The sequence below is a fragment of the Emydura macquarii genome, unplaced genomic scaffold, assembly GCF_026122565.2.
Source record: "Emydura macquarii macquarii isolate MOO-44397 ecotype Brisbane River unplaced genomic scaffold, CSIRO-AGI_Emac_v2 contig_3113, whole genome shotgun sequence".
Taxonomy (NCBI): Eukaryota; Metazoa; Chordata; order Testudines; family Chelidae; genus Emydura; species Emydura macquarii.
This window is the reverse complement of record NW_027133250.1, coordinates 4,545,289-4,617,377: the sequence shown is the minus strand read 5'-3', so window position 1 is coordinate 4,617,377 and position 72,089 is coordinate 4,545,289. Positions and strand designations below refer to the sequence as shown.

General features: G+C 44.3%; 1 protein-coding gene across 1 annotated transcript; it reads right to left on the bottom strand.

The window, feature by feature from the left end:
- Window positions 1-25,931: 25,931 nt before the first annotated feature.
- MATN1 (matrilin 1) lies at window positions 25,932-63,652 on the bottom strand. Its single transcript, XM_067530717.1, has 8 exons — window positions 63,565-63,652; window positions 59,128-59,474; window positions 40,324-40,546; window positions 38,783-38,908; window positions 36,793-37,200; window positions 31,383-31,535; window positions 27,833-27,913; window positions 25,932-25,981 (listed from the first exon to the last, which is right to left on the bottom strand). Exons 1-8 carry the CDS (start codon window positions 63,650-63,652, stop codon window positions 25,932-25,934), a joined length of 1,476 nt encoding a protein of 491 aa, XP_067386818.1.
- Between the last annotated feature and the right edge of the window lie 8,437 nt (window positions 63,653-72,089).

Below are 72,089 nucleotides of genomic sequence, written 5' to 3'. Positions count from 1 at the left end.
GTGGGTATGCCGGGCGGTGTAGCCGTTGCTATGGTTACTTAATTACCTGCCGTGTGGTTGCCATGGTGAAAAGCCCAGAGTTGTCCTTCGCACTTTCACTTTGTTTACATGGGCAGTTTAGTTTTTAAATAAAACTTTACGCAAACTGAGAGTCGAGCCATGAGGAGCCAGTCCGGATACACACACCTTCCCCCCACCCTCGCCCCCCCAATCGTAGAAGTCACACACGTGAGGGTGTGAAGAGCTGGATCCTGAGTAAGTACAGAAGGCCCAAATCAGCCTCTTGTAATCATGGCGGCAAAGGGCCTTACCAGAGGATAGACCATCTTTGCACTCGTTTTAAGGCCCCTTTGCGCTAGTGGAGCCGTGGGAGGTGGCCTTGTGTAAATGAGCCTCAGTCTCTGTTAGTAGTTCCATGGAGAGCAGAAGGGGTAATGGTGTAGTAAGGTACAACTCAGTGGAAGGCAGGCCCAGTCTATCTCTTTGGGGCTAGATTTCCAAAGCTCTTTAGGCATCTAACTATCAAGAGGTGCTTAACACGCATCAGTGCTTTTGCAAATCCCACCAGGTGCCCGTCTGCATCTTTAGTTACCTAGGCCCAGATGCTCAAAGATATTTCAGTGCCTAACTCCCCTTGAAATCAGGTGCCTAAATACCTTTGGAAATCCGGTCCTTAGTGACTAAGCAATGTGGCGACAGGAGGGACACCATTATAAATCCAGAGTAACTCCACTGCCTTCGATGACTCCATGAAGCTCAAATGCTCCAACAGGTTTGGATCATTTTAGTGTATTTTCAAAAAAAGCAATGCAGGGGTGTTGGGGCTGGTGAATAAATGGGGGATATATTTATAAATGTGATTCCCATGTGTATTAGTTCCCAGCTCTTGGTATGAGAGCAAATTGAGAGAACGCCGTCCTCTGCTGTAATAATAAGCTTGACTTTTCACAGCACTGTCAGAAAGATGGAGGATGCCATCCACGCTTTTTGACATCAATAATATAATAGTTTATTACTGCTGCAGCGGCAAAAGTTAATTGGCCGGGGATGCATTATGAATGGGGAAGGGGGGGGAGGGAATCTCTGTATGCAACTATCTCACAGCAAATGAAATAGAATGTTATTAATACATAGCGAGATTAAAGCAATTTCCCCCTAATTCAGCGCTCTCGCATTTCTTTTAGGCACGAATGAGCAGGTTAAGAGCTGTTCGTGTCAGAATCGTCCACTTTTGCGTGTTGAGGCTCAGTGGCTTCAGTTGAAGTTTGTACTCATTTTCAACGCTAATGAAAGAAAAATAAATGGGGGGGTACTTCTGTCTGAAAAACGGCCACAGGTGGGTAAGGAAGAAAGAAATCCACTGAACAACTGTGGGGTTTTTGTTGTTGCTTTTTTCTGGCAGGGCTCCTTATTAGGTGAACAATTTTTCACCTAACAATAAATATCAAAGAGCTACTTTGTGGTGATGTTGTTGTTGTTGGTTTTTTGTTGTTTTTTTTTAAATAAAAGCCAAAGCTTAAAACGTAGCCATTCTTGGAGGTAAGGAAGGAATATATTTTACACAAGTAGAGAGACATCCTTCAAACATGCTCTGCTTCGAAGACACCCTACCAAGAGAGGTCTTTAGCCCCTTTCAGTAAAAAAAAAGGAGCTATTCAGTTGGCAAACAAGCCGGAAAGATGGAAAATAGACGACCAAAGAGATCAAAGGGAGACCTAACAAACAATCCTTTCTGTACTGAAAGGATACAGAGCAAAGGAAGACAGAGGGTGGGGGATGGTGATTGAGAAGGGGACCTCACTTCACTTGGGACTCTGATTCAAGGAAGTATCGGTAAATAATGGGGTGATGAGGATGCCATGGAAGAGAGGTTGTTTTTGAGGCGGGAAGACATGACAAGTTCGGCTTGCTTCCCAGAAACATCAAAGAGCTTTTAAAAATGTAGAGGCACTTAAGAACCGCTTCCATTTTCAAGAAAGCATCCTTCTATCTGTTTGCAGACAAAGACTGGCAGTGAGTCGACGTGAGGGCACTTGGCCCTGCTAGTGGGCCAGCCAGGTCAATGACTGGCTTTCACCCAAGGCTGATATTAATGCATTCGTTTTGCGAAGTGCCTAGCAGATATTACAGTCTCATTGCTATGAAGTGACACCCAGCGTAGTGAGTGTGAGCATGTCTCCCTCCAGTGGCTTCCCTTAGCAACTACAACAGCCGGCTCTTCACTCTCGGTTCAAGGCATTCTCCTTTGGCTCAGGAAAATCAATTAATGGGTTCGGTGCCAAAGTTCCAGGGTTTCTTGCTGATGACTGCGTGGTCCAAGGGCAGTCAATCGGCAACCGTGGGCAAATCCGGACTGTCAGACACTTTAGAACAGATCGCGAAATCTTTTTATATACTTCTTATAATTATTATTATTGTTGCACTGTGAAAAATTGTTTCTCTGGCGTCTGGCCCTTGACTATGCCTTGACCAAGAAATTTGGACCTTGACAAAAAGTAATTGACTCCTCCTATGGTCTCTGTGTGTGCAGTGATGGTTCACTCCACTAGCATCTTCCTGATAGAGCACATAATGCATGGAATTTTTCTGCCACTAAGTTAAAATGTCCGACCGTAGTTATAGTTACTGAGGGCCTAATCGCTGCTCTGTGCCTTGTGTTGTCATTTACACCAGCGTAAGTGTCACTAAATCACTTTGGCTGATGTAAATGACTCAGCAAAGTGTAGGACAACGGAGACTTTGGCCCAGAACATGTCCTCACAATTACCAATTTATATGCACTTATCCCAGACTTTCCTCCACACTCGTGCCTCTCCCTATGCTTTGCCTAGTTCCACCCCCACGCACGTCTATCCCAGGAACATCTCTCTACCAACTAGCACGGGGGGTCTCACAGCAAATCTTTTGGTGGCCTTGGAGTGCAGCTACCAACTCTTGCTGGTGGCCGCTCTGACAATTCTTCCTAAAATACTTAATTAACTTTAGGAAGATCAAATAAAGATGCACGTATACAGGTCCAGATCATTGCAATTTATTTATGGAGGGTTTTGTTTGCAGACGCAATAATAAAAATAATGTACAATTGTCTCTATTCTTTACTGTACCTAAACAGAATAGAAACACAAATAAGGTGCTTTGTCTTTTGTCATTGTTTCTTTTGCTTTTTTGATTGCACTTTTATTTATGTATTTCTTTATTATTTTAAGACGTGCTAACTAGTAAGTCTGTTAGCTAGCTGGGAGGCAGTGAAAAGTGATATTAACAAACATGCAAATATCACTTTTCACAGCAGACTTACTCAGCCCCAGTAAGCTGGGGGACAGATTAAGCCCTGGATGAGGAGGTGGGTAGGGAGGCAGTGAGGGTCAGGGGTGATGGTGGGGGAGTGAGCCTGTGGCTGGTGGCCAGAGCCCGTTGCCCCAGGGCTGAAGCCCTCCTGCCCCCAGGAAAGTGGGGAACTCACACCAGCTGCCTGCTCCTTCAGTGTTTGTGGCTTGAGCGGGGGCAGGTCCCAAGCCCTGCTGGCGGCCCCAGGGGAGGAGCCATTGCTTTGCCCCCTCCTCATCACTGCCCAGTAGTCTGTGGCCACAAGAAAAGCCCCTGGTGGCCACATTTGAGAAATGCTTCACTAGCATATGTTTCCTCTGTACTATCCTCCGACACACTTCCCCACGTGACCTCCCTGCACACATGCCATTGGCAGAAGCATGATCTAGTGGTTAGGGTGCGAGCCTGGCACATGGGACCCAGGATTCAATTCCCTGCTCTGCCAAAGACCTCCTGTGTGACCTTGGGCAAGTCACTTATCCCCATTGTCCTGATGATGGAGAGAGGCTAATAGCACTGCCCTGCCTCACAGGGGTGCTGGGAGGCTAAGTACCTTAAAGGTCGCAAGGCACTCAGATGCTATTTTGATAGCTGCATTCATATAAGTACCTATAGCAGCTCAATAACCTTTAAGCACACAGACACATCCCCTTGTTTCCTGTGTCATTGATGAAAATACAGTCATAGATGCATCTTCTCTATAACATCCCACACAAACATCCACCCATACCTACCAGTCCCTCACACCCTTTTCTCCTGCATCCATCCCTGTTACCATATGTCATTCATGCGAACTTACTGTGGCTCCTTGTTGCCCTCTAGTATCTCTGCCACATACAGAGGTTTATGAGTATGTTATGGCATCTGCGCTACCAAGCCTGGTCTTTTGTATCACTCTGTAGAGGATTGTGCTTTTAGATGCAGTAATCCAGGGTGCAATCCCTGGAGATGACGACCCATCCAGAGGAGTTGTTAGACACATACGCACGCACAGATTCTTGGGAACGGAAACAAAGTCCCCTGTACCAAACGCTGAGATCTCCCCCTGTGATTTTGGCTCATTTTCTCTTTAAACTAGGAATCAGACCTGTCCATGTTTCTCAGCACAGCTGTAAATAGAAACTAAAAGGTGGATTGAAAAGGAGCAGCAACTTCTACCGTGTAACCAGTGACCTTCCTGCAGGACTCTAATACCTGGAACATCCCAGAATTTGTTTTGAATCAGTTCGATGTCACCTTGGCACACAACAATCCGTGCAGCTGAGACGAGCGTGACGAGGTTTTCCTAGGCTCATGTGGTAGTGTCAGAGGCAGGGCTTTGATCCACAGCAGTATACGTACCATTTCTCCTTATTGGGATTTATCAGTGACCTCAAATGTATTATCTTCCACCTGGGGGTAGGTCCTTTTCCAAGGAGGTGTATTCCAAGGAGGCAGGTGCGCCGCCTCCATTGATGCTAATATGCACACTGATCCAGGGGCCAAAGTCATTCAAAGTGATCTGTCTTCAGTTGAGTCATGCGAGAGGTGGCTGCGTTTCAGGAGCAGGTGATGTGAGTCATGTGAATAATATATATTAGAGAGAAGCCCGGTCTAAACAGGGTCTGGGGGATGAGGAACTGAAATAGTAACTTAAGTAAACAGAGGTGTGCCGCAGAATCCCTGTATGACCTTGGACAAGTCACTTATCTTTCTGCATCTCAGCTCCCCATCTGTAAAATGGGGTTTTACTTCCTATTCCTCACCTTTTATCTGTCTCATCTATTTAAACTGTGAGTTTTTCAGGGCAGGGTGTCTCTCACTATGTTTGTACAGCACCTAGCACAGTGGGGCCTGGATCTGGATCTTCTAGGCATGACTATAATTTAATAACTTTGAGTCTGAACCCTTCTGAATTTTTCGACGGGAAGAGGGGCTCAGATACAGCTATGTGAACCTGAAATTCCTACTAGGGTCTTTCTTCCAGGTCAGATCCCCAAATGGAAGTATAGGGTGAGCATCAGGATGTCTGTGGCCTGGTCTACACTGCCAGCGTCATTGATGGAAGATACGCAAGCTACGTACTGAAACTTGCATATCTCCCGTCGACTTACTAACTGTCACTTACCACTGCATCTTCACTGCGCTGTGTAGACAGGAAACACCCGCCGGTCGGCGCAGCATTACTCTTTTGGGGGAGGGAAGGTAGATTTATTGTGTCGTTCAAAGAGCACTTACAGGATTGATTGTGCGGGTCTCCACTGCTCGCTCAATTGATCCCACTGTGTCGATCCATAGAGCCCGACAGAGTGGAGTCAGTGTAGACATACCATGTGTTAAATCTCTGAGCCTGCATAATGGGGAAATACTGGTTTCCATAAACCTGAACTCAGACTTTTTTTAGTGTTCATTACTGTTACTACGAGATCGGGGACTTCTCTTCATCTGATCTGCTTCCTAAGAGAACATTTAATAGTAACAGATGCTGTAAGATCAAAGGCAGAACAATTTTCTTTTTCTCAGTCGGCAGGATTATCAAAGAAATCTTCCAGAAAAACTGAGTCTTTTTACGCAACAGACTAAAATTTGCAAGGTCCAGGTTGGGACCAGAGCTAGGTGAAATTTTCTGACAAAACTATTTTTATCCAAATATGAAGATTTTGGTTGACCAAAACATTTTGTGAATTTGTGCTGAATTCACCGAATTGTTTTGATTGGGGGGGGGGGACTGGAAAAATCCCCCCAAAATCAAAATGTTTCATTTTGATGTGTTTTGATTTTCCGATGCAAAACAACTTTGCATTTGGAAATTGACTTCAATTTAAAGAATTTACCTTTTTAAATGTTCACAGAAGCTTGGAATTGAAACATTTCTTTTTCTGTCACACCAAGAATTTGTTGCCTTATTTTATGGAACAGCCTGTAAACTGAAAAATCAGTTATTTGAACGGCTCTACAAGTGAGCAATCAAAGTTTGTGACCATCTGATGGCAGTATAGCTGAAAGGGTTTGATGGCCTCAGTTTCCATCAGTTGTTGTAACTGGCTAATGACTCAAGGCACAAAGGTAAATAACCCTGTCACCAGATAGCTCTCAGTATCCACTGAACCCAGTGATTGTTTATACAGACACCTCCATCACACAAAGCACCCTGCCACGTGCCTGAGACTGCTGTCCCAGCAGTCATAGGTGAAATTCCCGCTGACTCTGATGGCGATGGGATTCTAGTTGGAGCTTGTCAGCAGAAATCCAAGATTGAACAGGGCATAAAAACTGAGCTCCCCGTCTTGCCTTAGTTGATGTCTGATGCTCAGCGATGTACGGAAGCCTGTTCCGTGGACAATCTGAGATCAGCCTCTGGGGTTATCCACTGGATAATCACAGTGGGAATTTGTAAATTTGCAGCTGGTTCCTACTGGTTCCAGCTAGCAAACTGCACTCTGTGACTATATTGACTATATTGGTTTATTAGTTCCCTGGGATACTTGTCCCCCAAATTCAACCACCGGAAGCCAGTACAAACCAGATGAGACAAGCTGAAGTATTGCAATGAAGTCTACTGCAATTTCATGTGGGGTTTGCCAAGCAATGAATTTAAATGTAAAGGAAAAGCAGCACAGCCACTCTCTTTATTCAGACATCCCTGAACAAAGACACCCAGAAAGGGGGTGATTTACTTTGTCACAATCGTTTCTAACGTTGACTAAACAAAATGATTTTCTCTCTCATCTTCCAGTACGTGTCGGCAGCTCTTTCACTAGCTATTGTGTCCCAGTGCTTCTGCAATGTGTGCCTTCTCTTCATTTCACACAGACTTCCCTCTATTCATGTCTGATTCCACCCAGGGATGTACGCAGCACTGGCGCATCAGGGCTCAACGCTCCCCCTGTGCTGAGGACAGACAAGAGTAAACAGATCAGCAGAACCACCTTGACATTTGTATTGATTCTTATCACTCTCATGAGCCAAACACAAAATCCTGCTTCTTCGCCATCTGCCTGGACTGGGTGGGGTCAGCTTCCCAGGGACAGATACTAGATTGGAAGCTCTTTGAGAGCAGGGGGCTTCTTTCTGTTTGGTGTTTGTACAGCACCTTGGTCCATTACTGGGGCTCTGTGACCAGGTGGATGTACCCTGCACTAGCCAAGAAAAGGTTAACCACACGCTAAGTCCTGCCCCCTAGACAGTGCTGGGCATGCTCCAAATGCTGCTTCAGTATAAAAGGGAGCAGCCCAGCTCATTCTAAGCTGACCACTGATGAAGAAGGACTCATGCTGGAGGCTCTGGCCCAGGAACCGCTACAGCCCTCACCAGAGGCAGCCAGAGAACCAGGCAGGATCCCTGCTGTATATGGACCTCCGAGTGGAGTCAGAGTCTCAGGGGACAACCCGTGTCGAGGAGCCTGGAGATTCCAGTGACCTGTGGACCACTGTGTCAGCAGACAGGTTAGGAAGTAGCCCGGGAGTGGTTTGGGGGAAACAGTCGTGGCCCCTGGGAAAAGTCAGCGTGTTGCGGCCGGATTCCCCACTGACTTAGTAGCGAGTAACCTTGCCACTGCCAGGGCCCTGGGCCAGACCTAGTAGAGTAGTGAGGACACCGGTCCCTCTACCCTGGCTATCGTCCCTCTGGTGGTGGCCCCCTGACTCTGACCATTGGGCCACACAGCCCTGATTCTCAGGGCAGTCATATCGACTCTTACTGCTAGGCTATTCTGTCTTGGATCCCAGGATTTTTGGGTAAGCTCCAACCACAGGCCACCACACACCCCAACTCACACCAAAGAGAGATGGGTTGGATGTACCCTGCGATAGGCTCCTAGGCACTACCTCAATCATTATTATTATTTCTTTTTTTTTTTTTAAAGAACCCTCTGAATAAATGGAACTTATTACAGCTGATAACGTGCTTTTCTGGGTTCCATTGTTACCATAGTGGGATGAAATGTATCCTCCTTCTCAAATGTAATTCAGTGTGTCCGAGTCACTAGCATACAGCAGTGGGACCTGGGTGACTCCCGTTCTCTTCCTGTCTCAATTGCTGGGTGACTTGGGGTAAGTGTCTTCCCTCTCTCTTTGCATTAGTTACCCCATCTGTAAAATGGGAATAAAGATTCCTTTGTAAAGAGCTTTGAGATCTACAGATGAAAAGAGTTAGGTATTAGTACAGGAGCATGAACTGATGCTGTCATCTTTTGCATCATTCTGGCATTTACAAATTGGGTGAATCAAATTTACTCGATTTTGGTGGAAGAATTTGCACCTAGGCTGTGACGCTATGCACCAACCTTCAGCCTGGATTATTTTTTTTCTCACACATGAATACAAAGGGCAACAAGGTCCTGTGCATTATGCACTTCAATCAGGACGATGCTGTCGTAATAAACCATGATCACAAACACACAGACAACACAGTCATCAACACTGATCAAACCTTAGCGTCCTTAACACCAAAGCCCCAGGGCTCTATTACTTGAGCTAAAAGAGAATTCTGTTAACCGAGAGTAATTCGCTGCTTGCTATAGATCCTGGGGGCAACCACTAGAGGGAGACATAATCACATTCACGCAGAAATGGTTCTGTGATTAAGGTTTTAGCGTGGGTTTATGGAGAGAGGGTGTAGGAAGGGGCTGTGGCCTTCCTCGGAGCCTGGGCCTGAGGAAGGGTCGTGATGCCCCTGCTGGGCAGAACCGGGCCCTACAGGCCAACCTACCCGGCAATAGAGGGGCGGAGTCAAGGCAGGAACAGGAACTATAAAAGGCCGCCCTAGCAGCTCAGTAGGGAGGAAGCTGCTGCCGGAGGCAGACATGTCTTCCCAGAGGCTGCGGCCTAGGCCTGACCCAGACGCTGCAGCTGTTTGGAGCAACCACCCCACTGAGTGGAGCATTCAAAACCTACCCAGATTGCTGGGCCCAAGTGACTGGATAGGGTCACCGGGCCCAAGTGACTGGAGAGGTCCAGCGAGCCCTAGTAGCTGGAATGAGCCACCCGAGATTCCTGGGTGGGAAATACCCCCTGAGGCCAGCCCGGACCTGGAGGAGCTGCTTGATGCTGGGGAACCCCGGGAGCTGATGGACCCGTGTGGACCGGAGGAACCCCTGGGACCTGGAGGAGCTGCCCTCCGCTGATGACGCAGAGGAGTTCCCGGACCTGCCGCCAGTCGATGGGGAAGGACTTGTGGGCCTGCCGCTCACAGAGTACCCCAGCGACCCAGAGGGAGACTGATTCATTCAGGAACCCGGGGACCGGGTGGGAAGAAGTGGCCCAGGGACAGCCGACTAGCAAGCTGCTGAGTCAGGGGCTGAACCCTGTCAGCGTGTTGCGGCTGGAGCCCCGCTGACTCAGTGGCAAACAGCTAGGGCCCTGGGCTGGGACGCAGTGGAGCCGGGTGGGCCTGCATCCCCCTCCCCACTTCCCCGACCTCTGCGTTGGCTAAGCACAGGATACTGAGCTCTACTGGCCCTGCCTGCCTGTGAGGCCAGGGGCCCCAGACTATTTTTGCCAGCGCCACCTGTGGGAAGGCTGGGGGCAATAGACTGCTTTGCCTGCCCCGACCGTTTGCTAGCCTGCCCCACTGCGGGCAGGGGCTAAAGACTTGTAAACGGGCACTGGTAATTCCCCTAAAGGAAGGCATTGGGCCTTCCACGGAGCCTGGGCCCAAGGAAGGTTCGTGATGCCCTGGCTGGACCGTGACACCAGCTTACAGAGGGGCTCAATTCCTAAATCCTCTACAGAGTCCCTGTGGGACCTTGGGCCAGTCGCTGAATCTCTCCGTTCCTTGCTTCTCTGCAAAATGGGCTTAGAAATGCTTTCTTTCTCCTACCTTTCCTTAGCCTTGTCTATTGAGATAGTAGGCTCTCTGGAGACTCCTCGCTCGTCCTGGTGTAATTAGCAGAGCACTTTCCGGACTCAAGCCTACCTCCTATTTTCCTGTTTTAAGCACTAGACTGTGCTTCCCTGGAACACAAGGAAAAAAATACAGCATCCTCACGTGCTAGATGCATTTCCTATTGCTTGGCTCATCTGGGGACTGCATGAGCAATAGCCAAAGGCCACCACTCCCGAAAACCCACCACAGTCTGTACAAAGAAACGTCTTTCTGTCCACCCCTGATTCAAGTCATCCTGCAACCTCATGTCCTCCCACTAGGCAGCTAAGTAATATCCCTCATTACTACAGAGCGCTGGTGGCCGGAGCCCTTGTCATAGTACCTGAGGCTACTTTACCAATAGATTTGACAATCAGCCAGGCATGCACCTTCCCAAAGAATTTACAAGACAATGTTCTCTATGTAAAAGAAGGGGTGGACGTGGCGGGGGAGGGGGGATTTAATTAATAAAAGAAGCAATTTTTCTCCCCATCCCATTACTGGAATTTTAAAGCCAGGCTTCATATTTCTTTCAAGATATCAGCGTTGTGGGCTGTTATAACAGCTGTAAAGCCGTCTCTCCTGGGATTGCTTTCACCATCAGAATTCTAATGGGAAGAAATGGGCCTGTAAGCCCCGATAGACAACAAACCTATTAGAAAGTATTCTCAGCCAATGTGCTTCCCCATCCAGCCATTTTCTCAGCATTAATTATTATTAAAGCCATTCTTTTCCCCCCCGCTAACCAGAATTGGTATTTTTCTTTCATGCCTCCTGAATTACAATAAATAAATAAATAAATAGAATTAAGCAGAGGGGGGGAAATACATAACGGAACAGTCATTTTGTTTATTATTCCCCCCCCACCTCCCACCTGCTATGTATGCAACTTACCACTCTGCAGGGGAGCCAGGAAAAGACGGAGTCCAAAGGGTTTAAGTGGGACGTGCAGCTGAGTCTCTGTGTGAGGATGAATTTCACCCATTGCAGGAACAGTGTGAGTTCATTGACAACTGTTCCCTTCTCAACTCTGTTCATATCTCTGCAGGCTGCAAAACACAGAGCATCTGTACAAGGCAGAGGGTCTTAGAGGAGATCAGCATGCACCCCTCTGCTCTGCCACTAGCCTGCTGTGTGGCCCTTCCATCCTTTGTCTTGTCCAGTTAGACTGTAAGATGGCTGGGGCAGGGACTGTCTCTCGCCATGTGTGTGTACAGCACCCAGCAGAAGGGGATCCTGATCTCAGCTGGGGCTTCGATACTGCTACTAGAGCAGTGTGGCCTAGTGGCTAGAGTTCTCAACAGTGAGACTCAGGACTCCAGTCTTGGCTCCGCCACAGGCCTGCCTGGTGACCTTGGTAGGGTTGCCAGGTGTCCACTTTTCAACTGGAAAAGTTTGTAGAAAACCATCCAATCTTGATTTTAAAATGGTCAGTGATGGAGAATCAACCGTGACCCTGAGTAAATTGGTCCAATGGTAATTACTCTCAGAGTCACAATTTTACTGCTTGTTTCCAGTCTGACTTTGTCTGGCTTCAACTTCCAGCCATGGGATTATGTCAGACCTTTCTCTGTTAGACTGAAGAGCCCATTATCTAATATTTGTTCCCCATGTCGCTACTTATAGACTATAATCAAGTTACCCTTTAACAGTCTTTTTGTTAAACTAAGTAGATTTTGCTACTTGATGTAACCTCCTTTCAGTTCACCCCCCTGAAAAAAGACCAGGAGCTGTAAAATAGTGGGAGAAAGTGGAGGGAAAACATTGTTTTTTTCCATTTGGAAAACAATTTTTAAAAAGTGTGGAAAGTAGTGTTTTCTCACTTCCTCACCTTTTTAAAATCTTTATTCCCTTTTTCCAGTGAAAAAGGGGGAGATTAAAAAGGGGGAATAGCCCAAATAATCCACTGGAAATCCCCAAACTAAAACCAGAAGACCCTAATGTTTCAGTTTCCAAAATCCAAAATGAAACAACATTTGATTTGAAGCCCAAATTTTTGTTTGGAAATTTTCTGCCAGAAAATTTCATTTTATTTTGTCACCATTGAAATTTTTCTCCAAAAAAAATTCAGATTTGACACAACCTCTTTTTTAGGCGAGTGGGGGGTGAGAAAATTTCCAGCATGCACCCAAAAAAAAAAACCAATTCAGGTGAGGATCTGGCCATGCTCCATGCTAACTGGCCCTTCCTGCCCTGGCGGGAGCCTTGATCTTTTGGTCAGAATAGGACACATTACACAACGGCCACCTCACAGCCTCATATATTAACCTAGCATATCTGGGAAGTGTGGTTAAGGACACCGGCAGTAGGAATCTGTAGCTCTATTCCCAGTTTTGCCTTGCATAAGTTGCTTCATGTTGTTTTTTCCTTTCCTGACTGTTGTCTGTCTTGCCTGTTTCAAATGTAAGCTCTTTGGGGCAGGGACTGTTTCCCTCTATGTGTCTGTATGGTACCAAGCACAAAGGGGCCTGGTCTCAGCTGGGCCCTTTGGATGCCATAATGATGTGTGGTCCCCTCCCACCTGGGCTCAATTCAGATTGAGGATCTAGAGGCAAAAGGCTTCACGTGTGTTCCGCAATCCCAACTGCTCTCTGCTTAGTATTGATATTTTCATTTGTATTGTGCTGCTCTGGACAAAACAAAAAAATAATACAATAACCCGAGATGCTTGATTTTGAAATCTCCATAGATGATAGAGGCAGAAATACCATATCCTGTTCAAAGGAAATAAATAAGATGTTGATTGGCAAGCTAAATCCTCCACAGCCTCACAGGTTCATTTGGAATTCCAGTCAGATGAGCGAAGTGCAACATGCTTTCCTCTGTTCCCATACTCAAAATGCATTTTTAAATCTATTTTTTAAGCCTGCAGGATCACTACCTAGAATTCCACTTCCCAGTTCTCTCCCTGGATAGAAACACTCAATATATTACCAGCCCGTCTCTCTGCTAGCACCTTTCATTCAGCGTCTTGTATTTCTAAGCACATAGGCAGGGTTAGCTTGTGTTAACAGAGCCATTGTCATGAGATAATGTGCTGCTATTAGAGCATCTTTTTTCTGATGGCCGTGAGCCATTTTTCTGTGATAGAAAATAATAATGGTGTGCGGTACCTGGATACATTAAGGGAATCTGCATTCTCCTGCTTCGCGGTTTTACGGCACAATCAGTTCTGCACCATCCCTCATGGGAGACAAGGTGGGAAAAAAATCACTAAAGGGTGACATTACCGTGGTAAATTGAGGATGTTTAAGAGGGAGCAATTGAACGGAGGCTGAATAAACTCTGGAGTGAAAGATCAGTATCTTTAAAACAGTGTTGCCCAGAGGAGAGGGCACCAGGAATCAGGAGAGGCTGGGCCTGTTTCCACCTTTGCCACTAATTCACTCTATGACCTTGGTCAAGTCCCCATCTCTGAGAATGGAGATGATGCTACTTCCTCTCCTTTGTAAAGCCTTTTGAGATTTAGGGGTCAAAAGTGGTGTAATTACTTAAGCAAATAGACTCTGAGATCAAAGTCCAAAGAGCTTCTTATTTCAAGGTGTGGGCTCAGAAGAACCCCCTTGAGGGGGGGAAACATCTTAGATGACTGGGAAAATACTGACCGGCTGAGATAGACAGACAGACCAACAGATCTATTAGTTATGCAGAGGGTTACATATGGTGATAGAGAATTTAGAGCTGTCACAATCAACATCTCTCCTGTTTCACCTGTGCAGGTGGAATACCCGGTTTCAGGTGTTGGTTGTGTGCTCATCTAGTGGCTGGCCCCAGGGCCAGAATTAGGGGGAGGTGACCTGCCTGGGGCACCAGGCGTGGGGGGGCACTGGGCTTGGGATGACATTTTGGTTATTAGTGACAAAAGGGAAAACAGAATGTTTGAAGTAAAATGATTTGTGTATTCTGTACGTGGATTCATTTTTCATTAACCTCCTAGAATATTCTGGACCTCTGTAGAATCTCATGGAACCTTCTGGACTTTCTGAGAACAAACATTTTCCTTGAACCTCCTAGAATATCGTCAGCCAGACCCTCGCGGGTCTATCAGGGGCAGGGCGTAGTCAGTCAGTCAGAGAGATATAAGAACGAACTGGAGTGAAGGGAGAGCCCAGCTGCAATGTTGTGAACCTTGTGTAATTGTGGAAGTGTACTTGTATTTTAAGACTTGAAGTGTAAGTAGCAACTAATAAAGGACATATTTAATGAGACGCCAGAGATAGCTATCAAACCCCTATCTGCGTAACAATATGAAAGAAATACTGTTACTGCTTGTGCCAGGCTTAACACGTAATGTTTGATGACTTTCTAAGATTGCGGAACAGAGACGTTTGCTCTCCCTAATACTGCCTGTTTCCCCCCATAGAAAATAAAAGATGCCCCTGAAGAAGGCTGCAGGAGCTCAGTATAGGAAACAAAAACCTCAGCTGCAATCTAGTTTGCAGCAAGGAGTAAATTTGATGGGAAAATATCTGAAACAAAACAACATAGACCAGGCTTTAGGCAGCAGCGAACATCCCAGTTCAGAAGAAATTCAGGGGCGAAGCGTAAATGACGGAAATCCTATTACTAAGGAATTAGCAGATTTACCTGAAGATAAGGACTGGAAATGGGAGGAAAATGTTGGAGAATGGTCCAGTTTTCCTGGCGGCATAAAGGAGAATGATGATAAAGAAGAATGTGACTCACATGAAAAGGAGAGAAAAGATTAAGTCTCAGCCTCGCATGGTGACGGAAACAGCGGTGAAATGGGCTCCAAATGCAATAAAAAATAAGGTATTAAAAAGTTTAATAAATGAAGGAGGGAGGGCACCAAAGACGCTCCTCATCTGGGGTGCTATTTGGTGTAGGGCTGGCCCTGGCTGGCCCGCAATGCGGATACGAGTCTACAACTACTGTTTGTTCATAATATTGCTCCTTTAGTTCAAGTAGTAAAGGCCTATGCTTTGGTATTGAAAGCCCTGGGTCTATTTCCCTCTGATGGCCTCCAACAGGGATCATTATACAAGTAATTGATGTCACCATGACAATGGGAATACAAAGAAAATTGTAATACCATTAATCCTCTTGCAAGACCCTTTATGCAAATTTTCACAGTACTGACGGACAGATAAAAGACTAGCATAATGATGCGAATGTCAGGGGCGGCATCCGGATCCTCAGTTCTGTTCCTGGCTCTGACATTGCTGCCTTCTGTGGCCTTGGGGAAATCACTTAACTTCTTTGCCTCAATTTCCCTATATGAGCAGTTTCCCTGTCAGGTTCCTGACATCATGGGACTCCTCCAAAGGTAAATCAGATAACCCTAATTATTCCAGGAATAAATAATGCTCTGAGCATAAAAAGTTAAGTTTCAGTATTATTATTATTATTTTATTATTTTATTGCCAGTTACGGACCAATGCATAGCTGTAAAGGACAAGCTTCATAACCTCCCAGTGAGGTTATTAGCGCACAAAGAGTTAAAAGGGAAGGGGCTGGTTTTCAAAGGCCCAGGGTTGTTCTGAGAAACTGAATGGGGCACGTTGAATTGGAAATAAGAAGTAAACATTCCTGGCCATGGCCTTGGTCCGACCCTCCTGTAGCTTCATATTATCCATGGTAGCTGTGAATTTCTTCTTTGGTGGTTACAAGCCAGAGCAGCGCACACCGTACGGAGGTTTTGTTGTTGTTTTTTTTTTTTTTTTTTTTGCAGAGGTTAAAGAAATCACACATTACTGATCCTGTGCAAATGGCAGAAGGCTAAATGGTGTTATTGTTAATTACTGTCAGTGTCACGGTGAAGGATGGAGCAAGGTGGGGGGATCCAGGCTTTCTGCCATCTCAAGCCTCACCTCTCATTTGTACGCAAAGGGGGACATCTACTGTCCATGGCGGCACAGTGCACCAGACCCAGACTAATAGGATGCAGCTGCAAAGACAAGGGGCTGTCAAAACAAGAATTAGAAGAGCCGTTTTTTAAAGGGCCGCAGGGGTGGCCTGGGAACCATCCTTCAACATGCACTCTCCCCGTTTGCTGTATCTCTCTCCTTCAGCGCATTGTTCTTCAGAGAGTAGCACAGCAGAAGAGTTGTTTCCAGCTGAGATGAGATAGTTGAGCCCTAGCCAGGCCCCCCCCCCGGCTCAGTAGATAGAGAGTTTCTGCTCCATGGATCACAAGGCTCCCACCACAGAGGCCAGCAGGGCCCAGGTGGCAGAGCTCTGGAGTGCGCTCTGGAGTGCAGGAGGTGGCTGGCCCCTGTGCAAGACCACAGTGGACGGGGTGGGAAAGAGCCCTCTGTACGGGGAGATTTTGATAGAGCAGTAAAAGGGCCAGAGACCACGTGACAGTGTAATATTGACAATCCTATTCGTTGCAAACAGCAGCCTGCCTTGGCAGGCCTCTCTGCAGGCCTGTGCAGCCTTGTCATGACTAAGCCAGGAGGGGAGGGGAGCCTCTTGCTCAAACTTTGCCTGACTCTGCATCCGTCCCTGGTGCTCTGGTGGATGTGCTGGGATCCGTGTTTCAGGAAAAGACCAATAAACTTATTTAGGCCTGCCCTCTGGGAGATGTTTGTCCGGGCCTCAAGATATGCAGATTCTGCAGGAACACATCTCGTTAATTAAGGACTCAGCTGACCTTAAGTCTAGCTTTTGAAACTTTTTATTCTCTTTCTTGACCTCTTATTGTCTACTAACAAGGATAAATGTGGGCGGGGAGGGGGAAAAAGACTTGGACTTTTTGGGATCTCTTCTTGGACACAGCTTCTGGGTCCTCCAACGGCAGCTGGAAGATCAGGCCACCCGGAAAGCCGACGCTGTCTCCACTCGAAAGCCGCCCCAGACTTGGGTAATTATGAAGGGTTGAGGGTTGGGGTGTTTTACTCACCTGTCGCGGGTGTGTGTACAGTGTTTGAGCCTAAGAAAAGTATAGTTCTGTAGTAAGAGCACTTTTGGGTTACACTGTTTCTCCCAGTCCATCTATCGGCCGGACGGCCGTGTCTCCCTTTGGCTTATTTCCTGACACCACCTCGCACAAAGTAAAGTTACCCCGAACTTTGGGTTGGCAGAACCCCGGGTAACAGCTCTGCCATGCGAGGGCCAAACACAGGTTCAGCCCTGAGGAGCGACTAGGTACCCAAATGAGGAGGAGCTGGCCAGCCGTGGGGGAATGGGGGGTGCTAATAAAGCCTGGCCATTCTGCAGCTTTTCCGGAGTAGATCTAATGGTGCCGTACAAAAGGGGCCACCATCAGGGCTGGTGAGAAAAATGTAGCTGGGACTTTGCCGATTCACTGACATCAGAATGTTCCTCAGAGATGTTCTGACTTTGATGAAGCTCCTGTGGCAACCAGGCAGGGATCTGAATCACGGAGGGGGTGGAAGCTCTCTGAGAATAGGAAGTGGGGATTGAGGGATAGGTCTTAACTGATCCCTTGGCATTTTCACCTGTGATACGGGCTGATAGACACAAGCAGAAATGTCCACCATCCCCAAAAGGTTACGTGAAAGATTGCAGGAGCATTACCAATCCCGATAAGATGCCTCACATGAAGGTGCTTTTCCCAGGCAGGTCTTCTATTTACAACACAATGCCCTCAGCAATCAAATCAAACCCACTTAAAATTAAAAGCAAAGACTTCTGGCTTGGTAACATCTCTCAGTAGCACTCTGTAACACTAACACTTTCTAATTGCTTCTAACAAATGGTGAACCATTGGCAGCAATATTCTTGTTATTTTTCTCAAGTCAGTGGCGTGCTCTGAGCCCACTCAGAGCTGCCATTAATTTACTGTTCCTTATAAGAAGCAGCATCTCTCAGCTGTTCCAGTCCGTAGCGGTAATTCACCGAAATGAGCCATTTGAGATGCTAAATACATGTACGTTCTGCAAATGACCATTTGTCATTTTATATTCGATTGGCTATCTGGAAAGCTGATTCAACAGCCTGAAAATGATAGAGTTATTCTGCATTTCCCTGTTGCCATATGCAATTATTTTAATGGTGAACTTTCTAAGGGTAAGAACTCTGGCAATACATTTAGAATGGGTTCATCATTTGGATTTTTTTTTTTTTTTTTTTTTAAATCAGCGCTAATGCTGGGAACTCTGGTGTGAGTTTTTTGTAACAGTTCTGATATTGTGGGGTTCTGTGGCACTATTCTTGTTTATTCTGTATATTAAACAGAGGTGGAGGTAATAGAGCTGGATGGAGACAGGTAATTACATTTCACAAAGGATTTCGTTATTTTGAAGTGAGATTTCATTCCCATTTGGAATGAAACCAAACGTTTCTGAAATGCTTGGTGAAAGGGAATGGAGCCCCAACTCTGGGGCAGTCTGCCTGTCCGGCTGCCTGTGAGCTAGAGACCCTGGAAATCCTGGGGGGCAGAATAGGTGTGAACCTGCAAGTTTGGGAGATGGGATTCCCAGGGCTTCCGGCTTTCCATCAGCATTCCAGGCAGGCTGCCAAGTAGCTGGGCGAATGAGCTGTCAGGAAACCAGGCAGGTTTCCGAAGGAGGCAGAACATTGTCCAAAACCGAACCATCTCTACACAAAGCTGGATCTGAATTCTGCAGCCCAGGCCCATCTCTAGGTCATATTCTGCCACAAGTATTGCTGGTGTTTTCAGAATTTGACAAATAAAGGGCAGAATCCATATTCCAAGCTTTTGTGCTTATCAGGGTTATTTTTGTGATACCACACCCCCCCCCCCCCCCCCCTACACACGTCAGGTTTGAATCTTGGCCTTCTAGCACCACAGCACAGCCTTGTAGTAGCTGGTAATAGTGAGCTGGTGTATATGGATTTGCACTAGACTGCAAAAGGGGGCGGGGTCTCTTCTAGCTCTGCTACTAATTTGCTGTGTGACTTTGGGAGAGTCACTTCCCCTCATGCCCTTTATCTATATGGGGCAGAATTTGTCTCTTACTTTGTACAGCACCTAGCACAACGAGGCTGTGGTCCTGACTGGGGTCTCTGCATGGTACCATAATATAAGTAGCTGAATCTTATACACCATACTGATAGGCCACTAGAGGAACGTGTGACACATTACACAAGCACAGTGCACACCTGCACAATACCGGCCACACAAGGACAGATGGAGAATTTGCACGTCAAGCACGGCAGCCCGGGGATACACCAAAGTGAACGTGCACTAGTGGCTCATGCACGCTGAAAGAGTGCCAGTGCTCTCTGGAAATTCACGCATGCTGTTGCGAGGGCATGTAGGCAGGCATAACATTAATAAACCAGCCACACAAGGGAAATGACTTTCTGACCTTTCCAGAGGTCAAACTTCAATTTAATCACTTGACACTTCTGTTTTCATCAGCATACCTACAAATTAGTCACATCAGCTAACAGGAAGAAAGTAATTACTAGAGCTACCGATAGAATGGAATGAGAGCCAGGGCTACTTTGGGAAATAAAGGATTAACTTCATATATATGTATCGTAGATCCTGATTACAGCAGGTATAAGGGAAAAAGTAATTTTATGATTAAACCGGAGATAGGTGTGGGGAGAGAGATACAGTGGAAGGAAATTTGGAACCGTGGACTGACCTTTGTTAAAATGTTGGGCCATTAAAGGAAATGCCTTATCAGTGGTCATCTTATTCCATTAAAATTCGAGCAAAGATTATAAAGCCAGCAGTAATCCCTCTTGGGGAGCATGAGATGAACACGGGAGATTTTTGCACATGGGAGGGACTTGCCCACAAACTTGGGAATTCAGTGGCAGTGAGATCTGGCCCTATGTCAACAAAACTGTACATGGTTAAAACACTGTGCGTACTAGCTGAGGAGTCACATCTCATTGCATGGATCATGGGGCAGTTTTTGGCCAGGCTCCACATGGCTGGACGTGCAGCAAGGGTAGAGTGCAAGGGCTGCCTAGAATGCTGACGGGCAATACAGACAGAGACCATAGCCTGGGATGTGGGAGACCCACGTCAAAGCTCTGCCTGGTCTGCAGTGATGCTCACGCACTCAAGCCGTGTTCTCATTCCAGGGAAGCCTCCTAGACAGCTCTAATGCTAAATAAAAATCCCGTGTGTGTACATGTGTGTATACCTCCATCCCCAGCTAGAAACCAGTGCCCGCCCAGGTGGACAGCTGAGAAGGCGCGATGGGGAGGGGAGACCCTTTGCACCTCCTGGGTTATGTGTTGCTCCGTGTGACATCGCCGCTGCGTGGCACATCTTAAGAGTAGCCTCAGGAGCTTCCCTCAATGGTGTGAGCATTCTGGAGGGTAGATAGATCCTGCCACACTGTTTAAATGGCCCTCCATGTGCCTCTCAGCCAGCCCTCTCTCAGAGGTGTTCTTTTGTCCCTACCCTAGCCATTATTTCTGTAACGAGGCATCTCTGATAACACAGCTCCACTTCTTGTCCCCTTGCAGACTCTGAGAACATTCACAGTCGAGTGATTTTTAGAATTTATTTCCATGTCGTTTCCTTTCTTTCCCCCCTCCCAGTGCTTATGCAATCTGCCTGCTCTCAATCTTTCCTGGCATTTTCCTCTGGCCAGGAAACTAACTAGCGTCTCCCCAGATGCCTTTGTGACTGTCAGCAAAACTCTGACTAATCACTATGCATATGGTGCCAAGGGGGATAAGTGAACTATTAGGGCCCAATCCCACACCCAGGGAAGACGAGAGGCACTTTGGTGAGCACTATTAAATATTTCCTGAATTTTTGACATTTTTTTCAGCTACATTTCAAACTTAGCCTCCAAGCTAGAACCCACAAAAATGTGCACTGCAAGTGTTTTTACCTGCAGAAATTCCCCCGCCACCATTCTGTTTGTGCTTATCCAGCAATGCACTATGAATGCAGATGCATGTGCAGTTCTGTGGATACTTTCACATCCATCTCTGTGGGTTCCCAATTGCAGGCTGCTGTAGCGCCGATTTATTCAGCTCTTTCTGTGTGTGTGGTGGTGGTGTTTGTGTTTTGTTTTTTGTTGATGTTGTTGTTAAGAAATGGCCCTAAATCCAAACCTCATTTCTAGACACACACACACACATATACACAAGTTTGGAGAGTGGGAATTCAAACTCCAATTGGCGTGTATGTGATGGGTGTAAACACTGAGAAAGAAGAGGAATTATTTAGGGGAGTGTGAGGAGGTGCACACAGCCCTTTGAAGCCCCCTGCTGGAGGCCTTGTAGTGCTTCACACCCTGCCCCAAAAAAGGAACAGTGAAGGTGGGTCCTCCAAGCTGTCTAGAAAGGCTGCAGGGAAGCAGCCAATCAGAGAGCAGCAGGCTCAGTTAAAAGGAGCTGCAGGGGCTGAGCAGATCACTTTGTGGCTGGGACTGGAATAGTTGAGACAGAGGAAATCTCCAGATAAGCAGGCTTGGGAGAGACCCTGCGCAGGCAGGGACCAGACATAGAATCCTGAGGTTAGGGTGAAAATGAAGGGGCTATATGGGAAGTGGCCCAGGGAATAGCTGCAGTAATTATTAAAGGAAGCAGCGTGTGGTTCGGTTGCTGTTTGTAAGGTCCATGGGTTGGGACCCAGAGTAGTGAGATGGGCTTGGTCCCCTCCACACCCCACTGGTAGGGTGGCCAAAGCCCTGAGAAGGGACAAATTTCATTTCAAAGCCCAAGCATAGGGCTAGAATTTAAAGTCTCTAGGGAGAAGGTGTAGGGGATGCTGTTCTGTAACAGGTGTGATATGGAGAAGGCAGTAGAAGAGTGGTGGATGGGAGGTATGTGAGCCCCAGAATGCTCCGGGCCTTGCTCCATGCTGATTAACTCAGAGCCACTGGGGGCAATTAGGAGCAGCTGAGGCTGATTAAGGAGCAGCCGGGTGCTCTATAAAAGGGCTTCGCCCCAAACACACAGGGCACGAGCTGGAGGAAGTAGGAGTGCTGAGCTGAGCTGAGCTGAGCTGAGCTGAGCTGAGCTGAGCTGTGCAGAGGAATGGACTGGAGAGCAGAGCTCTGGGGTGGAGCGGTGAGGAGGAAGGTACTGGCTCAAGGGGCCAGAAAGACTGAAGGAGGGGGAAAAGTAGCCCAGGGGAAGAGTGTGTCATCTGGAAAGCAGTACCAGCAGCACATAGCTGCTTCTCATAGGGCCCCTGGGCTGGGACCCGGAGGAGCGGGTGGGCCCGGGTCCCTCCCCCCTCCCCTGGGAAGACGGGGTGATGGGCAACTTCCCGGCCCACTACAAGCAGGAAGGTGTGAGACCCACTGGAGGGAAGCCGGCCATCAGCCACACAGGGAAGACACGGACTTCAAGCTAGCTGAGAAGAGGCTGAGAACTGAGCCCAGAGACAGGACTAAAGACATTACCAAGGGCACAGGGACAGGCCCTGTGGGATCTTTTACCCCAGAAGGGGTTTGTGCATTCATGTAGATTGACTGTGTGTGATTTGGCCATGGACTGGGCCATTGAAGACACAGCTGACAAGGTTAACAGCCCACAGAGGGCACTGGGAACAGACAGACAGAAAGAAAGAGAGAGAGTGAGCCTGCAGGTTCACAGCCAATCAACAGGAGGTGTTCACATGCGGTGAATGTGCATTGTCATGGGCACACACTTGGTATAATTCGAAGCAGTGTGATGAGATTAAGAATGGGAAGAATTTATTCTGCATGTCAGCAAAATCTTTTTCACAGTCTTCTAACGGAACTGGGGAAAACTACCCCTTGGGACACTTGAAAATAGACTAGATGGAACACTAGATGTGTTGTAAGGAGGTGTGCAAGACAACTTAAGAGGTCTGTCTTCCATTTTTAGCTTCTGTATAGTCCATGTTCTTAGCAAACATATGGATCATTTCTTGGCCTGTATCATGGTTATCCAATAATGCGATCCTATGAGGTGCACTGAAGTCAGTGAGATTGGAAGGAGCTGACCCTACCGCAGGAGATGGGGTTAGGTCATTTTCCTATCTGGCTGATGTAAGACCTCAGCAATACCCGCTTCCAGCACTGCACGCCCATATCAATAAAACCCTAAAGCAGCCTCTTCTTTAAATGTATCCTGACGGTATTGATACAGCCATGGTTAAATGACACTGACAATAAATGAGACCTATAGATACAAGAAAAATAGTTATTCCAGGATGTTCCTGGGTTCATCTATCCTGGGGGAAATTCACAAATGGCAGTAGTCTGAGTTTTGATCTCAAGTGATGTGAGTTGCATGGTCTGCAGCTGCTGAGTTTTGTTGTCCCATGCTCATCAGTCCTTAGTGACTTGCAGTTCACCCTAGCAACATAGGACTCAAAGTCTGTCTAGTCCAATATCCTGCCTCTGAGTGGCCAGCACCAGATGCTTAAAACAGAGATGTAAGATACTCTGCCATAGGCAGATATAAAATAATTTGCCCCATGAATGTCTCACTCTAATCCCAAATAGTGATTGCTTTGAAACATGAGGTTTTATCTCCTTTCAATACTCTTTTTGTTCACATTAACTAATATAACTCTAGATTTCCTTGTTGTTCCTATAACTGTCTAATCCCTCTTTGCATCTGGCTAAATGTGTGCGTGCATGTTTGTTTGTGTGTGTGTTGCCAGAAAGTTATGGCTGAGGCAGGCAAAGCAATGAAATTCAGTTGAATTTGTCAGACAGGGTTTGAAAGAAATGCAACCACTGTAAAAATGAAATGTAAAATTGAGAGAGAATAGCAGCAACAACTCATTCAGCACGCATGAACCCTGTATATTCCTTGTTTCCCTCTATGCCCACTTTCTGTGGTGTTCCTTGCTTCCTTCTCCCTCACCCTCCTTTGGCTACACTTTGTCAATATGACTGAGACGGTATGTATCCATTCAGGATTGTATCTGGCAACTTCCCTAAGTAGTCTCTATCTGTAATGATATATTTAGTTGCAGTGTAATATTTTAGCCACTAGGTGTCACTCTTTGCTGTATGGAGACCCAAGCTGGGTGCAGTCCATGGTGAACAAGAGACAAAGCTGGGACTCAGAGTGTGAAAGAATGATTGCAAATGTCGCTGTTTTCTATAATAAACTGCTCTTCTTTAAGAAGGATCGTAACACTATAGAGAATGGTGCTGCCCGAGCAAGTAGCCCCATTGAAAGCAATGGATAGGGATTACTCAGGTGATTCAGGTTTACAAAATTGGACAATTAGGGCCGGGTTATATGGGTATAATGTTAGTTTGAAGTCAGTGAAGTTACTTCAGATTTTACACCTGTACATCTGAGAGTAGAAGTCGCCCTTTAGATGTCAAGCTCTTCAGGACAGGAACCTGACTTAATCTATAGACCCTCTCACACCGGAGCCTTTCCACTGATGCCCACTGATCCTGGATTGACACCGAAGTCAGGAGGGAGTCCAAGAAGTCAATAAAAATTGGATATCAGCAAGAGGGGAACCTGTCTACATGATTAACTGCACATTTTGGGCACTGAACAAATACATAATAGTATAAATAACAAAATAATTACCACCAGTAACACAATTTTTCAAATTTTTCAGCAAACTTTTAATGTTTTCCCCTATCCAAAAACATCTTCTATGGTGACATTTCTGAACAGGCTTGAGTTATTCTGAAAAGCTTTGTACATACTTTCAAGTATAAATATTCTGATAGGAAAAAAAATAATTCCAAAACCCAGCCACTCATGCTCACATTTGGAGGGATGCGTAATGTGGCATGCATTGCTGAGACCTCATCACCCACGGAGACTAGGGCCGGGTGTGGCAGGCAACGTCAGACATCTCTGGACCATGCTGGGTGTTTGTATTGCCTGGATCACCACCACCACCTGGGGAAGGGGAATGAGTCTAAAAGTCAAGCACAGTGAGATCATCAACATAAGAAAAGCAGAGATGCCTCTAGACATGGGGTTGGAGAGGGAGTTGGTGCCCTGAAGACAGAGAGGGCATCATAATTCCTATGGCCCTAATTGCATTGTAAGCCGCTATCAGAGATGCTGCCTGAACCTTGCATTTGTCTTAGATTCTAATAAAGTTGTAGGTTGTTTTGAGCTGCGTTTTTTTTTTTTTTAGAACGTTGATGAAAAGAACCACAGAGCCAAGCAGCTGGGTAGCGGCATTTCCCATGGGATTGATGCTGATAGCACTGCCTTGCGTAATATAAAGTTGCGTATGGCGGGGATCATTGTGCATTTCAGGACTTCACCATGGAAGGCCAAACATGGGACAGGTGCTAACTAGCCAAAACATTGTAAGGGTATTAGCTGACTAGAAATTAGCTTACTTTTGCGAATCTGGCCGCAGGGGTGTCCCATCCTAGCACATCTCCAATGCCACACTCAATAATCACTGCTTAGTTTCACCTACTTACGGATAAATGCTTGGTGTTTATAATAACGCATCAGTCATCTTTGTTTTTTTTTTTTCACACTCAGGATCCGAGTTGCTTTTTAATCCAATTTGACTCTTAAATAAAATTACAGTACGCACAGAACCAAAAGATGCAGAAAAACACAGCGTGGATTCACAGAACTCATAATCAAGTACTTAGTAACAAAATATATTAAGCTTTAGATTAAAAAATAGATTTCTGGGTTTTTGTATACGCATACTAAAGGATGCAAGGGACGTTAACACATTTTGGCACGCAGTGCTTCACAGTGCTTTGCCCTTTAATATGATGTCTGCTCTGCCATTATAATCTTTCCTTTTTAGAAGAATGCAGCTAGACTAGAGGTATTTTTTAAATTTAGAAAGCTGGATGTAGCGCTGCGGCTGAGCTGCTCCTTCGTGTACATGAAGGTCTCCTGGCACAATTGTATTATGTTAGGAAGAAGAAATATAATCGTGCTCTGGGTGTCTAGATGATCTTGTTTTCCAGGGCTGCGATCCTTTTTGTCACAGCTTCCAGTGAGCAAGAGTTAAGGAAAAAATGACAATGCACTTCAGTGGTTTACACGCTGGATCCTCACCTAGCATAAATCGAAGTGAATGGAGATACATTGGGGTATGTCTGCTGAGGATCTGGCCTGTTGTGATGATCTAGTCCATGGTTCTGCCACCTTTTCAGGCTGGTGACCCAGTATTCGAAGTCAAACTTTTTTATGACTGCCTTACGTTTACAATAAAAGCAAAAGTAAAAAATGTAACAATGCTTTTGTGTGTGTTTTGAGATGATGACCTTAAAAGATAAGGTCGTGTGAGGACTGCAGTGTGAGATTTTCTTTATTTTAGATTGTCGTAAAATCTTCAATGCCTCGCACCCTATGATTGCCTTTTGTGTCCCTTCTGGGGGTTGTGAGCCACCAAGTGAGGAACATGGGTATAGTCTGACCTCCTGCATGACATCAGCCAAAGAATTTCACCCAATGATACCTATGGAGGAGGGAATTTACCGCCTAAGCGACACTGTGGAGTCCAGTAACTTGGGGTTGAAATATAGCATCTCACTTAGAAAGACATCCAGTCTCGGTGGAAAGACACCAAGTGATGGAGAATCTACCTCATCCCCAGTGAGCTCTCCCTGTGGTTAATCAACTACCCTCACTGTAAAAAATGTTGTAACTTATTTCCAGCTGGAATTTCTCCAACATCAGTCCAGCCACTGGCTCCTGTTCTGCCCTTGTCTGCTAAATTGAAGGATTCTCTACAATGCAACACAATGCTGTTCTCACTGAAGTGAATTGGAGTTTTGCCATTGACTCAACAGGAAAAGGCATCAATTGCACGCTTAAAGCCGTGTCTCCTTGTGATGAAGTGCTGGTGGAGTTGTATTTAGCATGCACTTTGAAGCAGGGCCTCTCATGGACTCTGTTCTGCCCGCTTCCCTCCTCTTTCCCCCACTCCTGCGTGCTTCTTTACTTACCGGCTCTTTGAGAACCTCCCTTCTCTGATCTGGCAGGAGCCCTCAATCCTGTTTCGAGTCCCTCCCTTTGATTGTCTAGCCTTCCACGGCTAACTCCCACTCCAGTGCCTGCTGCTCCCACTCTCGTGCCTCACATCACCTCATGTCCTGCAATATCGGGATCTTACATGTGCCACAAAACATGCCTCATACGGATGGGAAAAAAATCCCCATCAATATCCCTAAAGCTGCCACCATAACCTCTTTCAAATCCCACCTTAAACCCTATCTCTGCTGCATTGCTTGTGAATCACTGCTGCCTGGCATTGGTCCAGCCTATCTGTCTGTTGTGTCTTCCTGTTGTGTCCCATCGGTCTTGGAGAAGGTGAGCTCTCTGGGGCAGGGATTGCCTTCTTTGTTGATGTCCATACAGAATCTACGTACGGACTGTGGTGTACTTGAAAACAGTGTTGGAATTGTAGGCAGCCCCTTTAATTTCTAAAGGGTTTCTTGATTCAGCTTGCAGTCTAGAGGGCTCTGTAGGGAAGCATGAGATCAGAGTCAGTCCACAGGCAGACAAAGCCTAGAGGAAGGTGGGTTGGACTGTATCACTGTTTTTAGGCAGCAGCCTGCTTTGTGTATCTCTGTTTTGGGGTTCTCAGGTGTTGTGCTGAATTCTAAGTAATAAACAGTGTTGTGTATTGCAGCCTTCTAGCAAGAGTATTTTATGTTTTTATCTAACTTCTCTTTGTATGTCATAAATCTTAACACAGAACCCAAGCCCCCTGATTCCTACTCCAGTTTCTTGACCATTGGACTAATCTGCCTCCCTGGTTGGAAAGTCTGGCTAATACACTCTCTCTGAAAATGGAACCCAACACACGACGTTGTGAAAATGGGCTGCTTCCAAAGGATATGTTTTTGTGTCAGTGACTTTATGAGGTCTTCTACTTTTGTCTGGAACTTCACAATGGCTTTACATTCGCAGGGGTCCTTCTCTGTGGATAAGAGAACAAAAGTGATGATGAGTCAGCCATCAGACAGAGCAAGAAAGGAATACATCAAAGCCTAAACCATGGTGAAATAAGTGAAAGCCTTTTTTCCAGCCAGAGGTCTGGAGGCAATCAATACATCATTCAGCCAGATTCTCTGAATAGTTATTGCTGTATTTAACCTTAAAATAACTAGAGGGTTGCATGCTTCTTTGGTTATGTAGGCCGAGCGTTGTTATCCACATTTTTTTATTACGTTAATGATTTAACTACATGCTTCTAAAATTCTGATTACACAGAAATGGCTTTTCTGATTATCAGCAAAATCAGTAGGGTTCTGCTTATTCATGCCTAGAACATTCCCTGAACTTTTGGAATTGATCAGCTATGGTGCCCAAGAGTTATCGTGTGATAAACAGAAATGTCGTCAAATTGAGTCTTGACGCTGGCCAATTAAAAGACATGAATCTTGGCTGTCATCCAGCATTTCTGTGTCAGTGATGGAGCCCCCTAGAGGAATTCCTGGGTGTTGCAGTTCAGGACGGCTGCGATGTTTTAATTAATTAATGTTTTAAAAGCATGCTGAGACTTTCAGTCGAAAACACTATAACGGAAGTGCAAAGTATAATTTGGGCAGGCTGACTTTTTTTTTTTCAATGCAAAAATTGACACCTTCCCCTCTGCCCCCCCCCCCCAAAAGAAAATCCAACAAAAACACACCCATACACAAACAAAAAAAAAAACCCACAAAACCTTTTAGTGGAAATTTTTTTGTTTTGGTTGAAAAGTTCCATTTTTTTTGCATTTTTAATGAAAAATTAGAAACCAAAATTTTTTTTCAGTAAAATTCCTGGCTTTCAGTTACAATTTCTAGATCCTTGTTTTCTAAAAAATAAGGTTTTGGTTTCTGAACACTTTTAAAATTTTTTTTACTAAATGTTTTTTTTTCAAAATAGAACTTTTTCCAACATTTGATTTCAGGTTTGTTTTTTTTTTTTTTCATCTGGAACTTTAAAAAAAAATTATTTTCTAAATTTCCTGATTAAAAATTCATTGGCATTTTTTCAATCAGCTCTAATTAGACTCTGCCTATGGGACCGATGGCCTCCATTATTTTGTGTCTGAGCACCTCCATTTTTAATTGGCCAAATGGAAGACTGCCCCACAGGTCATTAGAGGGCATTTCCCTGTTTATATATTCAGCCTACATCAGCCATGAGGATGTAATGCTGCACTATATTTAACATAACAATTCCCCTGTGAAGTAAGGAAAGACGAATAGCCACATTTCACAGGAATCAAAGCACAGAGGGGAATTGATTTGCCCAGGCTCACGCAGAAAGTTTGTAGCAGAGCAGGGATCAGAACATGAGTCTCCTGAGTCTTATGCCCCAGGAAGTTATCACACTGTGTGGTGCTGAGCTCACTCTTGGCAATTTAGCAAGCATTTTCCTGAGAAATCACATTTGATCGTTGGCAGGAAAAGTGAGAAAGTTACATGACTCTGTGTGTATGAATCTGCAAAAAAAAGTGTGTGAGGAATCACTAGGGGTGAGAATTATTCTGGTTAGCACAAGTGGACCATCGCTGTAGTTACTGACCCATGCACCTGTGACTAGAGAAACAAAGAAGTCTTTGAGTTGCAATGACCCTATTTACTTCAAATGCAGCTGCACACCTGTAGGAAATAGAGCTGAGATTATACTTTGGCAGAGATCCCTAGGGAATTGAAACAGTACAATCAATGCTAAGTAGCTCTATATAATAATGGGATGAAAGCACATTTACCTAGCAGGAAAAAGAAGACAACAAGACACCTGGACTTTGAAAGAAAGTGCCAAGTTGTTACACTGAGGGAGTGTCTTTCATTATATCTCTCTAGGGCCTTGTGAGTCAAATATCTCATTGTACACATTTTTAGAAGCCCAGCTTGGCTATTGTTGTTCACTGGGGTCTCCTGGATTGAAGGGAGGCTGTCCATTGCAATGGATCGATCAGTTCTTCAGAAATCCCTGTATGTTCTTCCATTCAAAGCCTCTCCATATTGGACCAACTTGTACTTCCAGCCAAGAAGGGCTGGATTCAGCTCTGTCCAGAAACTCCCTTCGGTTGTCTGGAAAGAGGCATTCAGGAGCCACACCAGAGATTTCCTCTCCCAAAAGTCTGAGAACGCTGCCACCTCCCAGAGAGTCTACCTAATCAAGAGTAGAACTGGGTGAAGTTTTTCAGCCAAAAGTTGTTTTTTCCTCTCTGAAAAATGCTGATTTGGTGACATCAAATGTTTCACAAATTCATGTTTTCACCAAATTGTTTCAGTAAGGGGAAAAGAAACTTAAAATCAATCCAGAAAAATTCAAAACATTTCATTTTGACATTTTTTAAATGAAACATTTTGCTTTTTCTGTTCAAAACAACTTTTCCTTTAAAAAATCCTTTAATTTGATTAAAAAGCAAATCAAAAACATTTTTAAGTAGATAGATTCCAAGGCCATAAGGAACCATTGTAATCATCTACTCCAGCCTTCTGTCTAATAAAGGACATGGAACTTCACCAAAATAATTCCTAAAGCAGATTATTTTTTTATAAAAACATCCAATCTTGATTTAAAAATTGTTAATGGGAGAGAATCTACCAGAAACCTTGGTAAATTGATCAGTGTTAATTACTTTCACTGTAAAAATGTGGAAATGAGGTGTAGTCTGAATGTTTGTGTATCTTCAATGGCCAGTCATTGGATCATGTTATACGTTTCTCTGCTAGATTGAAGAGCCCCTTTATTAGATGTTTATTCCCCATGAGATACTTATAGATTGTAAACAAGACACCCCTTTACCTTCTTTTTGTTAGACTCAATGAGCTCAATATATTTAGCTTATCATCATCAGGTATGTTTCAACCCATTTCATTCAGCCCCAAACCATTTTCTTTTGACTCTTCAAATTCACTGAACATTTTGAAAAATCTCCTTTTTGGTTCAACTCAATGATTTTTTTTTTCTTCAATTTTTCAGAATTGCATTGTTCTACTCAAAAGTCTCTGGGGATCAGGCAAAGAGTTCTACATGGAATGAGGTGGTATCTGTTCTAACTAGATCTGTTCTAACTAGATCTGAGATGCTACAGAGAAATGAATGAGGAGAAGAACAGGGGGAAAAAATAGAAGAAAAGGGGTGGGTCAAAAAGGGAGGAAAATTGAAAGAGATAAGTGAGCTTCCAGAGGTTTGCTCTGGTTCAGATTAACACACCCAAAGTCTGGCTGTTCACATTGAACCTTTCATGGACTCTATGGAACTCTTTAGTCTACGCAGATGGCGTAGAGACTATAGGAGAGAAGATTTCCAACATTTTCAGCCTCAGGCTGGACAGGAATCCCCAGAACAGCCTCTAGGGTATTTTCGCCTACTGTTGGGGGTCAAAATGTTTTCCACCTCTAATCTCTAATTGTATGTATCCTCCAGTCCTCTCCCCCACTCACCATCACAGATTTTCATCTGCAGTTTCTTCCCAATCTGGTTCATGGTTTTGAAATCAGCCGTGTAGAAGTAGTGCTCTGCCACTGGCTCTGAGGCAATTACCCTTAATTCATCTTCAACAGCATTGCCCACTCCCACAGCGAACATCTTAATGCCTGGAAACAACAAAGAGTGTCAGTCTTACTGCCGCCATCTCACTGTAACAGCAACAAGAATCCAGCCCGTTTGTAAATCCCCCTTTGAATTCAGCACATCTCGCCCTGCAGGTGGCCTGCATACAAACTGGGATACCCACACTGTATGGCGCTAAGGACACAAATAAGACCAAAGATGGGCACTCGAGAACACCCACATCATTTGCATGTGGGGTCGCTGGGCTTTCAAATCCCCCAGCTGTAGGATCTTGTTGAATGAGTGCAATTATGGCCCTTTAATGTAGAGCATTCAGCCTGAGAATAGGCCACCTAAAATACAAGAGCACATACTGAGCTATCACAGAGCCCCAAGAGAATTTTCGATAGATAGATAGATAGATACAGATGTATATTAATTACAGGCACAGACCCAAAGCAAAATCCCTATAAATCTGGGAAAACTCAGCTAGGGACTTGTATCCAAGCTTCTTACTACAGTGGAGCCATGCCAAAATGGTGGATCAGGGCCCTAGCTGAATTCTGGAAAGGCTGAAGCTCGCTATGAACTTTATTTGGGACTCTCCTCTAGCCTGTTCAGAAGGCAGAGTTGGTGGTAGCGGTATAGTGGGTTAGTGCACTTGCCTTATATAACTGTCATCATCCCACAACGACTCCAGCAAAACAAATGTCTGTTCCAGGCAACTCTGACGATCAGGGTCCAGACCGTCCAGGGGAGGACAAAGGGTGTGAACCCCAAAGATTAAGCAATTGAATCAACTGACTGTATCCACTATTATTGCACTATAAAAGTGCATTGGGTAAGGTCTTTTATAGAAGCAGGTGACCCCTCTGGTCATTAATATTATTGTGTGATGTATGTATGGTTAGTGTGTAAAGAGCTGTGTATGTGCTCTGGAGGAAATACGTTTGTTTTTGGAGTACACTTGAACATCTTTGTTCTAGGCACAGGAACATTGGTTTACCTGTTTGCCTGGGTCTCCAGTGTAGATAGAGCAAGGTGACAATGGAAGTTACATTTACATACGAGTCAACAGGGGGATAGGAAGTCAAGAGGAAGAGAGAGACAGCAGGGGAGAAGAACTTTATCTGGGCATACACTTCAGAAGCACACATTTCAAAGGTTTAATGGATTATAAAAAGAAGGGGAGAGAATCCCTAAGTTATCCATCACTGAAGGGCAAAGGCACCAGCACTCTTTGATTTTGTGAATGTCGACTCCCCTTTCCTGGAGTGCGGGAGATGCTAGTAGATTGATGTAAGTGAGAAACTGTTTTAGGCAAAGACATAAGTTGTTAGAATTAAGTTTGAGGTCCTAACAAGGGTGTTGTTTTTGTTTGTAACCCTGTTCTCACTCTCTTTCATTCTTGCTTGGAATTACAAATCTGTGTTCTTTATTAATACACTTATTCCTGTTTTATTACAAAGCCATCTCAGTGCTGTATATTAAACCGAAGTATGGGACCTCAGCTAAACTAACAGATGCTGCATGTACTGTGTCCTTGGATGCAGCAGACTTAATCATTTCTGTGAGTGTCCAGTGAGAGGGACTGGACAGTACAGAGGGATGTCTCTGTGGGATCTCGGGAACTGGGTTTTGCTTAATATTATCTGCGAGACGAAGTTTAGACTGGCAGAGTCTCGAGGTGTTTGGTGGTAAGGCAGACAGACTGGTGCGTCAGGGAACTGGCACACAGTTTAAATTGCTGAGATGGAGGGGTACACAGTGGCTTCAGGTTCTGGGCATCTCAAGCAGAGAGTCACAGAAATGTATTCTCAGCGTCTGTACAACCTTTTCCAGAAGGGAGGACTGTCATAAGCCCTTTCAATCCTGTTCATTGCTCCCACAGAGGTCATGACCCCCAGGCCTAGAAACCATGGTTTAAGAGGTACCCAAGAGGAAGATAAAGAAAGTTTCCAAAATGGGGCCCAAACCCACTTACCACGTTCTCAGCACTTATATCCTGGTGGCAAGTTCACCCACTGAAAAGCAGACCCAGTGCTGGAGAAGGGGAGTAAATGGAGCTGGTTGGGAATTTTTGGCTGAAATATTTTTTGTCAGAAAATATTGATTCATCAAAAGTGAAACTTTTCCTAGGGAAGGGTCAATTTCAATACATTTTTCATCTCACAAACAAAGTTGGGAGTGGGAGGGGGGACAGAAAAGTTCAGAATTGTCCATGTTTCATTTCAACATTTTCAAAGTGAAAAATTCAGGTTTTTCGGTTCAAAATGACTTTTGGTTTTGAAATTTAAACTGACAATAAAAATAACTTGTCAAATCTTTTTAAAAATGGTTGACATAGAAACAAAATGTTTTGATTGACCCATATTACATTTTTGTTGTTGTTCACAAAAAAAGTCAACTTCTTTTTTGGACTTTTTGTCACAGTTTTGGAGGGGAACATTTTTTTGAAATCTCAGAAATGTTTGCAGGCTAGGAAAACTATTTTCTGACGAGCTCTAGTTGTAACAAGCTGCTGGGTTTCCTTCCCAGGAAGATCTGTCACTCGGTAGGGACAGTAGATCCGGTTGTGAAGGGAGAGCAGGTACTTGAATGATCTGCAGGGTCTCATGTCAACTGTGTAATGTCACATCCTGGGTGAAATCCTGAGCCCATTGAAATTAATGGGTGTTTTGTCATTGACTTGAGTAAGGCCAAGATCTATCCCCTGAACAATGGGATGCTTGTCTGAACTCTGACCCTATTTAGATTCAACCATCGCTAACATTTCCCAACTGTGTTGCCTTAGCTCTTTTGGATCAAAACAAGCACAATACTTGAATTTTCAATAGGGCTTCTAAATTCCAGCTCCTGGAACCTTTTCAGAGTGCAATAACAAACAGCTGTTATTTTTTCCCTGTAAGAAACATGATCACTTAACAGCTGGGAATAGGAAAATCAAAACTAGAAAACAATTAAAAAGACGATAAAACAGAATTCAAGGCCCCTTACGATTCTGTAAAATAAATTGTGTTTGTGTGTGTTACATAAAGATGTGTATAAATGTGAGCCAAACACACTCTTCACAGGGCATCCTATGTGCCCTGTTACCATGCTTCTCAAATGTCAATTATTCATGCCCTCATGTTTGATCTTTATTATTATGCACCAGCCCTCAATCAGGTCCAGTGGTCAAGACCAAAGATTAAAAGAGGTGAAGCATTTAGCAACTCACAAGCATATCCCCAACAGCCGTGTTCATTTAACACAGTAATAGACAGAATCCAAGGAACTGGAGCAGCAGTAGTTCAGCAAAAGGGGGCAGCTCGCGAGACATTTATGTTTCAAGGTCTTTAAAATACTTTTTCTTTTCTAATTTTAATAACCCACTGGAAGCTAGGAACTGAAATGTGTCTCCGGCTCAGTCCTCATCTTCCTTACATGTGCCTAATGGGCTGTTATTGTATGGTCACAAATGAGTGCCGGCATGGTGCATACTTGGACGAAATTCACTCAATGTGCAGAGGGCCAGCATAAGGACCGTGCATCCTTTAAATGCCATTTATGATGTACTTTGAGTTCTTAAATGGGATTAAAGTGGTGCTTGATCCTTGTGCAGGTGTGATTTTCACCCACTGGTTTGTAATTAGACAGCTGGGCCCTTTGAGGGGACTCCGTGGGGTGGGAAGACCTTCCCTAGGCCACCTTTCTGCTCCTTTGTTCATGCAGAAAGAAGTACAATTTGCTATCTAATCTGGGATGCTGGTTTATTTATTCCCCTAATACTACTTTTTAATTTTCTGGTTCTCAGTGCTCCTGTGCTCAGACATGTTCTCTGTGGGTTTTCTTTTTATGAACATTGGTCATGCTGGGTCAGACCAATGGTCCATCTAACCCAGCATCCTGTCTTCATACAGGCGCCAGTGCCTTCTGCTTCAGAGGGAATGAACAGAACAGGGCAATTCTGAGTGATCGATCCATTGTCATCCAGTCCCAGATTCTGGCAGTTGGAGGTTAAGGGACAACTGGAGCATGGGGCTGCATCCCTGACCATCTTGGCTCATAGTCATTGATGGTCCTATCCTCCATGCTGGTCCATATCCCATCCAGCTGATGCTGACAGTGACTTTTATTACAAATGTAGGGCCAGATGCTCAGTCACTCCTAGGATTGCTTTCTGTATGGCATGAAGGGGCCTTAACTCAGCACGAAATAGGCTGATGAGAATTGCCCCCAGCCAGAGGGAATCTTCAGCTGATATAAAGCCAATGAATGAAGCTTAACACTACCAGTTTTCACGTGTCTGGCATATGGGGAGTGGTGCGGGTAGAGTGAAGAGCTCTGATGAGGGCAAGACGGGGTAGACCTGGAGCATGATGCACTCCGGGATGGGTGGAATGGCCCTAAGGAAACATTCTAGCTGTCATAAGTTAGAGCTGTCCTATGGCTGCTCCAGTTTGTGCCGTAAGTCATTTGGCTTTTGTGCAACTGCATCCTGAGGAATGGGGGAGACTGAAAGGCTGTTTGGAGAACTAAGCAGAACCAAAGAGTCAACTCATTTCCCCCAGACCCATCACTGGGTGGGAACTGAACATGTGAGGAAGTGGGGTTGTCATGCGAGACAGCAAGAAACCCAGCCAAGTGAAGAAAAAAACAAGTCAAAGGCCAGTACTGCAGAGGATTGCTCTCGTGTCTGGTGATGTGGTGGACCTGGAGTAAAAGCAGAGCCACAGAACTTCCATCCTGCCCATGAAATGGGTGTTAGCAATCTCTGAAATAAATTCCTTCCACAACCAATGTACAGAGCCACACCCTGCTCTGTCACACCAACATAAGCCCCCAGTATGCCCCCTGACGTAGGGCCTGCAGAGCTTCGTTTAACTTTGCATTAAGACTGAGTACTGATAGCAAGAGAAGGAAGAATTCACTGTTGAAAAGGGTCAAAAGAACAAAACCTCCATCTTATGGATGCTGTTTCCTTTGTTGGTAGCCTCAGAAAAAGGCCAATGACTGACTTAGAATAGAGAGAGGGCGGGGCTTCTAGAAGGACTATGGGAGTTAGGTGCCTAGCTCCCACTGAAAGCCAAAGTCCCTTTGAAAATCCCCCTTGCTGATATCAGATAGGGTCCCTCTGAGTCAGCACAGAAGAAGCACATGGACAGGGACTGATGCAATGTAGGCCAAAGTTTGCCCTACTGATGCCCATGTTCTATGAAGAATGGAGGACAGCGGTTTCTGGGTCTGCCAATCAGCATCATACATAGACCAGTTCTTGACCCAAAGGAAAACCAACCCCACTAAATTCTGGAGGCCTACCTAGATCCTTGGCTTTCTTGGCAGCATCGTTGATGTAATCTTGTGACCGTCCATCAGTAAAGACAATGCCCACCTTGGGGACACCAGGCCTTGCTCCACCGGAGGTAGCAAAGGAATTATCCGTGAGGTATTTCAGAGCTTGGCCTGTCATGGTTCCTTTCTCCATGTAGGACATCTTTTTCACCGCTGCCTTGATGTCCTTCTTGTTGTTGTACTGTCCCAGCGGGAACTCCTGCCTGACACTGCTGGAGTACTGGACCAGGCCAACATGGGCATTTTTATCTGAGACGTCCAATGAATCCACAATCTGGTTGATGAACTTCTTCACCAGTTCGAAGTTCTCGGGCCGCACGCTCTTGGAGCCATCGATCAGGAAAACAAGGTCGGTGGCAGATCCACCACTGCAGGCTGGGGAGAAACAAGAGAACAGGGCAAAGGGAAAAGGTGAGACCTTCAGCTCCCAATTAACTAGAAAGAACACATAAACCAAAAACCAATATAGCTTTATGGATAATAATTCATCATCATGGTAAATCTCAAAAGGAGGTAGCCTCCTTGCAAATAGAGCACCGCTCGGATAAATCTGTAGCTAGGTCTTCAAGTTGGTCTGACTAGGTATTCCGTTTATGTCCATTGCTGGTGATCTTATGATGCCACCAAATCTTTTGGTGACCATGGAATCTCCAGCTGTGCAGCATCATTCCTTGGTAATCATTTTGTAATAGTAATAATTCATAGCAATTCCAAAAAGGATAATTATTTTTCACACAATTGTTTAATGTTGTTTCAAAATTCCTCAGGAACTTTTTTCATTTAAAAACCAAAACCTGATTTTATTTTCCATTTTTGAAAACTGTTTTCAGTTAAAATTTGGGGTTTTAGTTTAAAACAATCAGTTTTCAAAAATTAAAAATCCAAATTATTTTACTGGCACCCAAAAACGTTTACTGAAAAATTTGGGTTTTCGTGGAAGGCCCCTAACATTCTCCATGCAGGGGCAGATCAACACAGGTCCCATTGATCTGAAGCCCTGCGTGCAGGGCCCCGAGGCCCATATGAAGCCACAGACCATGCTGGGGTCTTCTCCCTGGCTCTCCGATTTCCGGCAGAGCAAAACCTTGTGATGTGGTGCTCCAGTCAACACTCCCGTTTAATCCTTATATTGGTTACTGCCTGTTGGAACAAGAGACTGAATCTGACGGGGGACATGCAAACTCACTCATGAAATAAAAAGTCTGAGCTGGGGAAAGAACCTAGAAGCTGAAACCAGCCCCTGGAAGCGTTCATGCCATTCTCATTGACTAACCTCTTCTGGACACACCCATGAGGGGAAATAATTTGGCCCGAGGAATTAAGCCTCCTCCTGATTCCTGTGCACCCCTTCACAAAGGATGCATTTTGGGAGTTGAGGCTTGGGAAGGTCCCATGACACCAATTCACAGGTTAGACCAATGCCCGTCATTAGAACCCCCCCGGGCACACAGACTAAATGCTCCGATCTCATCCGTTCCCCCATGCTCAGTACGTCCCTGTCATGGAAAGCCTGGGAGAACAAATAGATTTTGCAATGAGTCTTGAGCCTCAGCCTACAGCACTCTTAAGTCTGCTGGGGATGCTCAACCAATTAATGTGTTCACTGTGCATGGAGATCCCCAGGTGGAAGGCATTGGATATCAGCCAATGAAAAACATTATTATTGTTGTTGTTATTATTATTATGAGAGTTGGCTGGATCTTCTTGTCAAACTTATTTATTAAGGGAAAATTAATTTTTGTCCAAAATGAACATAAAATTCTTTTTGATCAAGATTTTTGTTGTTAAAACAGAAACCAGAAAACCCAAATTTTTCAGTAAACGTTTTTGGGTGCTTTTATCCTGTCACTTTTCTGAGCAGGGCAGCGCCTCCGATATCTCAACAGCAAAAACATCCAGCACCCTGACATATCACTGCATAGCCACATTCATGCTGGGGATGAAAAATGGTATTTACCACTACAGGTTTTCCCGTCGTTGTTCAGTGTGAAGCCCTCTTTACAAGCACAGGTGTACGACCCACGTGTGTTGACACAGATCTGCTGACAGTCATGGTCCCCACTGGCACAGAGGCCTACTGGCTCTGGAAGAGAAAATGTCAAGGCAGCTTTGATCACAGATGATACTAGACTTGTGTTCCTCTGTCTGCACAGCCTGTGTAATAAGCGTGGACAGGGACAGATGGGTGTATAATGAGGTAGCAAGTTAGCGTTGTGATTCTTTCTGTCTTTCCCTCCCACACTAACAAGAAGATGGAATCATTCATGGCATGCCTGTTTCCTGGTAGGAAGCTGGAGGGAGAGGATGTTCCTGGACACTGCTAAAGGCTTTTTCGCAACTCAATGAGAGTCAACTTCAGTGGACCCTGGATCAGGACCATAAAACACTTTTCACCCTGTAAAGGAAGATAGGCATCACTATCTACAGTGTATAGCTGTGGAAACTGAGGTAGCCATGGTCTCCATAATAGGTCAGAAAGGAAAAAGAGAACTCACATCTTCCAATCCCCGGTTCCCCTACTTTAACCTATAGACCATGCTGCCTCCTAAAGTCCGAATACATTCCCACAATTCAGACTGTCCTTCTGCTCTGTACAAACCACTCCCACCAAAGCCTGGGAATGGAATCCAGGTCTCCTGTCTGCCTCGCCTGTGTCCTCGCCACTCAACCAAGTTGCCGCTCACAACAGAAATATTTTCTAGTGACAGAGGCAACCTCAAACTCCAGCTCCAAAACCTCCTGGACTCTAGAGACGCTGGGATCCAGCTCAAAACTTTGCACTCTGGCCCATCTCTCTGCCTTTCTTTCTCTTTCATTTTCTCTCTTTCCTTCATTCCTTCACCACAGCACACAACACACCTGTGATCTTGCCTAGGAAGAGAAACAGCGATGAACAAAAATACACCCTTTTGAAACATTCATATTTATGGAGAGCGACAGAGAAACCCTCTCTTTCTAGGGCGTATATTTAGAGGCAGAGATAAAAAGAACATTATAGGAAGAGAAAAGCCCCAGAAGTATGTAAGCAGCAACAGCTGTAATAGGTAGGAATAACGAAAACAGAAGTGCTCTTATGCTCCTGGAATAAGCAAACATGCATCCTTAGTGATTGCATTTCCTGGGCAAGTTGGAACGTGTGAAGAGCTGTAGCTACCGTAGGGTACAAAGAGAGGCTGGTCTAAAAAGATCAAGAGTGAAAAGGAATTTGGGGTTCTGTGGAATAGGTGCTCTGAGTCTCTGAAACGGCCCAGTGGACTAGGAAGAGATTTCCCTGATGGAAAAATTATTCCATTAAGGATATCTTCCACCTTCCTCTGAAGTAGCTGATAATAGCCACTATTGGAGACAACACTGGGCTAGCTGGATCCCTACTCCGATTCAGCCTGGTAGCTGCCATGTTTCTTTTTTCCTATGTGCTGGGTACTGTCTGTTACCCAAGGAAGGTCTGCCCCTTCCCCCCCCCAGCTCAGATCCTCTTGCTGCTCCTGTAGGACTTACCACAGAAGGCCTCTTGAAACTTCGTGCTCAGCTTCTCAATGACACTGTAGCTCTCCACATAGTCCACGTGCTCATCCAGCGGCTCGCTGGCCATTTGCCGAAGCGTATTCATGTCCACTCGACCCACCCCGATGGCAAACAATTTAATGCCAAGGGATCTGGCCCTGGCTGACACGTCCTTCACGCCATCCTGGGGGCGTCCATCTGTCACAATGATCGCCACCTGAGGAGAAGAGGGAAGGGCTGTCCCACTGCAGTCCAGCACAGGAGTTTTTCTACAGTGTAGATGTGAGCATAGTGTTTCCCCAGGGAAGAATCCGTCTTAATAACTAATTTCTTCAGATTCATGGAATTAAAGCCCAGTACAAAGTGAAACCATGAGTCCCTTTCCCCAGAACACACCAGAACATCAGCCTATTCCATTTTGTGGGCCACCACGGCTGGTTTATTTCTGGGCTGCAGGGTTAAATTGACATTATCTTAAACATCTTAAATAGGGACTGTCTGGATGATGCCGGATTTAAGGAAACCAAAGTAAAGCCAGCCTTCTTAACACACAGTATCTATCTACACTGGATCAAACTCAACAGTCTTTGCTCGAGTGAAACTTCGGCTGAAGTCAATGGGAGTTTTGAGTAAGTAATGGCTGAATATGAATAACAATAATAGTTTCTTTAATTCTATAGCACATTTTTCCATCTGAGGATCTCAAAGCACTTTGAAAAGTGATTAAGCTTTACTTCCATTTTACAGATGGAAAAACTGAGGCACAGAGAGATGCAATGACTTGCTTAAGGTCAGTGACAAGGCCAAAATTTTTGACTCTCAGGTCCCCACTATAAACAGCAGGGGTAAAATCCTGGTCCCATTTAAGTCAATGGCAAAATTCTCATTGGCTTCAGTGATGTCAAGTGAACTGCTAAATCAAATACAATCTCTTTCACAGGCAAATGCCCTTGGTAATACAGAAGATTAAGAAATATCAGAAGAAAAATGCAAGGAATAGCTAATCTAGCAGCAGCAGGAGAATTTTCAGTGACCCATCAATACACAGATCATTAAAGCTAAGCTGAGAAACAGCATTTACTACCATACTCTATCCCTTGTGTATTAGTCACCTTCACACATTACATATCACAAGTAGAGCAGGGGAAATTTTTTGGCAAACAGTAGATTCACCAAAAAATGCATTTGGGGAGGAGGGGTTGGGGACAGGTACTGGAACTATTTCTGAATTTGGGTAAAATCCATCAAATAGCTTTGGACCAAACAAAAAAAATGAAAACAAAATGTTCAGAAATGTTGAAATGGTTCGTTTTTTAAAAATGAAAGAAGAACCCCTTTGTAACGATCATTTTTAGACAACAGCTTTGACACAAAATGTTGAATCAAAATAATATTTTCAAAATGAAAACTGTCAATAATGTTGTTTGAGTTGACATTTCATTTTGCAAAATGTTTCCTTTTGGCCAAGTGAAATGTTTTCAGTTTTTCTTTTTTGCAAACTCTCTCATCCCCTCAGCCACCCCAAACCCTTCAGTTTCAGTTCAAAACAAACCAGTGTTTATTTGTATCTTTGATTTGGCCATTGAACTGAAAAATCTGTTATTCACTCAGGTCTAAAGAGAGAGAGCTTGGACAGAGAACTCACCAATTGTCCAGTTACGGTAGCTTTAAGGCTGCCCTCCATTGCTGACTGGAGGGGGCAAAGTAATCTCATCTGATGCCAGGATCTGGCTCTTGGTTTATTTCAAAGATGGTCAAACCTCAAAAGACGTGGACCTTCTATTTTGATAAGTGCCCCTAAATTAATGTGCTTTTGGGGGCTGTAAAATTGGGGTTAAAACTACAGTTGATCGGAACATTTTTGGTGAAATGAAATCTTGCTAAAAATACGTTTTCATCACTCCTCTTTGCAATGACAGATATTGATTTTTTTGTCAGAGACAAACTGTCTCCCACCCAACAATATAGTGGTTAGAGCATTAACCAAGGATGCAAAAGACCTTGAAGTCCCTGCTCTGCCTTGTCCAGAACAGAGTTTATCATCCCAGATCATTCTAAGGGCAGGGCTGAATTTACAATGCTGCATTAACACAACTGCACCGATGCAGCTGTGCCGCTGTACTGTTTAAGTGAAGATGCTCCTACACCGATGGGAGAGCTATTCCCATGTACATATTTAATCCACCTCTCTGAGAGGCGATAGCTGTGTCGATGAGAGATGCTCTTCTACTGACATAGCACAGTCTCCACGGGGGAATAGGTGAGCATAACTGCATCGCTCAGAGGTGTGGATTTTTCACACCCTGACCAACGTAGTTATACCAGTGTAAGTCTGTATTATAGATCTGGCCTATGCAAAGATTTGTGCCTGGTTTCCTATAGCCAAGGCAAATGTGCTAACCACCATGCCACACATATTCAGTGATGCTAGCTTTGGTCCAAAAATAGACATTTCAAGACCATTACAGTTCATGAAAACATGAAAAACATTTTGGTTTTGTTCCAATGTGGAACGAAAACAAATTCTGAAGCCTTGGATGTTGCTGCTAAATGGAATTGTCATAGTTCAGCCAGTTCTATTTGAAACCTTACAAGAGCACAAGATTTCTGGCGTTTGCTGTTTCCAATCGTGACAGAATTATTGCAAGCACAGTCTCTTGTGGTTTGACTCTTCTGCTTCCAGCCAGAATCTGGAAATGTGGGTGTGAAAAAGACTCATCTGTGAAAATGATCAGCGCATGCTGTAAGATTAGTCTCTATCAAGAAAGAAATCACATTCAATTGAAATGTAACTTCCTTTCTTGACCTGCAGCATCAGTAGAAATATCAGCCAAAGTCACGCGGGTTCCCCTCCTTCCTGTTGCAGCACAAGCCAGCCATGCAATCCATTCTTTTTGCCAGAAGAGAGAGCCATTGATTCAGCAACTCTGGGTGAGAAATGCCACTCAGTAAATGGCAAACAGCTTTGCTTTCAAGCACCGTGGCTCAGATACAGTGCTGCTGTGATTACCGCTTATCAAGACCCTACCTGTCATGAAACACGATGCATTAGCAACTCGCTTTAGTGAGGAACACTGCACTGCGAACAGGCTTCTGTCAGCAGTCAAGTGTCTCTAACAGCATCTGTCATTAGCAGTTGGATGTGCTCCTTGCATTTTCTTTTTCCGAGGCAGATAAGTGAAGTGAAGCTCCCAGTTAATCACTTCTTTTGGCCCATTGACAATCTGCGCAGATCAGATCTGGGCCTGAACCAAAGCCCCAGATATCATCCCTGGAGATGTCTGATATCCAACCCCAAGTCTGGATCCAATGGAAATTAGGGCTCAGCGCAAAAATCCTAGCTCAGAGCAGCTGTGGACCCAAAATTCACATCGGTTTCTGAGCTGTGCTGCCTGAGCCTACGTTTAGGACGGGTCATGTTTTAGAGTGACATTTTCTGCTACGGCTGCAGCATGATGAAGTGACTAGGACTCAAGCTGGGTATCAGGAGACCTATGTTCTTGTCCCAGTTTTGCCACTGACCTGCTCTGTGACTTTGGGCAAATCTTTTTGCCTCTTTCTCCTTCCTCCCCACCCCAGCATTTCTCTGTCATGGCAGGAACTGTCTGTGGCTAAATCTATATCTGGAGCTGGGGGAGGGGGGTGATCCCCATCTCATGTAGACATACCTGTGCTAGCTCTTTTGGGGCCAGCATGCTAAAAATGGCATAGCCTGGCCAGCACAGGCAGCAGTGGGTGGTGGAGTTCAGGTGGGATTGTACTCAGGACAGCGAGCCCATGCTCCAGCTGCACTGCTATTTTTAGTGGACTAGCTCAGTGAAAGCTGGCGCGAGCATGTCTACGTGAGCTGAGAATCACGCTTCCAACTGCAGGTGTAGATGTACCCTTTCACTGTGTGTATCTCCAGTGCCTAGCACAATGGAGTCCTGATCTCAGCTGGGGCCTCAAATTTATAGGGATAGGATAATAACCCTTTAGATATTTTTCTGGGTTCTTCAGCTGGACTCATTGTATTCTATGTGGTGGAAAAATTGCCAGAAACCCTCATGTTTGTGTATATTTGGGATCCGCCTGAGTCTAGCAACCTGCATGAACTGGAGGGAGGAGCACAGGTTGCAAGAAGCAAGAGTTTGATGGAGGCACCCAGGAGCCAGTCTGTGCGCTCACGGCTGGTATTCTGACTGCAGTTGCAGCAGCTCTGTAATTAGTTCTCTCAATAAAGAGCCGGTTTAGTTTGACAAGCAGGGAATCCGCTCACATTGCTGCCCAGCCGGCATGGTTTCTTCATCGTGTTTTTCTTGGGTAAAGAGCCATGGACACACCAGGGCCAGGAGGTGATGCTGTAATAATAGTAACACGGCAGCCTGGCTGAGTGGGACAAGAAGAGGCTCTGTGGTGAGTGGAGTCTATGACAAGTTCAGAGGGTCATAATCAGAGACGTATTAGGGATGGGGAAACTGGTTTGATTGTTACAATGGCTGAGCTGACTCTCCACCATAGCCCCCAACTGACTCTGAACTGAACTTTTAATTTTTTGAGGTCCAAAAATTTCCACTTGCTTTTACCATTATTCTCCACTTTCTCTATAAGTCTCTGACTTTCCTCGTGCCAGATCCCTCCTTGTACTGCTCTTGCGGTGGACGGCAGTTCCCTGCCCCTTGCCAAGGTCTGTGTTCTAGTGACATGATCTAGCCTTTAGATAACCAGGACACATCCATATATGCAGCAATTTTTAGGTATTCCTCACATTCGTATAGGGATGTAGAGGCAATCCTGTGGATTTTGAGGTCGTGTATATAATTATTCAAGGCGTAACTGGATGTTTTCAAGACACACCCTGTCGCAAAGATGGCAGTCCCCGTGGATATGTGAATAACCACCTCGCTTTCATAACGTTCTTTGAAATCTGATGAGCCAATTCTTGCTGTTCCTAAAAGAAGATAGTAATAGGCTAACGCGCATGCAGCCTTTGGTGGCGGAGTAGCCAGACCTTTGTTTTGGGCCATAGGAGAGAAGTAAAACAAATATATGTACCTTGGTCCTTTTGTTCCCTTCTGTCTGGGAGGAGAGCTGGGCCAGTTGGCCTTGTGGTCCTCCTAGCACCTGCCCTAGATATCTGGAAACAGTGGTGTGGATTTTCAACAGCACGAGGCTTCGGCCTCGCTCTGCTCCCACTAAAGTCAATGATAGTTTTTCTACTGATGTTAACAGAAGCAGGGTTAGCCCAGCACCTCTGTTGTTTAGACTCTAACCGGTCAGCCCCACTGGGCTCAGGGGGTGCAGCCAGAAGCAGAGTTTGGCTCACAAAATGGGAAAACAAGACCTTCAGACGTCAAAGATGATATTCAAAAGAACAGTTTAACAAAGGAAGTAAAAAGTCCCTCGCACGACGTGCTAGGAAGCTCAATAACAGTGGAGAGAGAGGAAGAAGTGGAAACACCTTCAGTGGATAAAAATCTGGTTAAGAGATAGGAAGCTAAAGGTAGGGGAAAATGGCCAATTCTCTACCTAGTGGGATGCTCAGGAATCAGGACTAAAACTGGGTGGTTTATTTAATGAGCTAGATAGTCAGCTGGTTTAAATTGCCATCGCGCCATTGGATCTGGGCCAGTATATTAAGTAACATGGCAGAAGAGCAGATGAACCTGGTTCACTGATGAGATATTTTTTTTAGGTTCATAAAAATGAAAAGGAATTGTGAAGAACTCCAGAAAAACCAGGGTGGCATGGATGACAACTCAACTCCAGAGCAGACCAGAGTCAGGCAATGATGCACACTGGAAGGAACTATTTAAACTACTTGGAATGGATTAGTGAGATAAAGATCCAACATTTTCATGGACAGCTCGGGAAAGATGTCTGTTCAAATGGTCAAAGTGGCATATAAATGTCAGGCTGTATTAAGCAAAGGAATAGAGAATGATACAGAAAACATTTTATAAACCAATGGTACATCCTCACCTTGATCCAGCCTTGGTCTCCTCGTCATAAAATAGACATAGTTGAATTAGAAAAGGGCTGAAGAAGATAGAGAAAAATGGAATGATGTCTGTGGGGTAAAGTTGGAGTAAGTGATGGATGTGGGTTTCACATGGGAAGGAATGTAAAAGCCTATAGACATTTTATTTAATTTGAAAAGATGTAGAGGAAGATAAGATGAGATAGAGGTATATAAAATAATGCTATAGAGAAGGCCAGTCAGACACTGCTATTTATCCTCTCATAGGCACCCAGTGCAATTAAATGACAGTAAAATAAAAAGTGATGATAGCAAATACATGCTCAGGCAATGTATGGTTAACCTGTGGAACTCACCACCCCAAGACATTATTGAGACAAAAAGGCTAGTAAGATTTATAAGAGGATTCAATATTTATGAGCAAAACCGCAAAACTCTTACTTAGGCAAAACTCTCATTAGCCCAGACCTGAGATTCTTGCACAGGCAAACCACTGCTGAAGTCAAGAGGAGTTTTACTTTTTACAAACAGAATGAGAAGCAGAAAGCTGGGATTTGTCCTATTGTCTCCAATGGGAGTTTTACCACAGGTAAGAATGGGGGGAGTGGTAGATACCCTGGAAGGTAGGGATAGCATACAGAAGGACCTAAACACACTGGAGGATTGGGCCAAAATAAATCTGATGAGGTTCAACAAGGACAAGTGCAGAGTCCTCCACTTAGGAAGGAAGAATCCGATGCACAGCTACAGACTGGGGACTGACGAGCTAGGCAGCAGCTCTGAAAAAAGGACCTGGGGGTAACAGTGGATAAAAAGCTGGATATAAGTCAGCAGTGTGCCCTGGTTGCCAAGAAGGCTAATAGCATATTGGGCTGCATTAGTAGGAGCATTGCCAGCAGATCGCGGGAAGTGATTATTCCCCTCTATTCGACATTGGTGAGGCCGCATTTGGAGTATTGTGTCCAGTTTTGGGCCCCCCACTACAAAAAGGATGTGGAGAAGTTGGAGAGAGTCCAGCGGAGGGCAACAAAAATGATTAGGGGGCTGGAGCACAAGACGTATGAGGAGAGGCTGAGGGAACTAGGCTTGTTTAGCCTGCAGAGGAGAAGAATGAGGGGGATTTGCTAGCAGCCTTTAACTACCTGAAAGGGGGTTCCAGGGAGGATGGAGCTAGGCTGTTCTCAGTGCTGGCAGATGACAGAACAAGAAGCAATGGTCTCAAGTTGCAGAGGGGGAGGTCTAGATTGGACATTAGGAAAAAGTTTTTCACTAGGAGGGTGGTGAAGCACTGGAATGGGTTACCTAGGGAGGAGGTGGAATCTCCATCTTTAGAGGTTTTTAAGCTGTGGCTTGACAAAGCCCTGGCTGGGATTATTTAACTGAGGTTAGTCCTGCTTTGAGCAGGGGGTTGGACTAGATACCTCCTGAGGTCCCTTCCAACTCTATGATTCTATGTTTCATTACTTGGCCCTAAGTAAATGACTACAGCTCTGATTCCTCATCTGATTACAAATGGGGTATGTGGAGCCTTTTACCTCTCCAGCCCTGGTGTGAATTCAGTTGAGGGAAGGCTGAAAGCTATTACTGTCTGTGACATTCTGGGGAATCAGTCCATGTACAGCTTATTAAATTTGGTTAATGTTATAGAATTGCTGTATCAGTGAATGTCTCATTGTGAGCTGAGTAAGCCAGGGGCCTGCAAGGTCCCGGTCATATACTTCCCACCCTGTCTGGAAGAAGCTATAGAACAAAGAAAATAAGTTATTAATCTTTATGCCTGGGACCTGGCAGGACAATAGGTATGCTAAAGAGGGTGGCTGAGCTGGAAGACTCTAGTTATCCTTGGTAGTCTGCAGGGTGTGGGAAGTTGGAAGCGTGGAAATCCCCAAACAGGAGAACAAAGACAGAAGTATAACAGCAGGGGTTTAAAAAGAAAAAGGAAGTGTTGGGCATGAGACAGGAATAAAGACACAGGATTTTGGAGGGAAAGGGGATATTTTTTCACCAAGGAACCTGCCAAGGTCCAAGGAAGCTGGCTGGAGGGGAGAGAGAGAAGCCATTCTGCTTCAGTGGAGAAGCCATGAGGAGAGAGGTCCAGAAAAGGAGATTTGGAATCCTGAAAGGACACTGAGCCAAACCCTGAAGAGTGCTCTGGAGTGGTGAGGAAACTGAGGCAAGGAATGGCATACAGCTGTTTTATTGTTTTGTCCGGATCTCTATATTTCTTGTGCTGTCTACAGTAGAGAGTGGCAGGGTTGGGTACCCATTTGTAAAGCCTGTGTGTTATGTGCTTCAATTATCATGTGTCCCTGGAGAGGTCAACTGTAAATGAGTGCCCATGAGATTGGAGTTGTGCGAAAGGGTGGGTTGAGGTTACTGGGGAGTCTGGGGGAGCCTGCACTAGGTAGTTAGGTGCTGGGGAGTCTCAGGTCTCAGAAGAGGTTGTTCCACAGAGGATCTACACTCTAAAAGTGTTCCTAGAAACCCAGAACCAGAGACAGTGCCCGGTCTCTGCTCACACTCAAAAAATCTTAAAAACACATGGGGTCTAGCACATGGGATTCAAACACAGGGTTCTAGTGTGTATCCAGACAGGGGAGCTTGACCAGGGCCATGACAGCATCTGACAGCTGTTTTGTGGTCCATGTAAGGTGAGTTTCATGGGTTCCAGCTGACATGAATCCATGTTTAAAAAACCACCACCACAGTTCGGCACTAACTGGCATTCTTGCTGGTACTCTCAGCAAGGAAGCCAAGGACCAAATGATCCATAGAGATTCAACACACCCACCCCCTTCCAGGGTTAACTAGGAGACCTTCAATGACCTGAAACTCACAAATAGTCATACAAAAAAGTAGAAACTAGGTCAAATTGTGAACGATGCATATAAATAAATCACACAAGCATGTAAGGATTAAATTAGAAATGTCAAGGCACAAAACGAGATTAGATTAGCTGGGGACAAGAAAACATTTTACAAATATATTAGAAGCAAGATGAAGACCAAGGACAAGGTAGGCTCATTATTCAAAGAGCAGGGAAAGATAATAACAGAAAATTCAGCAGTAGCCAAAGATCTAAATGCCTTTTTTTGTTTCAGTGTTCACCACAAAAAGGTTAGTGGTGATTGAAAGACTAACATAGTAGACATCAGTGTAAATGGGGTAGGATCTGAGGTTAAAATAGAGAAAGAAAAAGTTAAGACTTAGACCTTGTCTACACTAGCATTTACGCTGGCAAAACATTTGTCATTCAAGGGTGTGAAAAAACACATCCCGCCGACATTGCACTGTCCACTCAAGAGCTTATGCCAGCAAAATTTATGTCGTTCAGGAGTGTCGGATGTAAGACATGGGAGATAATTGTCCCTCTCTACCCAGCACCGATGTGGCCTCAGCTGGAGTACTGTGTCCAGTACGGCCACACTTTAGGAAGGATGTGGATAAATTGGAGAAAATCCAGAGAAGATAAACAAAAATGACCAAAGGTTTAGAAAACCTGAGCTCTGAGGCAAGATTAAAAAAACTGGCCATGTTTAGTCTTGAGAAAAGAAAACTGATGGGGGACCTGATAACAGTATTCAAATATGTTAAAGGCTGTTATAAAGAGAACTGTGAGCAATTGAACTGTGTGCAACTGAACGTAGGACAAGAAGTAATGGGCTTAATCTGCAACACGGGAGATTTAGGTTAGATATTAGGAAAAGATTTCTAACTAAAAGGATAGTTAAGTTCTGGAGTAGGCTTCCAATTGTGGAATTCCATCCATTTTTAAGACCAGATTGGACAAACAGCTGTCAGGGATGGTCTATGTTTACTTGGTCCTTCCTTAGTACAGAAGGCTGAGTTGATGACCCCTAAGTCCCTTCCAGCACTACTACATTTCTATGAGTCTATGAAGTGCTATAAAATCCTATTGCTGTTCCTTTGTCACCCTATTCCCAACACACCTATGCCTTTTCTTGTGAATTTGCCATGATCTGTCACACTCTTACCCAGAACCTGGCCTCAAGAAATAGCATTTATTACATTATGAAACTGAAAGTGGTTTCATCTTAGTCAGTGCCACTGAAATCTTTTTGTGGGAATAATTCCTCTTGGCTAGTACTGTCCTATATTGGCTGGGGAAAGACGGTACTGGGGAAGAGCTGGGTTTCAGTGACATTTGCATGAATGGTTTAGTAGCGGTGGACACAAAAAAGTGTCTGAAGTTTTTGCCCATCTGCAATGATACAGCAAAAGTTCAAATCTAAATCCTGGTTTCTGTTTCAAAGACAAGAATTAGGAAATTCACTAACTACATCAGCCCTCAGCCCATAGTTTGTGTATGTGTGTATATATTTGTACAACACACACTCACACCCTTCAAATCAAGTCTGACTTGTGATGGGAAAAGTGGCTGTAAAACAGCACTTTATTGCATGTCATGGACCAAACTCATCCCTGATGTAACACCATTGACTTCAGCAGAGTGAAACCAGAGGTGAATTTGCTCTCAATCCTGTGAGTTACATCTGCTGATCTTGCTTACAAAAGCAAGTGTTACTCCTTGTATTCCAGCAGGAGCTGATATAACTCTGGGGAAGCTACGGGAGCTGGATTCTGTTCTATTTCAGCCTGCCCATTTGGTTCCAGCTGCAGCATCCTGGTTAATAATAGAGATGTAAGCAGCAGGACGAGCTGAGCTAGATTGTTTTGCTCAGTGGGATTTGTGGAGCTTTTGTTTCTGAATCAGGGCACTTTTGATCTGAATTCATTGAGTGAGACGTGGTCCTACCTACAACAGAGAAAGAAATGCTAGTGTTTTGTGTGATGTTTTTTAATTGTTGGTTTTTCCAAAGATGTTTCCCAGGAATTTTTGTTCATTTCCTTTACAATGAATAACCAAAGCCAAAACCTGAAATATTTGCTGGGGGGGATGGAAATCCAAAAATCTGATTATTTTCCCTCCAGAAGACAAAAAAAAAAAAATGTTTGTTTGGTTTACATTTTCTCATTCAGAAGAACAAAATGAAAACTTTCAACCAAATGAAACTTTATGATTTTTTGAAAACCAAAAATTAATTTGTTTTCCAGAAATGTAAAAATTTTCAATCACAAAAAATTGTGCTTTCTCTTTTGGTGCTAAAAATCAGGACAATTTTGACCAAAAAGAAAATTTTCCACAAAAATGTTTCTTTGTATAACAAAGCCATTTCTCTTTTTTAAAAAAGTGTAAGTAAAAATATTTTGTCCCATTTTAGTTTTGCATCATCAGTATTACAGAATGGCTTCTCAGAAAAAGGGCAGAAAACACTTTCAACAGAGCAAAAAATAAATAAATAGGTAGTCGCTAACTTTTTCCTTATCACCAAAATTGAGCCAAATCCATCTCTGGTATAACAGGGACACTGAGCACATCTCCCATCAAGTTACACCAGGAAGGAATCTAGTCGATTGTTTTCTGCTCTTCTTTGGGTTTTTGCAATGGCTGTTCCTAAGACCAGACAAAAATACTATAGCATGTTGTTGCGCGGTTCGTTTTTATTGTTACACTGTGAATTATCCAGTGTAGACAGGCTAGGAAGACTGTGAGTATCTGCCTGGCATTCTCTTTCCAGAGACCAGCATCAGACGATAGAGTGCACTGTTCTCTAGCACATAATAAAGTAAAATCATATGAAACTGAGCACAAAGCTACCTAGTTTTTAGAACATGCCCAGCTGTCTCTCAGGGAAGTGAGACTGGGAGATCCAGCTCAAAGGAGTTCCTTTCTTTGTCTCTATCTGATTCAGTTTCCACAGTCTAGTTTGCCAACTCCAAGCTGTGCTGGGCTATTAGCGAACTGACAGGAGGGTTTTGCTGGAAACTTTAATATCCTTCCCTCATCATCCCCTGCTCCTGCTGCTGTCTCTCTCTGGGGATAAAGTTTCTTATGTGAGATGTGGAACTGCTCTTCAGGGGGTGAGCTGCAGGTCTGGTTCAGAGAGACGAGGGAGTCTTGAACCTGTTCTAGAAAAAGTTCCCTCTGAAGCTGTTCCCAGTTCCACAGGCCCACTGCCAAGTCACTCCTGCTCTTTGGCTTCAAGGAATCAAGCTCTGAGGGAGGGGCGCTTCCTAGCAGATTAAGGCAGACATTTTGGTGCCCCATACTTCAGGCTCTGCATTCAGGAGGTGCCTTCAAGTGCGGGGTGATGGAGCTCTGAGGATCTGCTCTCTGTTGTGCAGGACTTTCCTTATCACCCCTCATTGCCTGGAAGCTGGCAATGCTAGACACGTAGAGGTTGCTCAGATGATGTGTGCGCAGAGTGCTGCATTCAGTGACGAGGGCCCTCAGGCCCCATCAGCAGGGTAGGCCCAGGGGTAGTGAGGATCCAAAATTTTAAATGGATTTTCTTAGACAAAACAGGTGGGGGAAATGCCATTTTCAAGAACTGAAAAAACATATTTTACATTTTTAATCTGACGAATTTGGGCGGGTTTGAAAACTTGGAAAAATGTGGACCCATCCAACAAAAAAAGATGTTTGTCAAAAGTGTCCACACGGAAAAAAATAAAATAAAATTCCCGAGTGGCTCACCCTGGAAGCAGCCAGGATGAGGACTCGAGAAGTGATGGGCTTCTAACTGCTCACAGGGTGGGAAGTTCCATGCAGGGAGGGAAAGCAGGGATGATGAGGTGGCAGATGGGATGGAATGGTATTGTGCATCTCCAGGTGGATGGTGGATCTATGCCTCATTTCACTATAATCCGGCCCCAGGGGGCAAGGTGCGAAGACTCTCAAATCTCGTTTTTTAACCCAGTAATGGACAAACTCCCAAAGGCCCTCAGGACAGTTTGCATCTGAACCAGCCCAGATGAATTGGAAGCCATTTGGGACATGGGCTGGAAGTCCCATTGAATCAGCACCTAGATACTGTGCTTCAGTGAACGGGACTCTATAAACATGATGCCTCACTTAGCTGTCCTGTTCCTAGCAGGGATGGATACACCACCCCATTTCTTGTGTGATTTTATCATTTCTGTTTCCATGAGTAACACCTGAAAGCAGTGAAAGACAAAATACCACCTATGGGACAGAATGAATAATTCTGAATCTCCAAAAAAGATTAAAGTTGAGTCCGTTCATATTGTATTTCCACTAACGTGGCCAGAATAATGACCAGGATCATCCAAGGATCTCAAAGCATTTTACAAACATTAATTAATAATAATAATAATTAATAATACCAAACTATTATGCACTGCCTTATATCCAGAGATTGCAAAGCACTTTGCAAAGGAGATGAGTGTCATTACTTTAGGCATGAAATATCATTAAAATTAGGCCTGACGACATCCCTAGGTGGGAGAAAAAGGTTATTACACTTTACACCATTTTACACCAGGCCACACTTCTGTAGGAGAGCAAAGAGTTAAAGCTGGACAAGTGATCAAGCCTAAACTACAAGGAACGGGGTCAAGGCAAGGGCAAACCTTGTTTCTGTTAATTGGTGTGAATTCTAGTTAGAGTTTATCTTTTTCTTCTTTTCCTCCCTTCCTGACCATCTGTGCTGGGAATGAGGTTAATATAATACCTATTGCTATTTCTGTGTAAGGCCTTGGTGGGAAGAAAGTATTATCTTCCTTCTTCCCCCTGGCATACCTTTACTTCAAATAATGTTAGTGTAAAATGTATAGGTTTTAAGGTGATGTGCCTGATCTCTGTATGGTAATCCTGTAAACAACGAACAGGGGCGGGTATAATTATATTCATTATGTAATTGTTAATATTCATTTTATAGGTGTCAATGTAACTAAATAAGGGTCTATGGGAAGTTGCTAGAAATGTATACATTTACATACTGTTATGGATGAAAGAATTGTAAAGTAACCCCTCGTTGCTCACTCATGGCGTTGAGGTGGAACGAGCAGGCAATAAAGGGTTCCGTCTCCCCAATCCACTCCCGGGACAACCTGTTTGATTATTTCTAACATCACAAACAGGATCCCAGGGTATAGAAGTGCCTGAGCACCACTCCTCGCCATGGATATGGGTATGTTGGATGGGCCCTTTATAGTAATCACGGTTAGGGAATATATTAAGTTGGTAGGGAAGTTTGGGGGGCCGGATGGGGTGGCTCCCAGGGGACCTCAGGACTGGCCAGCCATCCAGGGATGGGAGGAAGCCTTCCTCATGTCCAGGTCTTCTCAGGATAAGGAAAAAGCTATTTTGGTACCAGCTCTCTGGGAGAGCTTGTCTGGGTTATGGAATGAAGTTACAAGTCTTAGACGCCCGGTTAAAATCTTGCAACAAATCACAGAGGAGTAACACACAGTTAATCATCACAGTGTGCTTGCGGTTAGATGGCTGAGAGCCATATGGAGGATTTTAACTGTGTTAAGTCAGGGAACCTAGCCCTGAAGGGTCAAGAGGACTCCTTAAAGTAAACTTCTGTTACCCCATCCCCTCTGTCTGTCAAAACTTCCAAGAGGCCCCACTGATTTCTGTTGCTTTCTGTACCTTTTTTTGGCTTAGGTTTTTCTTCTTCCTAAGTCTTTCTCTGCATTTTCTTTCTTCCCCCCTCCCTTTTTCCCTGCTTCTTCTCCTCCCTCCCCTTCCTGTCACTTTTTCTTCTTGTTTAAGAGCTAAGGGTTAAAGCCGCAGTTGGAATGTTAAGGAATATTGGTGCGGTTAGCCTGTGCTTTAAAATAATTTCACAGAACTAATTGGTTGATTTTCACACACACACACACCCCTTGCACTTTTGTTTTTCTGAAATTTTAATAAAGGGAATTTTAAATACATTTTGGATGTAAAAAGTTTTTAATAAAGCACAAACTAAAGTAGCTGTGTTGCAAAGATTGTACTTGGTGGCTAAGGTTAATGGCTAATAAACAGAGTAAAAGAATGGAAAAATAGCTTTTGTAAAAGTTAATACTACAAAAGTTAAAAAAACAATTAAACAATTAAAAGTTGTAAAATTGTTAAAAAGTAATAGTTGTGGAAATGGTATAAGGGTAATAATGTTATAAAATATTTTGATTTAATAATATTCACTATAGTAAATATATGTATAATTTGGTACAGTCACATTGCGGGAAAACTTAATAGTTAAACAAATTACACAAAGGGGCCAGGTAGTGGCTACTAACATGTTTTTGTCCCCAGGAGCCTTTACAGCTATTCTGAAGGAAAATAGGTCCTTTTCCTGACGGAACTGGCTGTAAACAATGAATTGTAAATAACTGCTGCAGACAGCAGGCAAAGGCACAATGTAATGTAAATAATTTAAGTACTAAACAATTAGTCAAATTTACAAAAAAAAATAAGGGGTTTCCATTAAAATTTGACTGTTTCTAAATGTACAAGATGGGAATTTGGGTATAAGTGTGTAAAAATAATGATAGTGTAAGGGATAGTAAGCAAACACAGACAGCTAGTGTTGCTTGGTTTTGTTATTGAGTATTTAATTTTTGTAAATATCTCAATAACAGAAGAACATAATTTTGGCTTCTCAAAGTGCTACGCTAATACCAGCATGGTTCAAGAAGGCTTCCTCGAGCCACTGTGTCCACGGTACCTAGGTAGTAGGTCCCCATTTAACTATTAACATTGTGGGGAGCATTGCCAGCAAATCAAGAGAAGTAATTATTCCCCTCTATTCAGCATTAGTAATGCTGCATTTAAAGTATTGTGTCCGGTTTTAGGCCCCCCGCTACAAAAAGGATGTAGACAAGTTGGAAAAAAGTCCAGTGGAGGGCAACAAAAATTATTAGGGGATGGAGCACAAGACTCATAAGGAAAGGCTGAGGGAACTAGGTTTGTTTAGTCTGCAAAAGAGAAGAATGACGGGGGATTTGATAGCAGCCTTTAACTACCTGAAAGGGGATTCCAGGGAGGATGGAGCTAGGCTGTTCTCAATAGTAGTAAATGACAAAACTAGGAGCAATGGTCTCAAGTTGCAGTGGTGAAGGTCTTGGTTGAATATTAGAAAAAAAATTTTCCCTAGGAGGGTAGTAAAGCACTAAAATGGGTTACCTAGGGAGGTGGGGGAATCTCCATCTTTAGAGGTTTTTAAGCTGCGGCTTGACAAAGCCCTGGCTGGGATGATTTAGCTGAGGTTAGTCCTGCTTTAAGCAGGGGTTTGAACTAAATAACCTCCTGAGGTCCCTTCCAACTCTAATATTCTATAATTCTATGATTCTATAATCCTCCGGGGCTCTACAATTAATATGGTTAATGGTCGGCTGTGGTTACACAGCCTGGGAACGGAAATGGTCCCTGGGTAATTGACTGCTCGCAATATGAACCTGGGAAGGTGGGGGGAAGGGAACAAGTAACAAATTTCTGCTCAGACCTCCAGGACTGGAACATGGGTCGTACCATGCCGCTCTGAGTAACCTGGGAACCCCAATACTCCGAAGGCCTTCGGATGTTTATTGTAAACACCCCATTCCGTACCAAGTGCGCAGTGTCCGTACATCTGAAGCTTTTACTCCCAGTTCTGATGCAAGACTCATCGCTGTATTTCCAAGGTAAAGATGTTCAGTATACTACCAACATTGCCAACCAACTTCATCAAGCACTTTTCAACCTCACTGTGAAAACCCACAAGGGAGTGATTGGAGTGGGACAGCTCGCCGTGACGGCACAAACAATGGCCCACTGTCACTCGGTGCAGGCCACACTGAACTCTTTTCTCATACGCATGAACTCAGCTTCCCATGGACTAACTACGACAGACTCACACAGAACAAAATGGACCATGTTGGGAGGGGGATGTGATATGTCTGTTTGTAAATGGAAATTCTCACAAGTTGTCGGGGGGGGGGGCGGGGGTTAAGGTATCTATTTGCCCAGTTATTGCAGTGGAAAGAAAGAGCTAGTGGGAACAATGGAAATCATCAGGCAGGGTGGGGGTAATAATACACTCGGTTTTACTTAGTATTGGGAATCACAATTCCACAAAGTGGGGGGGAAGTGGTAGGTAAGGGGAGGGGTTACCCAAATGCTACTCTCCAACCCCCCCGGAAATAGAGTATAAAGCCTCAAATGGCATGTGGCTGCAGGAGGGAGGGGTATGGTGTGTACGGGGAGGATGCAACATAATTTACCAGAGTAGGAAAAAATGCTGCTGTGGGCAATTACAAACTCAGCAGGGGTTAATCTCCAAAAATGACTATATGATTATATCTAACAACTTCGTCTCAGCAAACATAAGTGTCTTGCTCAAAGTCACACACTCAGTCAGTGGCAAAAGTGAGCACAGAAGCCAGGCATCGTGGCTTCAGGACTCTGCTCTCACCGCTAGAGGAAGGTGGTTTTGTGATTGCCGGGCTGAGCTTCAGAAGACACAGGTTCAATTCCTAACACTGCCACAGACTTTCTGTGTGATCTTGGGAAAGTTAAATTTTCAAAAGTGCTCAGTTTTGGCCTAACTCTGCTCCCACTAAGTCAATTATATTTTTCCTATTGACTTCACGGGGAGCAGACTTAGACCAAAATATGGAGGGCTTTTGAGAATCCTGTCTTCAGTGGCTGTGCCTCACTTCCCCTTCTGTGAACTTGGGGATAAAAAGGTGTTGTGAGGTAAATCCGTTCATATTTGCTAGGTGTGCCAATGCTAGAGTGATGGGGGGCTTATAAGATAGGTAGCTGGATAGATCTTATCCCACCCACTGGCACCATTGCTCAGTAGTGTCTGGTTAACTGCAGGCTATCACAGCCTGTCAGATGCTAGTGTCAGGCTATTTGTTTGTTTGTTTTCAGGAGTTGTCCCATTTTTACCAGAGCACAAATGTTGCATTTAGACTTTGTTTAATTTCTTTTGCTGCCTATGGCTTTTTACCCTCTCCTTTATACACACAACTCCACAGCTCCGGCTTCCACATTCTTCTGCTAGCAGCAGAGGGGAAAGGAAAGAAACTGACATTCCAGCAATTTTAGAGTGGGGAAAAAAACCCAAACTTCCCCTCTTCAGACAGCTGGTTTCCTGACTGGTTGAGAAGGAAGCTCTGGTTGCCCCTATTACGCTTTTGCTTATTTTTCTGCTTCTGTCTTGCTAGCAGAGCCAAGGGAGCCAGCTTTAGGCCTGAAGCCTAGGAAACGTCATCACTAATGTTTAGTTAAAATGCACGCTGTTAATAAAACAAGCTTTCCACATGCACAGAAGGGAGAGGTTCCCCCAGCTGTCACCGAGCTGAGGCAGGTGAAGGCAGATGCTGTTGTTATTATGGTAGGGCTTAGAAATAACAACCCAGATTGGTACCCACTGCACCATGCCCAGTATATGCACATAGAAAGAGATGGTCCATGCCCCCAAAAGTTTGCAATCTAAATAGTCAAGACAGACAAGGAGTGGGATGGAGGTGGAGGGGTGAGGAAAGTAAGGTTGCCAGGGCAACCTTAACTGTGACATTTCCTACCTTGTGAGGTCTACGTGGAGATTTTCAAAGGCACCAAGAGGAGTTAGGCACCAACACCCAAATCCTCAAAGCTATTTAGGCGCCTAACTCCCATTGAAAATAAATAGGAGTTAGGTACCTAAATACCTTTGAGGATCTGGGCCGAAGACCCCACTGACTTTCAATGAAAATTGAGTTCCTAACTGCCCGTTCTGTCTTAGAAGATCAACCCACTTGCCATTGCAAAATTAAAGGTTCTTTATGTCGTTTCCTTGGATGGGATACTATTACTAAAGACTGACTTTGCCAGGGAGATAAGAATCACTTTTTCCCCTTCCCTATTTTTTCCCCCTTTTTCTTCAACTTTTCTGGTCTCGGAGAAGACAGAGGCCAGGGGGATGGGTGGGAGAGGTGATAGCATCTGAGAGAGCGACATTCGCCCAGTGCAGCCACTCAGCAGATAATTCACTCACCTTACTGATCTCAGGAGACCTCACGCGGGCCCCTTCTGAGTCACTGAACGCCCTATTGATGGCAAACTGGATCGCCAAGCCCGTCATGGTGCCTGTGGAAAGCGGCTGGATCTTGCGGACGGCTTGCAACAGGCTGGCTTTGGTCCTGTGGGTTTTGAGGGAGAACTCATTTTTGACTGTGCTGGCATAATTGATCACGCCCACCCGAGTGGCGTTGGGGCCCACATCTAAGGACTCGATGACCTTGGACATGAAGACTTTGACCTGCTCAAATTCATTGGGGCGCACACTTCGGGAGCTGTCTATGATGAACACGAGGTCCGAGGGTCTCGTCCGACACAGGGCACCTGCAAGACAAAAGTAGGAAGAGAAAGATGAAGAAATAAGGCTACAGAAAATATAGTGAGGTTTGAAAGTCTGAGCAGAAAGCTGGAGACTCAGAACTCTTTAAGTTCTGTTCCTGGCTCTTGTGGGGAGACAGCAAGAGGACTCTACTGGGTTACAGCACAGAACTAGGAGTCAGGACTCCTGGGTCCTATTTGTAGCTCCAAAGAACTTACAATCTAAACAGACCAGACAGTCCCAGGGTGGGGGAACACACAAGCAAAGTGAACAATGTGGCAGCAGAAATTGGAACCTTAGTTCCACAATTTGGGGGGGGGCTGGTTTTAGTTAGGAGGGAATCCACCAAATAGAAAGAAATGTGAAGGGAGAGGGGACAGTGAAGGGGGAAGAAAAGGGTAAGCGGGACATGAGTGGGTTACAGAGGAGGATTGTGAATCAGGACTCCTGGATCCTATGCATGGATCTTTGTATGTGAAAGGGAGAGGGGTTTAGTGAGTCAGAGCAGGGGGCCGGGCGCTGGGACTCCTGGGTCCTATTCATTGCTCTGCATGATGCTGGGCCAATCACATCGCCTCTCTGTGACTCAGTTTCCCCATCTGTAAAACCAATGGGATGATAATAAATATTTACTTATCTCACAGCGGCAAAGTGGGAACTAATTAATCAATGTCTATAAATGTTCTTTTACTTTGTGTACAAGGAAAGGATTTGTATTGGTTAAAAATATCCCCATGTACGCACGTGTACTTATAATGCACAGAGGTGATGAGATAATAGTATTTGGCATTTGTGGGGCTGAATTCCCCACTTCAGTTTGATGCTGTCATACTGATGACACAGTGCTGTCACACTGGTGTGAAACTGGAGTAAAATAGCAGTGGCTCAGACCAATTGTCTGCAGCACTTTTATCAGATGCCCTTCAAATGCTTTACAAAAATCAGTACATAAATTCCAGCAACTCCATGCAATAGGTATTGTTATTCCCATTTCAGAGACAAATAAACAGAGGCACACAGCCATTAAATAACTACCTCAAGGCTCCAGTGTGTCAACAGAGGTGGAAATAGAACCCAGGAGTCCTGACTAATATAACCCCCTGGTCTAACCATGAAAGCACAACCTTTCCTATTGGTATCACACCACAGAGCACTGGAGATTATACAGTAAAGAATAAGGTTGCACTACACAAGAGAATCGGTGGGAGCATGTAAAATAGACTGACCTAAGACAACATATTTCCTATGTAATTTCTGTTTCCTTGGTCAGATCAAACATAAACATGATAGAGAAAAATATTGGTGGTCAAGAGACTCTGTAGTACAGCTGGATGGAATTTTTCAAAACTGACCATTCTGATGACATTTTCCCTCAAAATTTCAAGCTGTGCCAAAAAAATAAAACGGGTCAATATTTTAATGATCATTTTCCCATTTAGCCTGCCTCTGTGTGGTTGTACGTTCATGTGCTCTGTTACTATTTCAGTTTTGCACGGGGGAGGATACAGGTTCTATGATAAAGGGGAAAAGCTCTGTCAGACTTTGTTAGCAGATCGTTACATGCAAGCTTTTTGGCCAGCAAGTCAGTCTGAAATTAAGACGTAAACATTGAAGTTGGCCGTCAGTGTGAAATCTAACTGAGCTCTCACATTATTAGACAGATGAAAACAACTGTCCTGCTGTATGTCTGTAAAGAGAGATCATCAGGTGAGTTTCCTGAGAGACCATAGTGTTGAATGTGTCACTGGTTTCAGAACAATGCATCTCTAAACAACACAGTGTGCAGGAGGGGTTCAGGGAGTAGTTAGTTGGTGGGACACAGTGGTTGCCACTGAAAAGTAACCATTTACCTCAGTGGGTTGGTTTCATTTTGCTGCCATATTTCATTGCAGTAAAGAGAAAACATCCGTTTATAATCAAGCTGACGTAGTGCTTTAATTCTTAGACCAAAAAAGAACTTTACAGGGTGTCATTATGCCCATTTTACAGGTGGGGAAACTGAGGCACAGACCTTTGCCCAAAGACATGCAATCTGTCTCTGGTGGAGCAAGGAAAGGTGTCCTGAATCCCAATCCAGAGCCCTATTGACTGTAGTATGTTTGTTTTTTAATTGGTAAATGCTGCCCAGCAGGAAGCGTGAAACCAAAGCATTAAGGTGTGGGCTAAGGACTGATTGATCCAATAAAAGATTGAGATAAACTTTTTTGCAAAGAGCTTTTTTATATTTTTGTCCCAAGTAATTGTTTTTGGATCTCTGCTTATGAAATTAAAATGTATTTATGGAAAAAGAATACAAAGAATACTGGAAAATCAAAAGCGGGTCTAGCTAATTGTGTTCAGTCTGGGAAGGCTCACTAGGCTTAGAGCTTGTCTACACATGGAGCTACACAGGAAGAGCTAATCCACAACAATTAGTCTTCAATAACTCCACAAATGGACACTTTCGTTCTGGCATAAGAGTGCCTTTTTCAAATTAGCTTAATTGACTTTGGAAGTGGGTTAAATTAAACCAAAAATAACCCTACTCTTATTCTGAAATAAGAATGATCACACACGGATTTATTCCAGAATAGATATTCCACTTTAAATCCACAGTCTACCTTATGCTGGAATAACTTTTATAATAATCAAGCCCTTCTGGCCATGGAACAGAATTTGGGGACGCGCCATGTTGCTGTATTAATTAGAAGAAACAGAAAACCTGTTGGTAACTCAGAATTAAAACGTGTTTGCATTGAAAGCAGCAACTGATCACACTAGAAATATAGTGGACTGAATGATTGGTCCACCTGTCATTTCCTGACTCTTGTAATTTCTAGTACTTGATGGCTCATGTATAGAGATACCTTCTCTTCACAAAGCCGGGCAGTCTGGGAAGAAATTTCCTTTCTCTAAATGTCTACCTTATGCCCTGCGGCATGTAATCGCATTATCCTGCTCATGCCGTGATCTCCACATGTATACATGTTAGAAAATGTCATAAAATTACTCAACCATTTTATCAATCCAGCCACAATATTTCTCTTGACCACCATGAGTTCCGCTGGTTGGCTGCACATTAATTGTTGCTTGTAACTTCATCCTATCCCGACCAGCTCAGTTAGTAGGTTGATTTCTTTATCAAATTTATTGACGTTTTTCACTGTTAGCATTTCCTTTTGAATTCAACACTTCTTCATTTATTATAGATGATTAATGACACCATAGGGCCTAAGAGCTCCGGACATGGACCAGGACCTCACTGTGCTAGGTGCTGTACAAACACAGAACAAGCAGACAGACTCTGCCCCAAAGGCCAAAGACAACAGGTGGAGATAGACAGACAGGTAGCACAAGGAAACAATGTGACGGCATTTTTCAGCATGATAGGCAGTGGTCTCAGTATTGTCAAGTATTTTGTAGCTGGGAAATGGGGTTTTGCAGCCATTAAAATTACCCTGTAGGCATTCTCAAGGAAGGATGGTTATCTCTTGGGCAGCTTGTCTCCAGTAACCAAATCCTGTCATCCCTATAAATCTAACACTGACTTCAATAAACTGAAGAGACTTCACTGGAAATTTGCTTGAAAAGGGACTAAGTAAAACCTTAATGAAGACCGACCTCAGAAATTGGGTCCGTTCCACTTTACTCAGAGAGGTTAACTGGAATTAGGAATGTCTGATCAGTCAAGGCCAATTCGCTTCTTGAATCCCAACAAAACCAGCCCTTGAGGAATGCTTTGAAAGAAGAAGAGAGTTCTATCCAAGAGATCAGGAGAGCCCAGGACAGCTCCTTTAAAGGCAGTGTGTCCTCCAGCTAAAAGTAACTGGAGCTGGTACTGTGCTGAAGACTAAACTAAAGCTGAACTGAAGCCGCTTTCTGTTAACAGTCTCTGTGCAATGCACTCAGCCCTTATTCCGAAGCAAACAGGAGAAAGCAGCACAGACATCAGGATTTTGCTGCCTTTGTCAAATATTTGCAAAAAATTCTTTTCCCCGCCCTGCTATCTGTTTGGTGCAGGTTTTCTCCTTTTATCCCCCCTGCATTCACATCTCCCCTCGCAGAATAGCTTGGGGGATGAAAAGGTACCACAAACAAACTGAGCTCTTCACTTACCTCTTGGCTGAGGGGGGGCCCCGTAGATGCCGTGGTCCTGGAAGAGAAGAAGCACAGAGAGCAAGAAGCCAGAGAAAATCCTGTCCATGGTTGCTCAGAAGCTGAGGCAGAGTGACAGGCAAGAGTCTTGGGCCAGAGGTATTAAGTTTAACATGCCACTCCTCAGAGAAGCAACAGGCCAGCTTCTGACACGTGTGAAATACCTGGGGGGAGGGCAATGCTCGAGGCGGGGGCCGACAGGGGAGAAGAAGAAAACTTCAAATGAAAGTGTGGGGGGATAGATATTGACAGGAAGAGTCTCTCGGTTTTTTCCAGCCCCTGGGGCTTTCCACAAGGAGTTCATTGCTTGATTAGGGGGTGGGAAGTAATAAAGGGGACCCACTACTGCTGGAATGTGCAGAATCTGAGACTTGAACAACGGGACCAGTGAAACCAAGGTGGGGAAAGGGGTCAGCCTGTCAATCACTGGCATTAATCGGCACAGCCTGATGTTTGCCATGCGAAGTAAATGGTCTGTGGTGTATTGGGCGAGCGTCCTTCCTCAGCCTGAGACTGAGGAATGGGGGGTGGGGGAGTTGGACAAGATCAAGGTCACACAAATCATCCCTTAGACAGCCAGCTCGGCACATGAAATGCAGACCTCAGGGTTTAGGAAACATCAGCCTTGTGGTGGGTCCCCCCACCACCACTTCTTTGTAATAATCTGCAGGCAAAAGTCTCATTCTGCTAGGGGAGGAGTGGGGGGTGTAAAGGGGAATGGCAAGCACAGCTTAATGAGACACAGTTAAAGTAACATGAAACAGAATGAGTTAATTTCAGGGGGAAATTGTTACTTCCACTATAAAATGGTATCTTCTGGGAGACTGAAAAGAAAGAGAGAGAAAATAAACCAGGAGCTATCAATAGCAAAGGATAGATAGATAGACAGACAGACTACAAGTATGATTTATTGTTTTAGCACAGTGCATGGTTCTGCCCAAACCTAAAAGATACATTGCCTGCCACAAGCAGCTGACAATCTAAATAGACAAATAAGACCTATGATGTGCTTGGTGAACAGAAATCAGATGTTTTCAGTATGCATAAATCACTATGCAAATTTAGCAGGCTATATTAATAGTAAGTAGATGGATTCATCACAAAGTCGTGCAGTGTTGGCTTGGGTTTTTTTTTTAAACTATAACAATGCTTCCATGTTGGTTGATAAATGCCTTCAGCCTGTAAGTGTTCTGCCAATCTCATCTATCCAGCCATCCATTCAGGTCTTCAAGCATTCACTTATTTCACCTGCTCTGTGTTATCCCAGAACCTCAGCAAACCACCTTCAGATCCAGAGGCCAATTCTGCCGTTCTCATGCTGAATATAGCACTTTACTCCACAAGAGCCCCCACTGAAATCAATGGGACATCACACAGAGTAAGGCGCTACTCAGCTGAGTTGTGAGGAAGGAAAGCACAATCTGGCCTTAGAAGAGCTGGACAGAATATTTCAAAGACATCAAGAGAAATGGGTACATTCTCCCACAAAATTTTGCAGGATGGAGCCAGGGCTGTGAGGCCATCCCACCTCACCATATTTTAGCCCGAGCCTGAATATCTACACTGCTATTTTTAGCCACAAAGCACGACCCCCATGAGTCCAAGTCAGTTGACCCGTGCTCAGAGACTTGCTGCAGCAGGATTTTTTTGCAGTGTAGACGTACTCTGAGACTCCAAATCTGCTGCCTTCCTCATGGTGAGTAGCAGCTTGTTTCACAAGTAGCTCCTTTGAGATAAATGAGGCTGACTCAGAGAGGAACTGCTATTTAAGGTGAACAAGAGTGGGATAATTTGGCTGCAGGTTATGATGGGAAAACACACACACATGCAACACACACGAAGATATATATATATATAAGCTAGATATTATTACTTATTATTATATATACATTTCACATACAAAATACATCCACACAAATGCATTGATACTCTCATATATACATTCACACACACACACCCACACGAACACACACACTTGCAGATACGCACCTATAACCCCCACCCCCCGCCCCACACATATATAACTACAGATAGTATTGGCACAAAATGGAATTAAAATACATGAGTTTTTCACTTCCACCCCTTTTTTATATATATCAAACATAGGGGTTTTCCTTTTGCTCTGCTCTGAACACAAAGAACTATTGGTGCAGACAGTATTGCTAGCCATGAATGGGGATCATTCAAATCCCTCCATAAATGAAGTCTCTATGGCTGTTCTTGCCGAAGAAAATATAAAGTTTCTCTGTGTCATTTTTCTGCTAATTAGCAAAGAAAGATAAATACATTTCAGGTGAATTTTTTCACTAGCAAGGTTGGGACATACAAGCGACAGTAAAGCTTTGAAAACAGGGTGAGGGCAAAGGCATTCTGGATACCATACGTCTGCATTTATAGCTCTTTAAAATATATGTTTATTTTTAAAATATGAAACATAATTTTTCCCGGGCCTCAGAGAATGAAAACACTGGATCCAATATTTCCAGAGGAAAATATGCATTTAGGGCTCTCCTCAAGGCCACTCGCAACACAAACAGACAAACCATTAAAGGATTAATCTCGTTCCCGAGACAGCCCTGCCATTCTGTAGGGTGGCTATTGTATGTTTCATGTTTCCAGAAGCATGGAAGGTTGTTCTTCCCCCCCTTCCCTCCCCCCAGCACCTCTTTACTGAAGAAAAACTTGTTTCAAATAGTAGATCCAACTCATTCCTTCTAGTACCTTGATTCAAAGCTCCTTAGAAATAGATCAGGATCAAACCTGCCCTCATTGAAGTCAACTGTATGTTTACGTGTGTTAGCCTCTCTGTACCAAGGAAAGCAGAGTGTGAAGGTGGTGGAAAACAGCAAAGAGCAATACATTGCCCAGTGTCCCAGTCCCTGTAGATCTTACTCAAGAGTTACTCTCACTTAAGAGGAGCCAAATTCAGTGTCTCTACGGAAGAAGCCAGGCAAAAGGGGGGGTCAGTAGCTTTGATGCATGTTTCCAACCTCCCTAGGAGTTCATAGCCTATATCCTGGGGCGTGGGCTCCTTGGGGAAGGGAGAAAGTGGAAGCAATGAGCTGGGCACATTGTTTCACAGCACCTTTACATCTCCTGAAGAAAGTTTTCGACAGAGGGTCCAACATCTCTGTCCCCAACACGGTATTTGCCCAACGGTATTTGCCTAATGACACTAGTTTTGCAGCTGACCCCTGGGGAAATCCTGGTCACACCCAACGATTGACCCACGATGTCAGCCTCCATTGTCCACGTGTTCAATTTTACAACAAGCATCTTTGTGCTTTCTCCCCCGCTGCCCCTCATGCTTGGGAGGAGCTTCCCGTAAACATCTGCAAAGCGTCCTCATTCTCCGCATTCCAGTCCCTCCCTACAACTCTCCATTGCTGCGCTGCCTACAAAAAAAATGGTCAGCGCTTAGGCCTGTGGTGTGCTGAGACGACAGCCTGTCATGCAGACTAATATTGTCTCCTTGTACTTCACTGTCTGTTTCCATCTGTTGTCTCCTGTATTATATGTCGATGGTAAGTTTTCTTGGGCAGGGACTGGCTCTCTTCTGTGCTCAAACAGCACCCAGCACAATGAGGTCCCGGACCATGCTAAGACTTTGAGGCCCTGCGGTAACAAAAATCATATAAATACTAAAAAATTCCAAGGCTCTGGAACCCAGGCATGTCCGTAGCTAGCAGTGCCACACTACGCATAATCAGTGTCAAGGTTTCCTCTCACAAGTGAATGAGAGTCTGGATTAGAACAACCTACTTCACAGAGGCAGAGTGGATTAAAGCTTAGGGTATTCAGTTGGCAGGCAAGCACCCTGAGTTCTATTCACTAACTTGTTGCCTCAGTTTCCCCATCTGCGCCATGGGAATAACAATACGTCCCCTTCCATTGTAAAGCACTTGGAGGTTTGCGGGTGGAAAACGCTGCCCGAGAGTTTCGTAAGTATTGTCAATATCAGTTCATTTACACAGTTCTATTTCTGATCCGCTCCCATTTCCTCTGAAACCCTTCAATCTTCCAATTCCCTCCAGACATGCAATGAACCCAGTGTTTCCAGTCATTTCGCCTGGCTCCAAGTCACCCATAGCTGACACACAGACAACATGACATCTCGCTGCAGGATCCTGCAATTCTTTTGAATATTAATGTCTGAGTTGTTTCCCCCCCTTTTTCTAGGATGTTGTTGTTTTTGTTTTGGGGTTTTTTTGGACGGGGGGCGGAAGGATGGAGGCTCTTTTGGCATTCAGGAGTCTTAGCACTTAAACTCCTGCTAAACCTTTGCTTTCACACTTCCATGTGTTCCTGCTCCCTCCATCAGCGCTATATTTTCAGCGCCCTAACGTGTTCTTTAACACACTTTGGATTCTAATATCATCTGCAAACCACTGCATAGCTCACAGATTCTCCTATCCCAGCAATCTCAACACCTGGCTTTCAAAAGGTGCCTTTCTTAGCCTAAAAACACCCTGTGATGTAATAATAACTTAGGCTGATGGAACATGTTCCCATTCTACAGGAACCCAAAGTGTGTACAGACCGGTGCAGAGGCATTTCAGTTGTGGGGAAAGGGGAAATTCTGGCCAAGATCACCTGGTCAAATCCCAATGTGTATATGAAATGCCCCATGGGATATCTAAGGCTCTGTTAGAGGTCTGTATTGTGGGGAGGAGGAGGCCCCACGCTAGGAGGTAGCCAGAGATATTATGTCCCCAGAAAGCAGGCTGGATCAGATTGTTAGGAGTTACCCCATAGGCGATAGCAGAGTGTCAGGTTTAGGTGGGACCTATTTTAGTGGGATATGAGGGGTCTCTGCATTGCAGGCTGGAGCCAGGTTGCTACTGAACAAAGGCAAACATCTCAGCACGTAACACTGGCCTCTGTGCATGCTCAGCAAAGATCTCTTTCTTACAACCCCGGCTTCCTGCTGCATCCCTTATTGCTAATGAGCTACAGAGGCAGTGTTTGTCTGTAAGTAACACCGAAGCACAGCAAGTAGCGTTCTGAACTACAGCACACGGCTGGAATCCTGCGAGGACCCTAGATTTTGTAGGCAGGGATTTAGTCCTGGAAGCTGGAAGGGGGAAGCCCAGGTGGTTAGAAAACAGGTAATCAGAGGACAAGTTGTGTCCTCTCCCTCCAGTCTAAGTTCCAGAGATAGAAATAGGGATGCTGAGAGTTTCTGAGAGTGTAGAGAGCCATGGGCTCCAAAAGGACAGTCTCCAAACAGCCACTCGCTTTGCTTGTACTTATGACTATCCTTCAGGTCTGCCAAACCTCATGCGTCAGGGATATAAGCTGGTCATTAGCTATCATCAGGAAGCAGGCCCACCCTCCCCCCACGGTTTAATATTGCCCAGTTAGGGGCACAGTGGAGGTTTTACACCATTTTTGAAGAGTCAGGCTTCAGTTAATGTCAGGAAAAGGATATAGGACTAGAGGGACTACCACGTACCGGCCTTACGTACAGTATTTCAAGTAAGGGGTCTCATTAGAGCGAGTTGACAGTTTTCATCCCAAAAACAGTGTTTTGATATCCATGACATTTTTCATGAGGAAAAAAATATCGTTTTTGCCAAAATTTCCAAATGAAAACTGTTGACAACATTTTCGGAAATTGTTTCAAACTTTTTCATTTTGAAATGGTGGGAGATATTTCCCTTTCCCCTTTTCCCTCCCCTTTCTTTCCAGTGGTGTCAGGGAGGATATTTGAAAAAAAAGAGAAAATGGCATTTTTCCCACCAAAAATAATCCAATTTTTTAAAAAAATAGATCGAAAAAATGGGGAAAAAAAATTCATGACCAGATTTTGAATGAATAAAAAACCATTTAAAATTTCACAAAACCCCGTTCCCAATGTTTGTCAGGAATGAGGAGTTGCAATTACGCCTGTCCCATCTCCAGGCAGCGGGGCCGCCTGAGAGACCATTACGCCTGATTGGCCGAGGAAATCAACTGGCCTGCTCTTAAATCCAACAGCAACAACTACTCTCTGGCTGCTCAATGCACATACCCACAGATGTGATCTCTCCTGTGCCTGCTCTGATCCTAGCCTTGCTCCAGCCCTGGTCCTGCCTTGTTCCTCTTCTGCCCAGTCTGCTCCCCGACTAGTTTCCTGACTCCGGCTCTGACCCCAGGCTCCAGCTCCCAATACCTGCTCCAGCCACTAGGCTTGACCACCCACGTCCCGGTTTGTAACACATTTCTAGCTGTCATAACATTGCCATCAGGGGTGGGCCGAAGCCAGTGTTTCACAAACCATCAGCTGTGGTTGGGGGGAGAGGTCAAAAAAGACAATCAGAGGTTGTGAATAAAAATGGCCGAAAATGTTTAACCAGAACAGTTGTTCATCCAAAAATTCAGTTTCAGCAAAATCAAAATGTGTTGCCGTACCTTGATGAGTTAGACAAAAATTTGGATGCGAAAAAGTCAAAATGAATCACTGTGACCTCCTGATTTTGTTTCAGTGTGTCAAAAATCTGTTGTTTTACTAAGGCAAAAATATTTTGTTTTGACTTTAACAATTAGATTCATGTTGTTTCAGCTTTTATATTAAAATATTCATTTTAATATTATATTATTCACATTTGTATATGGTGCATTTTATGTTCTATATAATATATTTAATATTTTCATTCATATAAACATCCAAATGAAGTTAATTAAAATCATAGCGTCATAGGGTTAGAAGGGACCGCGAGGATCATCTACTCTAACCGCCGGCCAAGAGGCAGGATTTGTTGTGGCTAAACTATCCAAGACAGATGGCTATCTCGCCTCCTTTTGAAAACTTCCAGTGAAGGAGCTTCCACAGCCTTCCCTAGGCAGTTGTTCTATTGTCCTAACAGTTAGGAAGTTTTCCCTGAGATTTAATCTAATCTGCTATGCTGTAGTTTGAACCCATTGCCTCTTGTCCTGCCCTCTGTGGCAAGAGAGAACAACTTTTCTCCATCTTTTTTATGGCAGCCTTTCAAGTATTTGAAGACGCCATCATGTTCCCCATCAATCGCCTCTCTTACAACCTAAACGTACCTAGTTCCGTCAGCCTTTGCTCATATGGCTTGCGTTCCGTCCCTTTCATCATCTTTAACACTCACCTCTGGATCCTTTCCAGTTTTTCTACATCCTGTGTATAAGTTGGTGACCAAAGGTGGACACAGTATTCCAGCTGACGCCTAATCAGCGCTGCGTGGAGTGGTACTATCACCTCCCATGACTTGCATGCTATGCCTCTGTTCATGCAACCTAAAATTGCATTTGCTATTTTTGCAATAGCATCGCGTTGCTGACTTATGTTGAGGTTCTGAGTCACCACAACACCCAGAATGTTGCTGACAAACTAATTTCCCCCCATTCTGTTTTTGTGATGTGGTTTTTCTTCCCTAAGTGTAACACCTTATATTTGCATTTGTTTCATTTCATTTTGTTGTCTATAGCCCAGGTCTCCAATTTATCAATATCCCTCTGAATCTTAGCTCTATCCTCCAAAGTGTTAGCAGCCCCCCAGCTTTGTGTCATTTGCGAATTTGATCAAGATGCTCTCTATTCCTACATCCAGGTCATTAATAAAGATAAATAAACCAGACCCAGAACAGCTCCTTGTGGAACCCCACTTGAGACCTCCCTGCAGTCTGACATCATTCCGTTAATAGTGACTCTTTGTTTGCAGTTGTTTAATCAATTATGTATCCACTTAATGGTAGTTCTGTCAAGCCCCCGTTTCTCCAGCTTACTTAACAGAATGTCATGTGAGACCGTCAAAAGCTTTGCTGAAATTCAGGTATATTATGTCCACTGCATTCTCCCTATCCACCAAACCAGTTACCCAAAGAAGGAAATCATCCTCGCTTGGCATGATTTGTTCTTGCTAAATCCATGCTGGTTGCTAGTGATTATATCTTTTTCCTCCAGGCACTCACAAATTGAATGTTTTATACTTTGCTCTAATAGCTGCCCAGATATCAAAGTCAGGCTGACTGGTTTATAATTCCCCGGCTCCTTCTCTTCCCCCTTTTTAAAGATGAGCACTACATTAGCCCTTCGCCAGTCTTCCGGGACCTCTCCTGTCATCATGAGTTTACAAATATTATTGCCAATGGCTCCAAGATTTCTTCAGCGAATTCGTTCAGTAGCCTCGGGTGAATAACATCAGGCACGGCTAATTTGAAAATGATAAAGGCAAAATAAAACATTTTTACCTTATTGAAATGAAACATTTAGACACTATGGCAATGAGATTATTTGACATCATTGATGTGAAACATTTTAATATCATTTAAACACAATGTTTTGTTGGTCCTGAATCATTTTTTTTTTAAATTTCCATTTAGCAGGAAATTAAGAAAATTCAGCTTTTCGTTCTGGTTCAGAACAAACATTTGCCTTTGAAAAGCTGGAATTTTCCATGAAATGGAAATTTCTGATTTCCATCCAGCTCTCGTTGTGAGGCCTTGGAAATTTTATTGTATTCCTAAGCAAAGAAAATC

Bases quoted from the DNA above. Each gene is read 5' to 3' on its own strand.
- MATN1 (XM_067530717.1), bottom strand. From the start codon at position 63,652: ATGGACAGGATTTTCTCTGGCTTCTTGCTCTCTGTGCTTCTTCTCTTC. The intron at 38,909-40,323 runs GTAAGTCCTACA...TTTCTCTTCCAG, and splicing joins GTTTCAAGAGGCCTTCTGTG to AGCCAGTAGGCCTCTGTGCC. The intron at 37,201-38,782 runs GTAAATACCATT...GTTTCTCCCCAG, and splicing joins CGACGGGAAAACCTGTAGTG to CCTGCAGTGGTGGATCTGCC.